Genomic DNA, 55,232 nt, shown 5'->3' on the forward strand with positions numbered 1-55,232 from the left:
GGGTGATGTAAATTGGACCTGATCCTCAAGCATCCCTGGCTGTTGATGGCAAAGAAGACATCAACTTAGGGTTGAGGACAGAGACCTCTGAGGCAGCCCAGTGAGCAGTTCAGGCAGCACATGGTAGACACCTGAGGGCTTTGTGGCCCAGGCCAGGAAGCCCTCCCGGGCAGAGGCACGCCCCAGTTTGAGCTGCGTGCCTTGTGCCTGGTTCCACTGAAGCCGCTCACACTCTGTAGCACTTAGCCTCCTGTGCCCTGTCTAAAATGTAAGCCCCCTGAGGGCCCGAACCCCTTTCTCCAGAGTTTAGTCCAAGAATAGGTACTCAGATGGTTTTTTAAAAATACAGTTTTCTTTTTTTTTTTTAATTTCAGCTTTATTGAGGTCAGTGAAATGAAAATTGTATGATATCTTAAGTATGCATTGTGGGGATTTGGTATACATACACGTATACATACACAAAGGATCCTCCCCATCTAGTATAACGAACACGTCTGCCATTTCACATCTTTCTTTTTGGTGAGAACATTTAAGTTCTACTCTCAGCAACTTTCAGTTACGCAGTACAGTGTTACCAGCTGTAGTCACCGTGTTATACATCAGATCCTCAGGCCTTATTGAGCTTATGGTTGAAAGACCTCCCCCTACTTCTCCCACCCTCAGCAGGTGTTTGTTAATGCACTGGTGTCAGGAAAGAAAGAGGTCCACCCTAAGCAGGAAAACGGTGTGAGTGAACTCGGGGTCCAGGGCCTGCTGAGGAGACCAAGGGGGCCGAAGGGAAGAGTGGGAATGAGTTTGGGGTCCGCTGTTCCTGATTTCCCTGATTTCCCCTCCTGTTTTTATTAAGAAATGAGGTCAGGACAGTGAAGGCTTAGAGACATACCCCAACCCCCCAAATCAGGGAGTTTGCACAGAGGTCTATATCTTGTACTTGTGCTTCAGTGTGTGCAGCACCTTTTGGCACTTGATGGTTGGGCCCAGGCTCCAGAGTCTAGTCCAGTGGGAATGACTAAGGTAATGAGGGGAGGGGCCATTTTCATCTCCACTCAGAAATGTATTGATATGGGAGAGCCACATTCCATCCAACGTAGATGCTCTTGTAACCACAACTATGTTGGATTGGGCAAAGCACCTGGGGTGCAGAGACATAACTCCACTGGCCGTGGTAACCAAGCCTTGCAGGTAAGTCCACCAGCGTGAAGAAGGACTCCTGTTCTTTATACCTCTGAGACTCAATATAGTGGAAGATTAGAATGGGCCCCCTGGAAGGAAATCCTGTTTTCTCTTTCCTCCCAGCCTCTCAGTTAAGGAGTCATTGGGATGAAGGTGATTGTTCTTTCCAAGGGCCCCAGGGGAGAAGCATCAGATGCTGAGGCATCACAGGTCATGTCAGGGCCCACAGGTCATGAGGAGCCTGATATAGTTGGAACCTTTTGCCTGGATCCCAGAGCTCTTGGAATCTGAGCCGGGAGAGGAGCGGCAGGAGACTCAGGCCCCTTCTGAATTGTCTCTCCCAAATGCTGGATGACCACAGGCGGGTCTTACAGACTTTCTGAGTTTCAGTCCATCACTTCTGATTTGGGGTCAGGAGCACAGGGAGGAGGTTATAACGTGTTGACCCTCAACAAGTTGAAAGATTTTGTGATAAAAGGAAATGAGTGGTAGATTTGTTTTTGACGAAAGAAGGGGCATCAGTGGGTTAATTGATACTATGTAAAGTAGGATAACATCTGTCTAAATTCCTGATATTGAGTCAGGAGAGTTGGGGCAGGTGCTAAGAAATAATCGTTTGCTCAGGTAGCTCAACAATCCAGTGGGGGAAACAGGTGAACACAGACCAGGCACTATCCTGTGTTGAGTTGCATCTTGGGGATTCTACCGGCCAGCAGGAGAAGGGTGGAGCTTAGTGATCACTGATGGCCATGGAACAGTCCAGAAGTGGTGGGCTTGGGAGCAGGAGATGGAAATCTTGAGGATGCAACTCTGGACCAGGCAGGGGACGGGACTAGAGGGGATGAGGTCTGGTTCTGCCACTTTCTCAGGGTAAGTCATTTGCCCTCCCTGAGCCTTGGTTTCTTCATTTCATAAGCTGAGGATCATGATTCCCTTCCTGTCCTGGAAGTGTTTTTGAGGAGTTTATTGTTCTCATTATTAAAAAAGATCTTAATAAATGCCTATAAGTTCTAATTCTCCTGAAAATTCCTGAGTAACTGGCATCTGTGGACACTAGGGTGGAGCTGAGTGTTGTTTGAGCCTGGAGTTTGCATTGGGTGGGCCATCTGGTGGGCTTTTGGGTGGGGCTGGGGGCAGAACCAGAGTCCTCCAAGCCAGGCCCTGGAAGCCAAGGCAAGGATTATTTTTATTCCTCTGTTCATGGCACATGGCCCAGGCATAACTATACCATCTGTCTTCCCCTCCCGCTCTCGTCCTGGCAGGCCCACGGGGGTCAGCGTGGAGGGTTTGGGGAAGTAGGAGGAGTGCGCATCTTTCTCTGGGCTGGTGTTGGCTTACCCTCCATTCTGCTAGCTGCGGGGCCTAGGCTGTGTGGGAGGTTTGCCTAGTGAGGGGAGGCAGCTGCCAGGCCTGGGGCCGTGGGTGGTGAGGATGGGAGAGGCCAGCCAGTGAAAGCTATGGCCTGGGGGCAGCAGGGCCACACAGGGCTGGGAGCAACTCTGCTTCAGTAGCAAATCCTGTGGCCTAGGGCCTTGGGTGATCCCCTGCCCTGCTTCTCCTGGGACGGACCCAATCTTGGGAACACGAAGTACAGGTCCTCAGAGACCTCACTCGTAGGCCAGTGTCTGACATGAATCTCTGGTTCTCCCCAGGTCTGGTGTTCTGCTGGGTTGCCCTGGGCCTGACTTCTACAGGGACCAAAGCGCTTACTTCAACCAGCTAATCTAGCTCAGCTCGGGTGAAGGAAGGGCCCAGAGACTCTAATCCTCAGAAGGGTTCATGTAGAATCAGGGACCTCCCTCCTTTCCTTCTCTCCTTTCTGGCCTCCATATCACCCTCTGCCTGGCTTGGAGTATTCATCTGTGTTTAGTGCCAGGTCTCAGAATCTAGGCTAAAGCCAGGACATACAAGACTTTAAGTATTAATATTACTAATTAGTTAACATTAATCAATATTAGGCATTAAGGCTTAAGATATATGTGCCTATTAGGTCCATTTAGCACTTTAGACCTTCCACGTGAGGCATTATTTATAGATAATGATGGTGACAATTAATATAGCTCTTACTGAGCACTGACTCTGTGTCAGGCCCTGTACTAGTTAACATCTGATCTTGTTGATCAGCATATGGGACATCTCTCCATGGCAGATCAGTTCTCCAGCCTTCTTTGAACAAAGCCCCAGGTGAAAGTCTGTGTGGTACGTCTAAAGGCTACTTAGGAGAGCTTCCAGAGGAAGTGGAGGGTCTGGGCAGGGAGTGTGAGCCACAGACACTGTAGGACAGAAAGGACCTTAGATCCCAATCTAAGAAATGGACGAATTTGACCATGGTCAGGATTGCGTGTAACACCGGAACCAGAACCAGTCTCTTGACTCCCAGACATCACACTTTGCATGTTACAAACCTCCAAAAACTCAAACTCTCTCTCTCGTGTGCCGAAGTCCAGACATTTACTGATATTTTCTTTGGTTTCCTGACACTAAACATGGAACAGTTCATTCTTCCCACAGAGAAATCATTATTTCACAAAGGACACTTAGCAAGTATCCACTCAGTTGTTCATTCTCTTGTTCCCCAGCATTGTGTAGGGTACTAAGGACTTAGTAGAGAAAGACAGCCATCCCCACCCTCATGGAATCTGAGGTACGGTGAAGGAGGCCAATCATTCCTGGGGGCTGGGGGGTCAGATATGGAAAGCATGGGGATCTGTAGGAGGACAGAGGAGGGTGCCTAATCCAGACTTGAGGTCTGGGTCATCCTCCCAGAGGAAGTGAATTTGGGCTGGACCTTAAAGATGAGTAGGAGTTAGGTGAAAGGTTGGGGAGGAAGGCTGCAGGCAGCACTTCCAGGTGTGGAGAATGAGCTTAGCATGTCTGAGGTGTCATTTGGATAATGGAGTTTGGGGGTTGGGAGTACAAAGAAGGGAGTATAGAGGATGGTGCAGATGCATGGAAGATATGGCAGGAGAGCAGGAATCAGCTGACGAAGGGCCTTATAAAATCCTGTTATGGGGCACGTCAGTTTATCTAAGGTCATGGGAAAGCCATTGAAAGATTTTAAGTAGAGGAATCACACGATCACATTTGTATTGCAGAAAACTCGCTGTGGCTACAGTGAAAGATCATGTAGTCTACATGGGGTTGGCACAGTCACCCGGGTGACCGCTAGCAGAAGCTTGGATTAGGGCTCTGAGATAGAAGGAGATGTGGTTTCAAGAAGACTTTCAGGAGATTGGATGTGGTTGTTAATTATTTATGGGAGATAAGAGGGAAAAGTCAGAATATCCTCTTAGGTTTCTGGCCTCTGGGCAGTTGGTGGTGTCATTTCAGGACTCAGTAGTGAGCTGAAAATTTGATTTTGGACCTGTTGAACTTGAGCTTTGGAGAAGTCTGATTGGAGCTGCTTGGTAAGCAGTTGCCATGTGTAGCTAAACTCAGGAAGGACATACAGATTTGGGAATCAAAAATATACAGTGGGAGTGTAAGCCATGGGTGGGGATCCCCCAGGAGTTATGTATGGGGGTTTAAAAGGAGAGGTCAGGACAGAGCCCTGAAGAAAACACTTAAGAGAAGGCCAGAGAAGAAAGGAAGAGTGAAGACAATGAATTGAGACAACTTGAGAATGGTCTTTGTTCTTCCTCATATTTTGAAAATCAGCTTGTTAAGTTCTGTGGAAGACCTTGTGGGATTTTTAATCATAATTTCGTTGAATTTATCATTTTTTGGTAGAGATTCAACATCTTTATGATATTTTCCCATCCATGAACACAATTTCCTCTCCCTTTATTTAGATATTTTATGTCTTTCAAAGCAGTTAACAGTTTTCTTTGTAAAAGCCTCATTTATTGTTAATCAACAGGTAAATTATGACTTTTGGTTTCTAAATGCAATATTTTAAAGAATTGTATTGTCTAATACCTTATTTCTGGTATACGAGAATGTAATTGTAATTTGTCAGATCCTTTCAGTCTTCTATCATAATTCCTTACCATGACAGTTTACTTCTTTTCTTCCATTCTTCAGATCTTTTTCTTATCCTACTGTGTTGGCTAGGACTGTGTTAGCTAAGTTCTTGGCAGAACCAGACTTTACAGTGTGAGTATAAATGTTGAAAGTAGGCATTCTTTATCTTATTTCTGACTTTAAAGGTAATGCTTCTAGTGTTTAATCAGTAAGAGTTGTGCAGGTGAAAGTTCTGGTCACCACTTCCAACGTGGGTGTGAGAGTGGGGTTGGGGTGTGGGGCAAAGGATGTTCTCACAGCAACCAGTGAGTCTCCAGGACCAGCCCGGTGTCCTACAATTCAGTTCCTTTCTGACACTGTCTACCTGGTAGTCATATCCCACAGGTTAAGGTCTTAGTCCCACAAGGCTGTCTGCAACCCCAGACCCTAGTGGCAAGATTGGAGGTTCCAATGACCCCTCCTTGGGTTCAATTGATTTGCTAGAGTGGCTCATAGAATTCAGAGAAACACTTTATTTACTAGATTACTGGTTGATTATGAAAAGATATAACTCAGAAATAGCCAGATGGAAGAGATGCATAGGGCAGAGTTGGGGGAAGGGCATGGAACTTCCGTGACCTCAGCAAGTATGTACCAGTCTCCCCAAATCTCCATGTGTTCACCGGCTCACCAGCTCTCTGAACCCTCTCCTTTTGGGTTTTTATGGAGGCTTCATTACATAGGCACAATTGATTAAATCGCTGGCTATTGGCAATTAAGTTAACCTCTAGTCCCTCTCCCTTCCCTAGACTTTTTGGGAGGGGAGCTAGTGGGGTAGGACTGAGGTTCCAACCCTCTAATTACATGGTTGGTTCTCCTGGCCACCGGCCCCCATCCTTAGCTGTGTTCCAAAATCACCACATTCACATAAGACACCTTATTGCTCTCATCACTTGGCAATTCCAAGGGTTTTAGGAGCTCTGTGCTAGAAACCAGGGCAAAGACCAAATACACATTTCTTGTAAATCATAACATCACAGTGGGTTTTGGGAAGATATCTTCTGTCATATTAAAGTTTTTTAGAGTTTGCTAAGCATTTTTATTGTGACTGGGTCATGAATTTTATCAAATGCATCTTTAGATGTTACGGTTCAGACAGTGGTTTTCCTTGCATGTGCATGCATGCATGAGTGGGTGTTGCATGACCAGACTTAGTCATGATCATTGTTGTTATTGTTTTTATAGAGTTAATATTGTTTAGATTCACTTTTATTTTTACCACCACTTTGTTCACCTCTCTTCACGTGTGTAATGCCTTCTATTCCTAGAAGTTCCTTTTAAAAAAGTCCCTCCTTTCCTGTTTTTTTTTTTTCTTTTTTAGTGAGGGTGTGTTAGTAGTAAATTCTCTCCATCTTCATCTGAAAATGCCTTTATTTAATGTTCACTCTTGAGTGATACTTTGGTTGGGCTTTTAATTTTAGGTTAACAGTTATTTTTCTCTCAACAGTTTGGAGACGTAACCTTGGGTCCTCTAGTGCTACTGTTAGAAGTCCACTATCCATATATACAGTTAATGTCATAGTCCTTCCTTTGTAGGTAATTTGTCTTTTTTTTACTCTTGATGCTTTTAAGATCTATTCTTTGTTTTTGGTATTCTGCAATGTCCTTACAATGTGTGTTGATTTTATTTGGATTTTTCCTCATTAGGATTCAGTATGGTTCCTTAATTGGGGTATTCATGTATTTCATTGTTTCTGGAAAATTTCCTTGCCATTATCTTTTCAAATGTTGTTCTACTTCATTTTCTGTATTCTCTCCTTCAGGAATGCTAATTGGAGGTATGTTGAACTGCCGTATTTTATTCTCCTTGCTCTTTATCATTAAAAAAAAATACATTTCTGAGTAATATCTTCAGATCTATCCTCCAGGTTGTTAATTCTTTCTCTAGCTGTGTCTAATATGGTATTAATCTCAGTGAAACCGTTGAGTTTTAACTCCAGTGACTAAAATGTTCATTTCTAAATGTCCTGTTTGGTTCTTTTTCCAGTCTGCTTTGTGTTTTTTGATAGTGTCTAATTCTTTCTCATGTTTCCAATTCTTTAAGTTAATAATTATTTTAAATACCATTCTGTAATAGTTTTTATCTGATAGTTCAGTTATCTCTAGTTCTTGGGGCTCTAATCCTATTGAATCTTGATCACGGTAGATTGTTTCCTCTTTCTTATATGTTGCAACTTTGGATTTTGAGATCTTTTTTAGCAAGGCTTTATCTTTCGGAATTCTCTGCAATATGGGTTAAGACTGTCTTTCAGAGATTTTTCAGCCATGGACCACTATTTATTTTTATGAATTGGCTGGGAATTCCTGAGTAATGTAAAAATCAAATCTCAAATCCACTTAAGGTCAAGGCAGGCCTTCGGTTACAAATATTTAGGAAAGACAGTTCTCTTCTCTTCTCCTTTTTTTTTTTCTTTTGTTTTGTTTTGTTTTGTTTTGTTTTCTTTTTCTTTTCTTTTTCTTTTTCTTTTTCTTTTTCTTTTTCTTTTTCTTTTTCTTTTTCTTTTTCTTTTTCTTTTCTTTTCTTTTCTTTTCTTTCTTTTTTACCTAGGACTTAGGCCAAGGCAGGTAATCTTCCTGGTCATATTTTGTCAGTATTCGTCCTTTTATCTGAGGATTGAGGTATGGTTCCAAGTTCCAACCTCCCTGTATCTGTCAGGTTTAAGCTCTCATCTGAGTGGCCATTAAAACTCATTGGCCTCATTACTAAGAACAACTTTCCCCCTTGCCTCCCAGGGCTATTGTAGTAATGGCTCATTTACTTACTCCTTTAACTTAGAGTTCTTTCATTTTGGGCCTCTAGGTGTTTACTTTCTTCTGAAGACAACTGTACATTTAAAAGTATTATATTTGTGGTGGTGCCTGGGTGGCTCAGTTGTTGAACGTCTGCCTTCGGCTCAGGTCATGATCCCAGGGTCCTGGGATCGAGCCCCGCATCGGGCTCCCTGCTTGGCGGGAAGCCTGCTTCTCCCTCTCCCACTCCCCCTGCTTGTGTTCCCTCTCTTGCTGTGTCTCTCTCTGTCAAATAAATAAACAAAATCTTAAATAAATAAAAGTATTATATTTGTTATATTTTATTTATCATTTCTAAATTTCTTTTAGAGAATGAGAATTTTCAAGTCATCTACTTTACTGCCATTAAAGTTAAAGGTTTTTTTTAAAAGATTTTGTTTATTTATTTATTTATTTATTTATTTATTGAAAAGATTTTATTTATTTATTTGACAGAGAGAGACACAGCGAGAGCAGGAATAGAAGCAGGGGAAGTGGGAAAGGGAGAAGCAGGCTTCCTACTGATCAGGGAGCCTGATGTGGGGCTCGATCCCAGGACCCTGGGATCATGACCTGAGCCAAAGGCAGATGCTTAACAACTGAGCCACCCAGGCACCCCAAAAGATTTTATTTATTTTAGAGTGAGAGAGAGATAGCAATAGTTCTCACTTCCAGGATGCCCTGAGATAAGACTTTCCCAGAGCATTCCTCGCTTTCTTTTCCTTCTCCATACATGAAGCCCCACATACCCCACAGTTCCTCACAAAGAGGTGGGTATGAGGATGAGTATGGTCAATGTCCACAGTGAAGGAAAAGGAGGAGCTGAGTGAGGGGGTGGGGGGTACAACCTAGGAGGGAGTAGAAGTTCCAAGGAACTTGGCCAAGCTGCAGGCGCTTAGACTCCCAGCCCTGTGTTTGGGCTACTGGCAAAGGGCAGGATTGTGTTGTCAGCTTCTGGGGACACCAGCAAATCAACCGTGCTATAGCCCCAATATGTGAGAATCTTCCAGGGCCAAAATCTTCCTTTGAAAGAGCCCAAGCTGAGGATGGAATAGGAGAATGGTGAACTGCATTTTATTTTGTATCCTTTTTCTTTTAATATAAAATTTTAATTGTAGTAAAAAATATAACATTTATCATCTTAACCATTTTTGAGTATATTAGCTTGGTAGTGTTAAAAGTTATATTCATGTTGCTGTGCAACAGATCTCCAGAACTTTTTCATCTTGCAAAATTGAAAGTGTATACTGATTAAACAACAACTCCCTACTTCCTCCTCCCCCCAGCCCCTGGGAACCAGCATTTTACTTTCTGTCTATGATTTTCACTACTTTAGATACCTCTTATAAGTGGGGTCATACAGCATTTGTCTTTCTTTGGTTGGCTCTTTTCACTCAGCATAATGTCCACAAGGTTCATCCACACTGTAAGGCTGTTCTTCCTTTTTAAGGCTGAATAATATGCCTTTTTGTGTATATACCACATTTGGTTTAACCATTCATCTGTCCATGGACACTTGGTCTGCTTCCACCTCCTGGTTATTGTTAATAAGGCTTCTATGAACATGGGCGTACAAATATCTCTTCAGGACCCTGCTTTCAACTTTTTTGGATATATACCCAGAAGTGGAATTGTTGGATCATGTGGAATTGTTGGATCATATGGTAGTTTTCTGTTTAATTCTTTGAGGAACCTCCATCCTGTTTTCTGTAGTGGTTACTATTCTACCAACAGTGAACAGTAATTTACATCCTTTTTGCCCCTTGTTGATTTGATGTCAGAACATCTGTTGGTCCTTGGTCCCTCCTACTTCTCAGCCCTGTCTTGGATTCTTAGAGCTGTGCTCAGAGAGTGCCTAGGCCATTGTGCTCATTTGACAGGGTGGGAAGCTGGGGGTCTCCAGAGGGGAAATGACCTGCCCTAGATTCCAGGCCTCCTGATCCTCCCAGACCTTTCACATCATTCTTTATCCTCCGGGTCCCTGGCCTTTTCCCTCCAAGCTCCTGTGCTGTGGATGGCCAAGCAAGGAAGAGCAACTGATTCTAGGGCTTGGCATTCCCCGGGACGCCCCGGCCCACGGCCACATAGTTCTTCCTCCAATGCTGTGGTTTCTGCCCATACAGGTCCAACGGGCGCTCCTCCAAGCGGAGCCTTGGAGGGCAAGGCCGGCACCATTACCTCCAACGAGTGGAGCCCTCCTAACTCCCCTGAGGGGAGCAACGTCTCTGGGGGCAGTCAGGCGTTGGACAAGCCCATTGACAATGACGCAGAGGGTGTGTGGAGTCCGGACATCGAGCAGAGCTTCCAGGAGGCCCTGGCCATCTACCCGCCTTGTGGCCGGCGCAAGATCATCCTGTCAGATGAGGGCAAGATGTACGGTAAGGAGCCTGTTGGGGTGGGGTGGCAGGCCCCTGCCCTCATGGTTCAGTTCTGGAAATAGGGCCCAGGCATGGGGGGTACACAGCACCCTTGGGGTTCTCCAAGTAATGGAAGGGGAATGACCACTGGGGCATTTATCGGGTGGATGCTGCTTCCTTCTGTCCTGGGTTCCCAAGGGATGGGAAGGCATGTGAGGAGAAGCCTTTGAGTGGGTGAGAAGCTGTGGTAGTAGAAGACTTGGGAAAGGGAAGAACACCTCTCACCCCCTGAGAGCATACTGGGAAAACCCCATAAGCTGCCCTCCAGGCAAATGCCTCATCAGTTCCCAGCTCCCCACCCTGGGCTGTGAAGGGAGGTTAGGGAGGTGGTTACTGGACTCATTCCCCTCATTTGTGCACACACTCAGTTGTGAGCCTTCTGTGTGCCAGGCCTAGGTGGGGAAGCTCTGGCCCCTGCTCACAATATGGTGGGGGTAGGGGAGGTGAACACACGTAGAACGTGCTACAAGGCAGGTGTGGAGTGTCCCAGGAGAGAGTCCAGCAGAGTTCTGTAGACCTTCACTCAGGAAAGGTCCCCTCCAGCTCAGAGCCATCTGGAAAGGCTTGATCTTTGGGAGTCCAGTAGCCATGTGGGAAGAACAAAGCAGTCTGGCCGGGGCTGTGCTGACCTTTGGATGGAAGAGAGGGTATGTGGGAAAAGTAGAACAAAACCAAAAACTGAATAGTTATTGGAAAGCCCCGGTCAGGCTTCTGTTCCCGGGACCCCCAGCTTGAAACACCAGGCTTGGGCAGGTACCGGGAGGGTTTCTGTAACTGGCGGGCGCTCCTGACAACAGAGGGCCCTGCCCTGGCTCCCAACAAGATGGCTGCAGGCCATGTGCCCACCCCCAGGGTTTTCCATTCAGGTTCTCTCTCCCCCATGTGGTGCTGGTTCCCGCTCAGCCCCCCAAGACAGAGACTTTGTCAGCTGTCTAAAGGGCGCTGTGTGAGGGGCTCGTGGGGGCTGGCCGTATTCGTCTCCGAGGGCTGCTGTAAGAAATGACCACCAGTGGTGGCTTCACACAGCAGCAACGTATTTTCTCACAGCTAAGGAGAAGTCTGAAGTCAAGGTGTCTTTAAGGTTGGTGTCTTTTGGGGGCTCTGAGGGAGGATCTGTTTCAGTCTCTCTTTTAGCTTCTGGTGGTCACTCGCAGACCGGGGTGTTCCTTGACTTGTAGCTGCATCACTCCAATCTGTGACTCTGCTGTCACTCTGTTGTCACATGGCCATCTTCTCTGTGTGTCCTCGCCTCTTCTTATAAGGATACTAGTCACACCTAATCCAGTGTGACCTCACCTTAGTACAACTGTAAAGATCCTATTTCCAAATAAGGACACATTCTGAGGTTCTGGGTGGACACTCTTCAACTTAGTTCAGCTAGACGGAGCACATGTCCAATTTGTTACCACCTTGGGGACCCACGGGGCTCTCATAGCCCCTGGCACTCCTCTTTTACCTGCAGCCTTCCCTACAAGGCCACAGTGATTCCTCTCATTCTTTTACTTGTTGGGGGAGCAAGGTCTGTGCTAGTTGGACCCTGGTTCTCATCCTCAGGCACCAGTTATAACTGTGCATCTCTCCTCACCAGCCCCACGGCTGTGGCTTTGCTGGGTCTGCACAGAGTCTCTCTGATTTCTGTGGGCCTCCGTGCCCTGGGTCGGCCCCCTGTACCGCCTTTCCTCTAACCATTTCTTGCTCTGGTGTTTGCTTCTTACTTCTGGCCCCTATGGAAGCTTCGTGGAAGAGACTGCTGACGTGTATGGAGCACCAGGTGTGGGATGAAGTGCTTTACATAGGTTATTCCCATGGAGCTGGAGAGGAATGGAGAACTGGTATCTTTGGTTCTTTCTGCTACTTTGGTGGAGAATGGGAGGGGTGTTGATGCAGAGCTGAGGTGTGAGGGTGAGAAGGGGTGGGGAGCACAGGACAAACCTTGAGAGCTATCTGGGTCTCTTGTTGGGAAGCCATGATGTGTCTTCAGGATACTGAAGGATACTTGGCATGATATATCTTTTGTGCTTGAAGGAACGAATTTTCTGGCAAACACAAGTGGCCAAGAGGCATTCAGCAGAAGGAGAGAGCTGAGGGTGCTGCAGGTATCTGGTGGGGGATGGGGCGTGGAGATGGTAGAACGTGGCAGAATCAGCAGACATTTATTGGAGTGCCACTGTGGACCGGACTTTGAATGCTGAGATGTCTCTTTTTGTGTGTGTGTGTGATAAAATACACAGTACATAAAGTTTACCCTTTTCACCATTTTTGAGCGTATAGTTTGGGGGCATAAAGGACTATTCAGGCTGTGGTGCAGCCACCAGCACCATCCTTCTTCAGAACTTCTTCATCTTCCTGAGGCTCCATACCTACTCGGCACTGACTCCTGTTGCCTCCTCCTCCCGGCCCCTGACCACCACCACTCTGCTTCCTGTCTCTGTGGACGTGACTACTCTAGGGACCTCATACAAGTGACATCAGACTGTCCGCCCTGTTGTGACGGCCTTAGTTCACTTAGCATCATGGCTTCAAGGGTCCTCCATGTTGTAGCCCAAGTCAGAACTTCCTTTTGCAGCCTGAATAATATTCCATGGTATGGCTAGACCACATTTTGTTTATCTGTTCACCTGGTGGTAGACATTTGGGGGTGGATGCGTAGTTTTATTTAGTTGTTATGGGTAGATATTTCTCTCCCCGCTTCACATGTAAAGGCATTAGGTGAAAAGACTTTGTTGTTGGTCAGTAGACGATTGTGACTGAGTCGGTTTGGGCAGTGCAAACCTGCGAACGTCTGGCAGGCCTTGGAGTGGACTTCTGTTTGGCCCGGGGGAGCTGTTGAGTGGTGGGGGAAGCAGGATGAAAACGGTGTTTGGCAAACTGTCCTGGCCATGCTGTTGTCCCGTTTGCGGCTCTCCTCCTGCGCAGAGAGACAGGGAGGGGTAAAGGGTGGGGGGGGTCACACAGGGGCGGACCTGGGAGGAAGAGAGGGGAGGGGGGCCGGGGCCAGGAGCCCCTTAATTATGCTGAGGAAGACAGGAGCGGTCAGTGGCCTCTGACATCCTTATCTCTTGGATCTTTTCAAGGGAGGAGGGAGGAATTGTAACCTCTGGTTGCAGATGCAGAGATAGAAGCTCAGAGAAGCCAAGAGTTTCTCCCAGGGTCTCTCAGGTAGTAAGTGGGAGAGCGAAGGCTAGAAGCAGTTCCCTGCCCCCAAGCACAGCACTACCCCCATCACCCGGAATGGCCTTTGTGAAGCCTGCTGCCCCGCCTGCGCCTCTGCTCCCTGTCCCTGCCTCCTGCTTGGCCCAGGCTCCAGGTGGGTCAGGCCCAGGGCAGGGGCACTGGAGGCTGCTCCTCAGTGTCTGATGACTCACCCGGCCCCCACAGCACCTGTCCTCCGTGAGTACAGATCCTGCTGGGGTCCAGACACTGGCTTATCCGCATCTCTTCTTACCAGGCGTGGGGGCTGAGCCAGGGCAGGACCGCTCACGGAGTTGGTGAAGGGGCCCTCGGCAGGGGCTGCCGTCCAGCTGGGAGGTATATATAGCTCTGAGCTCAGCCCCGTGTGTGGGATGGGACCCCGGGAGGTGGAGGAAGAGGGACAAGCTGCCAAGCTGACTCAGACCTCGTCTCGCTCTGGCTCCTCTCCATCTTCTCATCTTCCCTTGGGGGACCCACTCTTGCCTCCTCCAGTGCCCTGGCCCATCCTGGGCCCCTGAGAGCCCCGGTCTGTACACACCCCACTTCCCGTAGTCAGAGGCCATTGGTGGTTTTCCGGGTGGGCCGGCCCAGTGAGACACAGGGCAGGAGCTGAGAACAAGCAGGCAAGAGAGGCCTCAGACAGGGAGAAGAGCAGGCTGATCTAGGGTGCCCCGAGGAGGAGTCGTCTAGACCTGGAGACTCTGAGGACAGAGATTCGGCCTGCTCCCAGCTCTGGCCCCAGGACAGCCCGAGTGGGACACTCTGAGGAGGGCCAGGCCGACATGAAGATAACATGCCGAGCTACAGGACAGATTAGCACCTGTTATTTCTGAGCTGAGCCTCCCACACTTGTGGACGGGCTCCCGGGGCCGGGGCTGCTAGCCGGCTTCTCCTCATGGCTGCTTTCGTTTTTTTGCCCTGTCACTCTGTGACCCTCGCCCTGGCACTGCCACACTGGTCGCTCTGACCTCCTTTGGCCAGCCTGGCCTCTGGCCCTGTAGGCAGGTGGTGGGGAGGTGAGCATGGGGCAACTTCTCACCCCCATCTGCCCGCACACTCTGTCTTTCCCTCCCCTCACAGCTCCGGCTTGCCGTCTCTGTTCTGCCTGCAAGAGGGCTAGCTGGCTCTGTCTTCCTGTGCATGCATTCTTTCCTGCCTGCCATGCTCTTGAATCTCCCAGCTGTCCTGGTCTCTCTCCCCTCTCTTTGCTTCTCCTCTCCTTGCTTCCTCTGTTGTCTCCCTGGGTGCCTTGTGGCCCAGGCTTCTCGTTCCCACTAGCAATCCGGCAGCTCTTAAGCAAGCAAGGTCTCACTGTCCTGAGCCAGACTGGGGCTGAGGGCTGTGGCCTCCGTTCTCCACGACTTCACGGGGCAGCAGAGGGACAGGAGAAACAACTTTAGAAAGTAAACTCATGGCACTTATGTTATATAGTGTCACCCAGAGGGCTAGGTTATCTTGAAAGTTTTCTGGAAGGAAGTGGAGCATGAGCAGGGTAGAGGAGGGAGGTGTTCAGGGAAGGGGAAGAGAGTGAGCACTGGCCCAGAGGTGGGACTCTGTGTGGTGGTTTTGGTGGGCGATCTGGGCAGGTGCCGTGTTGACGACTGTCAGAGCTGAAGGGACCGTGTTTTGGATGAGTTACGCAGCTCAGGAGAGGCAGAGTGGGGACTGGGCCCAGGTCACTGAGATGATGGGACAGCAGTCAGCAGCCTCATCTAAGCTTCTTCCCCTGCCTCTGCCATGTTCCTTGGATCCTCTACTGCCCTTTGCTCTGTCACCCTGTGGTTTCTGGGTCCTGCCATGTCCCCCGTCTGGCTTACAACACTGATTTCATACTTCTGCAGGCCCGACGATGTGACCCTCAGTTCAGACTTGCTGTGTGCCAGGAGCTGGTGTGGCCTTGGGCTGGTGGTCTAACTTTTCTCAGCTTCAGTTCCTCATTTGAAAAACTGGGGAGCAATGATAATAAAGCCACCTTTGTTTGGTTTTGGTTACATTCATTTATTTATTTTATTGTGGGAAGGTAGACATCACATAAAGTTTACCATTGTAACCCTTTGAAGTTGCAGTTCAGTGGCATTAAATTCATTCGTCTTGTGGCACTGCCATCACTACCATCCATCTCCAGAACATTCTCATCCATCCCAAACTGGAACTCTGTAGCCATTAAACACTAACTCCCCATCCACTCCCCTGTCCCCCAGCCCCTGGGAGGCTCTCTTCTGTGTTCTGTCTGTACGAATTTGCCTATTCTTGGCACTCATGGAGGTAGAATCAGTCATACAGTGTTTGTCTGAGCACAAGGTCCTCAAGGTTCACTCATGTTGTGGCCTGTGTCAGGGCACTGTTACTTTTTACAGCTGAATACTATCCCTTTGCACAGATACACCACATTTTATGTATCCATTTAAGTCTTGGTGAACACTCTGTTGTTTCCCCCTCTCCCCTGCTGTGACTGGTGCTGCTGTGAACATGCGTGGATGCGTGGATAAGTATCTGAGTTCGTCCTTTCAATTCTTTTGGGTATATACCTAGAGATGGAATTACTGGATCATAGGGTAATTGTGCTTAACTTTTTGAGGAAGTGCCAAACCGTCTTCCAGGGGCTGTTCCATTTTACGTTCTACCAACAATGCACAGCGGTTCCAGTGTCTTCACATCTTTGCCAACACTTGTTATTTTTTGTGTTTTTTTTTTTTTTTTTGAATAGTTATCCTTGTGGGTGTGAAGTGGTATCTTGTGGTTTTGATTTGCATTTCCCTAATGATTAGTAACGCTGAACACCTCACCTTTCAGTGTTGCCACAGGGATGAGAACACATGGAGTTGCCCAGTGAGTAGCAGTGGGATGTGGAGCCGGATGGGACATGTCTTCTGTCCTCAAGAGCTCCAATTTTAGTGAGAGAGGAAGACAGGAGCTCCAGTGACTTTTAGCCAGAGACTTTGAAAAAGGCACAGATCCCTGTGCACCGGGATTTGGAGGTGGGAGTGGGCACACCCACTTGGGTGGGGATCTGGGACCGCTCCTCGCTCCTCAGGGTGGTGGCCTTGAAGGTGGGATCAGATTTCACCAGAAGCCTCAGAGCCCTGCAGGGACAGTGGTGTTACTAGCTCAGATGTCAGGCCTAATCACTGCCTTCTCAGGCTGCAGGCAGAAGTTTCTTGTCCACAAATGGCCTCTTCCTCTGGCTGCAGGTGTTTATAGCTTTAGCTGGTCCCTGGACAGAGAGGCCCCCAGGCCATCGGGATTAGGGCTGGTCGTGGAGGATGGCTGGCTTCCTCCCTGGGGTCTCAGCCTGCCAGGGTGAACTGGAGAGCTAGTCAGAAGGGCTCGCTCCTATGAGAGGCCTCTGGTGAGCCAAAACCCAGCACGTGCAGGTCCGTCTCCTCTTGGGGGGCGGGGGTGGGGCTCTGCCCTCAGGTTCTCAGCTTTTTCTACTTTTGAAAACTTAGAGCCTTCATTATAACAGGGCCTTATGAACATAGCAGTAGCAGCAGACTTTGCTGACCTTCTGCCAGGTGGTAGGTGCTTTACTTCCTTGATGCCATTTAGTATACTTATGGCCCTGGGGAGGGCTGGTACAGAGAAGGGAGGCAATACAGATGGAATGAGATGCAGAAATGGCCTGTCATAGACAGGCTTGTGCAGATGGGATAACGATGTCAGCGGTAGCGTGTGGCCAACAAGAAGCTGGGGGTGACTGGTAGGTATGTGTGACGCCGTGTGTGGGGTTAGGAGGAAGTGGTGGTGACCGTGTGGGCCCTGCATTGGGGCCTGTGGTTAGGCCAAGGCTCCCCTTTGTCCATCGGCTGCCCTTGCTTGCCCATGGTGGGGTGGGGCCATGGGCGGAAGCTGGGGCTGTTGGACACATGTCCTCTGACAGATGGGCCACAGTCTGGTGGGGGTGTCCTTTCCAGCCCCACCCAGGCCCTCTCTGGGGTTGGCCAAGGCCACCTGCCACACTGTAATGCCCAGCTGCCCAACTGGCCCCGCCGAGGTCCAGGCTGGCCTCCCACTAGCCCAGCATGTGGTCTCTGCACTGGAGGGGAAAAGACAGGCCTGGCTTTGGGCAGCACATGGCAGAGCTGGGACAAGGATGTGGGTCTCTTTCCCCCCACTAACTCATCTGGATTTTCTACTCGTTTTTTCCTGCCCTTGCTCTCTTGGCCTGCAGTATGGTTTCAGGGCTCAGCCTCTGAACACATGCTCCCTACTTCTCTCCGCGTCTCCCTTTGACTCTGTGGCCTCCTGATATCTACATCATGCACGACATGTTGGCTTCTATCAGCTGGGGGAGCCACAGTCCATGAGAGAGTGAAAAGAGTGGGCAGGCTCTTGGGTCCAAACAGTTGGCTTTTCCTCCAGGACCTGGGTCAGGGCAAGGGGCAGTCAGACATAGCCAAGGGCTTTGCATCATGCAGAGACCCGGAGAATCTGGGGATCAGTCCAGAGGGAGGAGCTCTGTGGTGTCTTGCAGAGGTAGTTCCCAGCCCAGCCGAGGGGGGGCAGCCATTGTATGATAGTCGTGAAGCCTTAGAAGAGTATGTTCTCATAGCACCTGGGACACTAACCGTGTGACTTTGAATAAATCATTTCCCCTCTCTGGGCCACACTTACTTCTTCCCTAGGCTACATAAGACCTCGGGGGCACCAGGTCCGGCCCTCGCTTCTGAGAGAGATGGCCCTCACTCCCACGTTAAATAGAAGTCATACTGTGTGATCCTGAAGAGACAGGCTCTGGAACCAGATCGGATGGGTTTCGGTCTCGACCACTTGTTGGTCTGTGACCCTGAACTGCTTTCCGAATCTGTGTGGGCCTCGATTTCCCTGTGTGTAGAATGTGATGAGAGTAGCAGCTGCATAGAGCGGCCGTGAGGATTGAAAAGGAGAGCACAGATCCGACTTCCCCAGCGCACAGTCTGTATTTGCACAGGTACTAGTGCACATCCGTGCTCAGTACATGTTCACGACTGTTGCTCTAGTTACGAGAGCGAGAGACGCTGTTGCAGCCCCCCTACGTAAGTGTGAAGCCTGGATTTGATGCCAGCTGGCTGGGGTGACCTCCGAAGCACCCCGGTGGCCGGAAGGAAGCTGGTCAGCCCCTCGTGGCTCTGCACACCCCCCGAGACCCAGCACTTCGCTCCTGCCCAGGGGGAGTTCTCAGCTCCTGGCATCACCTCTGATGAGCAGAACAAGGCTGGGTGGAATAATGGCCTGACATGAGCTGGTAAAGGACAGGGGAATGCTGTTCCAGAGAAAGGGAGGGCAAGATGCACAACTTGGAAAAATACAGCCTCGCCAGCCTAGACCCTTTGGATTTGGCTCCTGTGGCCCCCAGCATGGCCTGTGTGGTGGCAGAGCTCCCGAACCCTGTAGCAGAGGGCAGAGGTTGTTGTGGGACCAGGAGGGGGGGCTCTGTCTTCAAGACCCAGTGCTCCTGGCACAGGAGACCGTCCTCTCTGATGTCTGGAGTAAGGGTCTCAAGCCCCTGGCGGGCACAGGGCTCCCTAGCTGCTGCTCGTCCTGTGCTGCGGAGGAGGGGCCACTGTGCACGGGGCTGGGAGGCCTGCCCGGGGATAGAGAGCATCTTCGGGGTGCCGGACACTCCCTGTGCCGCCGGCGGTGGCTGAGCCAGTATTCAAGCCCAGGCAGTCAGTGTTAGATCTGTGGGTGGGTGATCCGGGTGAGGTTTTCTGCCTTCAGTGTCCCCATCTGGTACTAGGTGCGATTGCCCACCTTTCTGCAGGAGGGAGGGAGGTTTGCTGGGGAGTTAGTGAGGGTCACGCTTCAGGACCATCACTTGCATGTCCCCCTTCCAAGTCCCTAATCTTTTTATTTGTAATTTAAATTTGTAAAGTAATTTTATTCAAGTATAATAGCCATACAGTGAACTATACATATTTGAAGTAGACAATTTGGTTAAGTTTTGACGGATGTAACCACACCTGTGAAGCCAATTACTACCGCCAGGGGAGTGAACATGTCCATCTTAACCCAAAATGATTTTTACCTAATTTTGTATTTATATTTTAAATTCTTTTTCTCAAAGAGAGCTTCCCAAGTTTTAGATGCTTTAGGCTCCACAAAAATCTGAATTTTCTCCTGCATGTGGAGGCTCAAATGAGGCCAGGATAAGAAAGCACTTAAACAGCTGTGTTGGACTAATCAGAAGTAAAAGGTAATTTGCTTTTATTTAATGTGTACCTTACCTGTAGTAGGCTAAAACGCCTTGTGGGACATGTGGTCAGCATTTTCTCGCCATTGCTTTATCATTTAACAAGTATTTATTGGAAGCCTACTACAGAAAACAGCAAGCAGCGTTCTAGGTGTTGGGTGTGAACAAGTGAATAGACAGACATCCCTGTTCTCAGGAGCTTCCTTCTGCTGGGAGTGGGGGTGGGGGTAGGCAGGGCTCCGAGTGAGTAAGCAGATCACATGGTGTGTCCGAAGGTGCTGGGGAGAGCAGTAAGGATGGTAGGCTGTCCAAGGTGGGTGGGTGGGGGCGGGGAAACTGTCTCTAAGACAGTGGCACCTGAGCAAAGAAGGTGGGAAGGTGAGGGAGTGGGCCATGCGTGGCTGGGCTGAGAACACGGCACATAAAGGCCCTCAGGTGGGAGTGGGCCAGGCATGTCTCAGGAACAGCCAAGAGACCAGTGGGAGATGCTGTAAGGTCAGAGAGGGGCTGGGCTGGGGATGGAGTGAACAGGCCCTGTGGGGGCTTTCAGGCCATTGTAGGGGCTTGAACACTTGCAACCTGAGTGAGATGGGAAGCCATGGGAGGGTGTTTGAGCCATGGGATTGCTGTGGTTGCTGTGTTAAGAATAGGCTGAGAGCAGGGGATCCAGGTCGAAGGTTATTGTCATAGTTGAGGCCAGAGAGGATAGGAGCTTGGACCATGGAGGGTGAGGTGGTGCGAAGTGGCTAGATTCTGGATATACATTTTATCTTTGAACAGTGTGGGCGTTAGAGGTGCCAACCTCTACCTGCCCACACACACAGACACAGTGGACAATCCACATATAACTTGACTCCCCCAAAACTTAACTACTAATAGCCTACTACTGATCAGAACCTTGCCAGTAATATAAACAATCGATTCCCCTGCCTTTCCAGGAGCAGCCCCAGTACTCTCCTGCTCACCCTTCTCTGGAGCGTGCCCTCCAGCTCTGTGATCAGCCTCCTGGTCTCAGGAACCCTCTCTCCTCCCTTGCTTTTCTCCTCGCTCCCAGGCTGGGCCCTGACTAGACTACTCACACGGGCCTGTTCTTTTTACAGCAAAGGAAACTGAGCCACAGAGAGCTCTCATTGAGCCCAGGTTAAGGTCTGTTTCCTAAGTCTCTAAACATTTGATTGGAATAATCTGGAGGGAGAACCTTAAAAGGGCCTGGTTTAAGAAGAGCAGTGGACTTGCCAAGATCCCATATCTTGTTTGTGGAGGCACTGGGCTACACCTGGCTCCCCAACTCCCAGTTCTGGGACCCGCTTACGGTGATGACTTAGACTCCGGCCAGCGATCATAGCATTTCCTAGCTGCAGCGTGAGTGTCTCTGGTTAGACATGGCGCAGGACTGTTGAACCGTCTTTGGACATCCGTTTAGAGGAGGCTGTGAAATACTTCTCCGTGGAGAGTTTTGAGAAGAGACATGTCACTGGATCCCCGTTGTAGGTGCAGACCAGCCCACAGGTGATAGCCTCAGAGTCTGACCCTCCCGCCCTCCCTCCTTCCCCTGACACAGACCGTCCAGCGCTCCCAGGCCAGCTAGTCTTTCTGGCAGACGAGACCTCCCGAGGGTGGCCTCTTAATTCAGCTTTGGCAGTGGGGAAAGGTCATCTGGGGGGCCAGCTTGGCCTTGGCTGTGCTCTCTGGTTACAGTGGGGTGGCAGACAGCCCACTTGTCTCGGCCCCGCCCCCTGCACCAGCAGCCTCCTTACTCAGAGCCACAGCCCTCCAGGCTCAGCGAGGCTGGCAGGATGGGGCGGGGCTGGTGGCTGAGCCTCAGAGCTGGCCCAGGGGCGTGATAGCTCCCCCTGAAGCCCCCTTGCCCTCCCTCTCCCCAGCCCAGTGCCCTTCTTTATAGTCTAATCCTACCCAGTGGTCAAGGTCCAGTGGAAGGCTCACCTGACCACCCAGCCTGAGCTGACCCCTGTGCGCTGAGCACACTGTGTGCTCCCTGTCCATGGCCCGCACTGGGGTTATGGCGTGGACACACGTCTCTCCTCAGCTAGGTGGTGGTTTCTTTGAAAACAGAACCTCCTTTCATAATTGCATTTACAATGGTAGAGGTCGTGGGTGGCTCCTTACAGTTTTCCAGGACCCCTCAGACACAGCCTCAGCCTCTAGGGGACTGGGCCCATGGCGCACAGACGGTGTTACCTGTTGACTGGTCTGGTCAGAGCCATGCAGCTGCAGGTGTGGTCTGCCCAGGTTTTCTTTATGAGTTCAGGGCCTCGGGCCTCCTCCCTGGGGATGCTCAGTGTCTCAGCACTTTTGTCTCCCGTCAGGAGACAAGGCAAGACATCTCGTAAGGTCCTGCTCATTTATGGAGGTGGTGGAAGCTGTGGGCAGTGGCAGGGGGCAGTGTGCATGGGGGAGCATCAAGGCCCAGGCACTGCCCTGCAACCTCCCAAGTGTGCAGAAGGCCCCAGGAGGAGGCAGGACAGATTGGCAGCTGTCAGGCTGCTGTGGAGTTGGGGGAGGAGGTGGCCAGTGTGGGAGAAGGGAGCTCCCCGAGTTTGTATGGTACCTGCAGCCCTGTCACCTTGCTCTCAGGTTACCACTCCCCCAGCAAGGCCTCAGCTTCTGCTGGGAGATTCCTGGGATCCATGGAGGACACCTGCAGAATCCTCACCCCAAGTCCCCACTCAAGGTGGGCAGAGGATGAGGGAAGGGATCCCCAGATCCTCCTGTGTTTCTGCCTTTTGTCCTTCTCCTGCTGAGAGGCTGTTGGTGTCTCTGTAGGTCGGAATGAGCTGATTGCCCGCTACATCAAGCTCCGGACAGGGAAGACGCGCACCAGGAAGCAGGTGGGCCCTGGGAGATGAGTGTGGGTCCCAGGGGCAGGTACCCCAGTCCCAGTCTGCTCCCGTGGTGGGCCAGGCCCTCTGCAGGACGGAGGGTGGGTTCTCGGTGGGGCTGGTTCAGAGGGGTTATCTCTTTTTGGTGTGCCACAGACCATTCAGTTTCCCTGCAGTCCCTGCTGCCATCAGCTGGGAGGGAGTCCTTCCCCTCCCCTCTCCAGGACACCAGAAGAACAGAGAGTGAAGGACTGGCGTTGTACTTTGATTTATTGCCAGACTCTGGATTAGCTGGATGTGGCAGGACTGAAGGCCCATCATTGACTGCCCCTTTCATTCACTCATTCACTCAGATGTGGTTTGAGGATGGTGGAGGGCTGAGGGTTGAGGAGCCAGCAGGGGGAGCACAGGGCTCCTGGGAGGTAGGGACAGGAGCCTTCTCTTCCTGCTACAGGTCTCCAGCCACATCCAGGTGCTGGCTCGTCGCAAAGCCCGCGAGATCCAGGCCAAGCTAAAGGTAAGGCAAACCAGCAGCAGTGGGAGGGAGGACCTGGGGCAACAGGTGGGGCCAGCTTCCTAGAAGTTAGGGCTCTTTTTCCAGTAGGAAAAGTATTCCCTTTGGGTTCAGGGGCTGGCTGTTCATGTGCAGAGCTAGCATGCTTCCTGGGATTCAGCCTGTAACTACTCCTTGTCTGTACACGGAATGACAGTTGATGTCAGAGGTGTGTGTGTGTGTGTGTGTGTGTGTGTGTGTGTGTGTGTGTGTGTGTTTATGACCACCAGGTTCTACAGCATCACACGGAATGACAGTTGATGTCAGAGGTGTGTGTGTGTGTGTGTGTGTGTGTGTGTGTGTGTGTGTGTGTTTATGACCACCAGGTTCTACAGCATCCCGAGGTCACAGCAGGATTGCCCTCCACACCCTCCACACCCTATTCCTTGAGGACCTCCTGGAGGCCCAGGCCCCTCCTTGCCATCCACTGAGCCTGTGGGGTGGTCAGGCTTGGGAGGCACTGCTGTGGGGGTGGGGTGGATGGTACTGTAGGAGCTGGTGGAATTCCTTCCTACGCTCTGCTCTCTGAGATGGGCAGTTCTCTCCCCTTCCCAGATCAGTCCCACCTCACAGGGCCACCCCCCAATGGGGGGCAGTCTGTTTCCCACAGGACTCAGGCCTCCTGGACACTAGAGTCAGGGGACCCTTTTGGTGAATACCAGGTGGGAATGAGCTCCGCATCATAGAGGTGTTCATCGCAGAGCTTGCCCAGCTACTTGGCAGGAAGAGCTGACATTTGGGGTCTCAAACTGAGGCCAGCAGTTAACACACTTTGTTTAAGCAGTGGAGGCCCCTTTTGTTTTTTCCCCAAACAAAATACCACACCCATATGTTGTCAAAGGAGCTACCCTGGTCAAAGCTAGGTTGGTGCAGAATAGACCAGAGACTCCCTGCTCCTGTTTACCTCTCATGCTCCATGGCTCTTGAACCCCAGAGTAGCTTAGAACCCAGTTAAAAACCTCTGCACTAGATGAGCTTGAAGGTCCCATGTGGCTCTGGTTGTCCATGATCCTGACACTGGAGGCTCCGAATGAGTGGTGGGAACTCCCAGGAAGCCACGCCCCACTGCCCACTCAGCCCAGCTGTCCCCCGCCGTCACAGCTGCAGCCCAGCACCTCGATCCTTTGTCCCCTGGACAGGTGGCTGGGCCTCAGCTGTCACTCCCTCTCAGGCTGGGCACATGTACTCCTGGAGACCCCTGGGGCCTGGAGTCCAGCTTGCTCCCTACTTCCCTCTCTGGTCTGCCTCTGACTCACTGGGACCCTGGCAGGGAGCCAGAATGGAGAAGACACTTTCCAGTGTTCTATTTACAGCCATTGAGGGAAACTTTTAATTCCCTTGGGGACTGTATGGCCCACATTTACTTCAAGGAATTGCTACCTTTGTCCATAGGCTCTAACTTAGAGGCTGGGGAGAGCTCTCATAGACCACTAGATAGACATTGAGGGGAGCCATGAGCCCCTTAAATAATATGCAGATCTTTATGTGTGTGCATTTTCTCGGGGAGAGTGGTCTGAGGATTTTGTCGTATTCTCAGAGGGGTCTGGGACCCAACATAATTTGTCTCCCTGGTGGACAGACTTCTCCTAGGTAGAAATCCTCCAGGATTCGGGATTTGGTCTAGCTGGCTCTCCCCTTGGGCCATGTGAGTGTGAGGAGTCACTGGCTCTCCTTGAGCTCTATTCGGTTTAAAATGTGAAATGACAGGGTGAAGCAAGGTGGTATCTGAGGTCCTCTCCAGCCCCAAATTCAGTGACTCCCTGGCCTTGTAACCTGGTCATTTATGTCACTCCCCATTAGGTCCTTCCCACTTCCCCCTGATTCCTGTTCTACCCTGGGTGAGGACGTTTCTTGAGCCCCGGTCATTTGTTGAGATCAGCTCTCTGGGAAGGGCCGTAAGTTGCAGACATTGAGCGGATGGAGCTCTCTAGCCTCATGGTGCAGTTGTTAACCACAGAGGTCCGCAGGCTTTCTGAGGGTATGGCCTGCTGCATCACACATGTCCTCCTGGAGGGAGAGGCCGGGGCCGGCCGGCCTGGGCACATTTGGCTTTTCCCTCCTGAACTGTGCACGTGTCCTTGGCAAGAGGCCACCTTATGCTGAGAGCTCCCTCTTTCGTTATCAGAGAGCCTCTAAGAGCAAAGCCCAGGTTGGACCCAAAAGGACGGTGGTTTGAGGATGAGCCCTCCTCTCAGAATGGTCTGTGCCTTCTGTGCTGTGCGCATTCTTCCCTCCCCCTGCCTGCCCACCCCCCAGGCCTGCAGAGGACCAGAGGCCCAGTGCTGAGTTGACAGCCAACCTGGACCAAGCTCTCGGGCCAGCCATCACTACTGTCAGCGCCCTAAATTCTCTGAGCCTTTGTTTCTTCCTCTTAAAATGGGGATCCTACCAGTCTCGCCAGCCTCACGGGAGTGCTGTGATGTTCAGAATCAAAGTGAGGCTGTGTTCTTGACCTTCTGTGGGCCATCTTGTGCCACGTGAGTGCACATGGTCCTGGAGAGACCGAGTGGCAGGGCCTCTGGTTCTGGCTCCACAGTCGTGAGGTGCCAGGATGCTGGGGGACCACCTGGACCCCCAGAGCCTCATGCCCCCACGGTAGTGCTGCTTCACAGGGCTGTTGTGGGGGCTGGGAGAAACTGTCACGGGGAAGCGCCTGTGAGCTGCAAGGGCCTCCGTCAGTTCTTACACTTGTCTGGGGCTACCAACTTAATTACCAGATGATTAATTTATTTTTTCCATTTAAAAATACTCATCATAAAGACAGAATTCCTAATCTGAGCTCCTGAGCTGAAATAATCCAATCTTTTGGCCTCAATTAAGTTACACATAACTGAATAAAGCTTGCCATTCCAGTCTATAAATGTGGTCTTACTTTGTACAAAAACACAGTTCCCATTAGGCTTTTTGAAATACAGAAGTACTGAAATATGTGTCATCATTTTGAAGACCTGTGGGAGTGGGGCACTCAGGTTGGGGACCGCTGGCTTACACACATATACAGATTATTATTACTGTTCTCGCCAGTGTTGTAAGTGCTTACAGGTGCTTTCCTGAGTACTTGTTAGTTCAGAGCCTGTGCAGGGCGAACCCATTCTTTGGTGTCTTTGGGCCCATAGAGGGCAAGTAGCGGGTGTTGATACCTACCATGTAAAAGGCAGGGGTGCCTTGGGCGTCCGCACTGCAAGGGGAGACCCATGAGGCAGGACTGAGACAGGCGGGGCCGCGGGAGACCATCCCAGGCCTCTAGACAGTCCATGTGAGCACGGAGGGCCCCTCCTGGCCATTCGAGGAGGGCTCTGACATGTTTATGTACCATCTACCTTGAGCCAGGTGCCGGGCCAGCCGCCAGTGGTGTGGAGGCGAGCAAGGACTAAAAGGCCTTCATTGAGACACAGTCTGGCAGATGGTTTCCCAGGACCCTTTATGGTCTAATAAAATAGCCTGGACAAGTATTTTACCCCTTCGACAGAGGAGGAAACTGATCAGAGGAACCAGTTGAACCGAGTGACCTGTGCTCAGTCACAAGCCAAGTTCTTAGCACTGCATGGGCATCAGCCTGGTTCCCCAGGGCCTTGTCCAGGCCTCTGGCCACTGGCGGTGGGACAGCTTCCCTGAGCACAAGCCCGGACCCCGCCTCGCCCGCACCTGCTATGGTGACCACTGCTGAGGCCCTCCCTTCCAATGTCTTCCCAGGACCAGGCAGCTAAGGACAAGGCCCTGCAGAGCATGGCTCCCATGTCGCCCGCCCAGGCCATCTCCGCCACAGCCTTCCACAGTAAAATGGCCCTCGTCCGGGGCCCAGGCCACTCAGCAGTCTCAGGGGTAAGTGGAGCTGCTTAGAGTCAGAGGCCACGCCAGCTCCTCCTCCTCTCTCCTCCCCCTCCTGAGGAGCCGGGGGCACTGGCCGGGCCCCATTTCTCTCTCAAGTCCTCCCAGGCCTGGAGAGCCGGGGGAAGGAGGGACCAAGGGCCGAGGGGCCATGCTGAGGCACAGCTCTGCCGGCACTGGCCCTGCCTCCGCGGGGGCCTTGCTAGTGACACAGCAGACCTTCCACAGGGGGCAGAGCCGCCCCCACTAGCTGACTGACTGAGTAGCTCTGCACTTGGCCCAGTTGAGAGACGAGGGGGCTGACATCCCGGGATGCGGGCTGAAGTCTGAGGCTTTGGGGCAGCGCCAGCGCACCCCTGAGCAGCCCTCCACCACTCGGCCCTCCCCCAGGCACCCAGCCCTGCTCGCCTTCCAGTCAGAGAGCTGGTGTTCAGGAACAGGCTCTTGTTCGGATTTTAAGTTTCTTGACCGTGGCCAGCTTAGTGACACTTTCACAACGGTCTAGAAAGGCTGTGTCCTCACAGGGTTGTCTTGGCTGTAGGGACTAAATGGGTCTTCATGATGCACCCACAGCACTGCCTTAGGCGCATGGGGAAGGGACAGTGACTGGCCCCATGTTCAGTGAGCCTCTCCAGCAGTTTTCAGAGTGTGTTCCAGAGACCACTAGTCCGTCAGGGTATTACCTAGATAATGACACAAAGTGATTCTGTGTAAGGAAGTTTGGGACACTTAGAACTAAATAGGTTTCTTAAATCTGGGACTGTCAGGCCTTCTGTGCTGCTACGCACTGTGGGCTTCTGAGGGAGGACTATCGCTGCCGTGATTCCAAACCCTGGAGAACCTTCTCAGCAGAGCAGGTCCAGAGACTAGAGCTCCTCGAAACACATTTAGTACTGGATAGTAGCGCTAACTCTCTCTCCTTACCACCCACGGGGTCCAGGCCCCCAGCCCTGCCTTCCAGCTGAGGCCCCTGCCTGGCCCCCCCACATCACGGCCCCCGTGCATGGGGCTGGGCTGACTCTGCGCTTTTTGCCTCCTCAGTTTTGGCAAGGAGCCTTGCCGGGCCAAGCCGGAACATCCCATGAGTGAGTATGGCCTGCTACCAAACTGAACTTGAGCCCATAAACTTGTGCTGTGGAGCCTGGCTCCCAGTCTGGGACAGGGCTGCAGCCTGGGGTCAGCCTTTCAGGAGGGGCTGGGGCTTTGGGGTTGAGCTCTCCTGCTCGCAGGCAACAGCTCAGTCTGCAGTGTGGACCCCCTGGGGTGGCATTTGCTGAAACGCCAGTCTGTCCATGGTGAAGCAGGGCCAGAGCTTGGGACCCCAAGAGAAGGGAGGCTAGGAAGCTGACCTCTGGCTGGCCAGGGCAGGAGGGAGGAGGGGAGGGAAGGAAGAGAGGGAGGAGTGGGTTTTCCCAATAGACAACGCTGCTTCTCTGGGTCATCCATGAAACCTTACGGACTTGGCAAGGGAGGGAGCAGATGGCCAGAGCCCCCCAAGGCCACTGATGGCCAGACCACCAGGACCAGCCACACACACAGCATTGGACAGTGCTGGAGGCTCTTGGGCTGCCCCCTGCCCTAAGGCTTACACCTCCTTTCTCCTGTCTCCCACAGTGTGAAACCGTTCTCTCAGCAAACCTACGCTGTCCAGCCTTCGCTGCCTCTGCCAGGTGTGTTGGCAGTGCGCGGCTCCCTTGTGCCTCGCACGCCTGCAGCCCCTTCCCCCCCACCCCCCAGGGTCCCAGGCCCCCCGACAACTGGACATCTCATGGCTCTCTTAGTTGCGGCCCTGGCACGTGCTCAGACCAGACATCCCAGTCTCCTGGCTCTACCCCATTCCTTGCCCCTACCACGCACACCTCTGCGCTACACCAGGCCCCTCGTGCCGCTTGGGCTGCCTGACCTGCTTCCAGCTTGGGCTCAGGGCCTTCCTGGGTGCACGCAGTTCAAAGGGGAGTGCCTGTTCCAGCTGGCCACCCCCGTATGCTGCACGGGTGTTCGCAACAGCTTGGCTCTTGGAATGGCCCCCCTCTTGGGGACACTGTAATCCCCTCCTTCAAAATGGGAGGTCCAAGGAGAGCACAGCTTTCTGACCTAGAGCTGCTGGTTAGCAGAGGGAGCACTCCTGGGTGGAGGCGTGGAGCGTGGGTGTCCCTCCTCACTGCTCAGGGCACACTTGCTTCTTTCCCATAAGGCCCGTTACCGCCTTCCTCTCTGCAGGGCAGGGAGGATTCTCACCCGTAACCACCTTTTCTGGCCTGGGGAATGACTCTGCTGACCTTCTGCCTGGCTTGTCCTGCTCCGAGAGCAGCGCGCTCCCCACCTGGGGTCCTGATTGCTGCTCTCTCCCAGCCCCGAGCAGTCTGTCCTGCTGTCTATCCCCTCCTCTCACTGGCCCCTGTCTTGGTTCAGGCCCTCCTACTCTGGCCTGCATGACTGCAGTAGCCTCCTGACCTGTCCCCCGTTTTACCTTGCCTCCCCTCTTCACCCTGCGATTCACCCCAGTGACCTTCATAAAGCATCCATCCCAACCTGTGGTTCCTAGGCTTAACATCTTTTCCTGGCCCCCTGGTGCCTTCTGGATACAATCTGAAGTCTGTAGTAGGACTTGCATGGCTCTCCTCGGTGACTCAGCCTCTCCCCTCTCCCTCCTTCCCTCCGTGCCCCCACTCACCCTGCCTCTGGGCTTCAGCTCAGGCTTCCCGTCCACCTGCAAGCTTCTCTTCCCTGCCCCTGCCCAGTTGAGGCGCCCTTAGCGCTCTGCGCCCCCATCTAGCACTTGACACTTTATTGCCAGTATCTGGGGTTGAGGGGGGCAGTGTCTATGAATGACTGGTCTGCGTCTTCCGTGTATCCAGTTGTGGCTGCACACCCTAACCCTTCCTCGGTGAGCAGTGCTTGAACAGATGAAGTGATTCAGCTGGGGCATTAAGCACGGCTCACGTGTCCAGCATGGCCCTCCGCCCACCCCTCTGTTTCTTCTCCGTCTCCTTCCTCGAGTGCTCCTGAGTTACCTGCCTTAGCACGCGGGCCTCCAGTCTCCTCCTGGCCTGGAAGGAAGGCCTCTGGAATTCTACCGCTCTGCTCTCTCACATCCCGTCAGGCACCAGGGCCCGGGATTTTGCTCCCTTCTTGTGCCTCCTCTGTCCCTTACTCTTCCCTCTGCTACACTGCTTTCAATCAATCCTTCTTCATTTTTTCCCTGGGAAAACATCCCCAGGACCATGCTTCTGACGGCCTCCTTCCCTGCCTAGTCCTTCCTTCATATTGGGTAGGACCTTCCAGAAACGCAGGTCTGATCATTCCACTGCCCTGCTTAAAATCCTCTGTCACTTCCAAACGCTCAGGCTCAAATTCATGCTGCTTACTTAGCCTAGCCCCACCCTGGACCCCTCTCTTTACCTTTGTTTCCTGCCATGGCACAAACTCACCTGCTCGCCAGCTCCGCCGAAGACCTAGCTTCCAAACCCCCTGAGCTTCTCACAGCCCCTTCCCTTTGCCTCTGCCCTGTGCTCTGCTTTGAGTGTCCTTTCCCTGTCTTCATCTCCTGCCTCCTGCTTGTGCTTGCTGCTTCCTTCAAGCATTGCCTTCTTTGGAGAAACCTTCCCTGTCCACCCCCAAGTGCATACCTTGTCAATTCTTAACACGTTCCTTACTTCCTTTATTAGCAAACTTGTAGGGAAGGCCTGTTCTGAGCCAGGCACTGTTGTAGGGGCTGAAGAGACCGCAGTGAACAGATCAGGAACCTTCCTGTTCTCACGGGGCTTATGTCACTGTAGCAGTCGCTGTGCCTGGTTATCTGACTGGACCAGAAGCTCCTCGACAAGAACCTAGTGGTGCTGTTCAGGAAGCTCTCAGTCCCATTGGCATCCTGGCCCCCCATCCAGCTTCCACTTTCCCCTGACTACAGTTCTTTCCAGGGGCCCAAGGGGACTGGCTGGTACCAGGCCAAGTGCTCCTCTCCACCACCCCTGCTGGGAGGTCTACTTTGGGGAGGCAGGAGATCTAGCCAGCTCGGGGTCTCACTGCTGGGCCTGGGATCCTCGCAGAGACTGTCTGCAGGGAGGCCGTGTGTGGACCGCTCCCCATGTGCCTCTCCCGCTGTGTGCAGGGTTTGAGTCTCCTGCAGGACCCACCCCGTCGCCCTCAGCGCCCCCGGCACCCCCGTGGCAGGGCCGCAGTGTGGCCAGCTCCAAGCTCTGGATGTTGGAGTTCTCTGCCTTCCTGGAACAGCAGCAGGACCCTGATACGGTAGGTCCTGGCCTGGGCCTGGCCAGCTCGCTTACCCGCCCCCATTCCTGGAGGCTCCCGCTCCGGTGTGTTCAGCTCTTTCCCCACCTGCTTCTGGCTTCCCGCCCTGGCCTTCCGTCCCACTCCACTTTGGGTTTCATTTAGATCTCTCTTCCTTCCCAGGCTTCCCGTCCACTGGCCCTCCCTCCCCCTTTCCTTTCCTTTGTCCACCCCTCCCTCTTCTTTCCTCACTCTGCCTCCTCGCCTCCCCTCTTCCCCTGGCTCCCTCTCCTGGTTTCTTTGTCCATCCCAGTACTCTTGGCCTCTCCCTCTGCTGCTCCCTCCCTGACCTGGACTCTTCCCTCCCTGTGCTTTGCCCTATCCCCCAGCGCTCCCCCCTGCTCCATCCTTTCCCCCGTGGCTCTGAGGAGACTTCTGTGTCTGACCCACATCCTGGGGATGCCAGCAGAGAGCAGAGCCCCACCCCCACCCGGTCCCCTTCCTTGTCTGTGTCCTGGGGGACCAGCGTCACCTGGAAAGGTCAGAGGAGATGGAGCTGGAGGAGGCAGGGCGCATACGGCACTAGAACCCGGGGGACTTGACAGACCATTTCACTCTGATGTTTTCAAATTTGTTTTTTCAGCTGAGGAGCCATTAATCCAACTCTTACTCAGAAGCCCAGTGTGTACAACAAAGTAGACATTCTTTGGGTGTAGCCAGGTGCCTGTGAGGGGCACAGGCAGCCCAGCCCCCATCTGCGGGGTGGAGCACATCTGAAAACACCTTATGTAGGTCAGTGGTCTGACATCACAGATGAGATAAGAGAGGCCCGAAGGTAGAAAATGACTTGCATAATGATATTCAGTGACACAGCCAGGACTGAGAATGATCCCAATAACTGCAGTGATCCCAATAACCTGCTAGGTGCAGGCACAGCCCGAGAGGCTTTATGCGTGTTGACTTTGCTTTACATTGGATCCTTTTCCTGTCTCCATTTTACCAGTTGGGAAACTGAGGCCCAGAGCGGTGAAGTTACTTGCTCCAGGTCACACGGCTGTGCTCTGAGCTCTGGTCTGCTCTGTCTGCCCTGCTACCTTGCACCTGACTCTCAATCCAGCTGTTCTCTTCTCTCCACAGTACAACAAGCACCTGTTTGTGCACATCGGCCAGTCCAGCCCAAGCTACAGTGACCCCTACCTCGAAGCCGTGGACATCCGCCAGATCTATGACAAATTCCCAGAGAAAAAGGGGGGACTCAAGGAGCTCTTTGAACGGGGACCTTCCAATGCCTTTTTTCTTGTGAAATTCTGGGTAAGCCCTTTGATAAACTCTTCCTTCCAATCCCTGGTATACGCTGATGATAATGAGAAAAGAAGAGTGGGCATCAGGTGCCCTTTCCACGAGTAGAAACCCCGGGGAGGGCAGGGCTAGTGCAGAGGGCGGTGCAAGCACAAAACGGCCCCACACAGGCGGGAGGCTGAGATGAGGAGCCGGCCCGTGCTGCCTGAAAGCCGAGCTGGTGAGGAAGGCCCTTTTCTGAGAGGTGGTGATGGCAGCCGTGTCCGGGCAGGAAGTGCAGCCTCAAGGGGCCTGTAGTACTGGAAAAAGACCTCAGGGGACACTGAAGGAGGGGTAGGCAAAGAGCCCACGTGGACTCTGAATGCCAAGTCCAGAATTCGCTTCAGGGCTTGAGTAGGGCAGCTGTTGGGTTGGGCAGGGCTTGTAGAAGTGGGCTCTAGGATTAAGATAGCTCACCCCAAGAGAAACACGCACCCAGCTTCCCAGACAGCTCAGCCCATAGGCTTAGCCTCTGCTGCCTTCCCTGCCTCACCCCTGGGTGGGTGCTATGTGAGGAGAGCTCCCTGCTTTTGAAACATCTTCTCTAAGACCAGTAGATGTAGGACCTGCTCTGGGGGCTTGCCTTCCAGGGGCCCAGTACACACAGAAAAGGGGTGCAGGGAAGAGAGTAGGACAAGTGCACCCTTAGCCAGCAGCGGGGAAGTGCAGCAAGGCCTTCTTGCGTGTTGGTTGGAGCCTCTGAACAATTTCAGAAGCATTTTATTTATAATTCCCGGTGGCTTCCGGGCCCCTAGCTAGGACCCTCCAGCCTGGCTGTCCGTCCTTATCATCAAACCTCCCATGAGCCTGGTGATCTCCAGAAGAGACAGTGCTGGAACTGAGACTTGGGGCTCCTGAGCTTTAAGGTGCTTGGTTTTTGCACTCTGTAGTCTTGCTGTGCGAGCAGAAGGGAGTCGGACTGGGCCTTTACGGATGGGCAGGATCTATCAGGCACAGTCCGGGAGGGGCTGCTACAGCCTGGGGGAAGAAGCATAAGGAAGTGGGCTCCAGAGGGGAAAGCCATAGGTACGGGTATGTGACAGGGAATAACGGAAAATAAACTTGGAACGGGGAGTCAGATCCTGAAGGTCCTCCTCATACAAAATCTTTGTTTTATCCTGGGATGAAAAATAGGTAATTTATTTTTAAATCAATGGATATTAAGTTATATTATTAATTAATACCAAGAGGCTTATAATGAGAAGCATCAGATTTTTGTCTCACTCCACCCCAGCCCCAATCCCAATCCCCAGAAGCAATCAATGTAAATTTCTGCTGTTTGTTCTGGGTCTTATCTCCTTAGTTCAAAGTCATACCCTTGTCTCGCTATACCTTGATATCACCACAGAGACATTATGTACTTGTTCTGGTACTATAGAAAAACCTCAGTGGTGTTATATCACTTTTCCCCTTGTCATCTCAATCCTATCATATCTAGTAACTTGTATAATTTAATAAAAGCAATAAAATGTTTTTTTGGCCATGCAGATTGACCGCCAGAGAGCCAAGAATTATGCTTAGTATGTAATTATGTATTATAATTACATTTTATTTCTTGTACAACTTTTTTGTTTTTTCCTACAAGTAAATGGCTTTCTTACTAGCGTGTTTCTAAATAATCCTATTAAAATTTTATGTATTGTTCCATCATAACCATCATATAAATTTTTTTTAAGAAGTTTTTCCCCATGGGGCGCCTGGGTGGCTCAGTCGTTAAGCGTCTGCCTTCGGCTCAGGTCATGATCCCGGGGTCCTGGGATTGAGCCCCAAGTCAGGCTCCCTGCTCGGCAGGAAGCCTGCTTCTCCCTCTCCCACTCCCCCTGCTTGTGTTCCCTCTGTCTCTGTCTCTCTCCCTGTCAAATAAATAAAATCTTAAAAAAAAAAAAAAAGTTTTTCCCCAAATGCTCACACCCATCAAATCATTCATCAGTTCCCCCTTTCTCCTGGAGATTCTCCTCCCGCATGCCTCTGTTCTGCTGCAGTCTGAGGTTATTCTCGACCTGCTCTGTGGTTGTCATCTGGAGCCTGCTTTTACTTTTCTCCTGTATGGAAACTATGGTTTTCTAGATCTCATATTTCTCTTTCTCTGGTGTCCCTGCTTATTTTGCTGGAAAGCATTCTCTAGTACCTCCCAAAGGAAAAATGTGTGCTTCAAGTCTTTGCCTGTTGTTTTGTACTTGGTGATAGTTTGGGTATAGAATCTAAGTCACGAATCATTTTCCCAGCAATGATTTTCAAGAATCATTTTTCAGCACATTGCTCCATTGTCTTCAAACACGAGTAGTATGATTACATTCTAATTCTCTGTCCTTTGTTATGTCACTTGGGTTTTTGTTTTTTGTTTTGTTTTTGTTTATTTTCTCTGAAAATTTTGCATTTCCTTTCTATCCCTTAGGTTCTTAAGTTTCACACAGATGAGCTTTAGGATATGTGTGTTTTTACTTTCTGATTTTTTCATCCAGGCACTTTGAATTGTGAGATTAATATTTCTCAATTTGGGGAAATTTACTTATATTATTTCTTTCCCTCTGTTGGCTCTGTGTTCTTATCCAAGAACCCCTATTAGTCTTATGTTGTATATCCTAGGCTTACTCTCTGTGATTTTTACAATTTCGTTGTTGATTTTCCAACTCATTTTCTTGGAGATTTCCTTAACTTTATCTTCTAATTCTTCTGAATTGGTTGAGTGTATCTGAGTACATATTACATAAAACCCAGTGTAGCAGTGGCATAAATAAGTAGTTTATTTTTCTTTCATGTAAAGTAAGTCTGGAGGTAGACTGTCCAAGGCTGGTCCAGCAGCTCCTTGAAATCACCAGAAATCTGTCTCCTCCTCAGTTATCTACCATACATAGTGCATGGCTTCTGCCCGCAAGGTCATGGCTTCTGGAGTTCCAGCCATCATATTTATACTCCAGGCATCAGGAAGGAGGAAGCCAACTTCATTCCCTCTATGGAGCTTTCTTGGAAGTCACACACAACAATTATGTTGTATGGTTGCACCTAGCTGCAAAAGAGCCAGGGAAATGTACTCTTTTAGTTGAGTAAACTGCCATTCTGAATAAAATTAGGGTTCTATGACTATAGAAGAAGATGGATGAGTCTTTCAGTTGCTAGTGTATTCGTAGTTAAGTTGATGGCATTTTTCTTTTTTAGTGGTTCAGAAGATCATGGTACAGTTAGTGGTGGATTAGATTAGTGGAATATGGTGGCATTCTCTGCCCCACCTTCTACTGAATATTGAACTTTGACCATGATGTCTTTAATTTTTAAGAGTTCCTTCTTGTTCTTTGATTACATCCTGATTTTGTTTCATGACTACAATTTTTTTCTTATCTTTCTGGGGATATGAAGTAAGAATCATTTTTTAAAGTTTCTTCTGTTCCCTTCTTTGTCTTTGTTTCCTTTTCATCCTTTTTTTTTCTGTTTTGATGTCTGACAGTATCTATAATCTTTGGCCATATTTTTTTGGTCCATATTTTTTTTAACAGCTTTATTGTTCTATAATTCACCTACCATATAATTCATTGACTTAAAGTGTACAGTTCAGTGTTTCAGTATATTCACAGAGTTGTGCAACCAATCGATTTTAGAACATTTTCATCACCTCCAGAATAAGCCTCACACCCTTTAGCTACCACCTCCTATGCCCACTTCCTCAGCCTTAGGCCATCACCAATGGTGTCACTGTAGCTTTGTCTTTCTGCACATTTCATATAAATGAAGCCGTACAATATGTGGTCTCTTGTGATTGGCTTCTTTCGCTTAATGCAATGTGTTCAAGGTTCAGCTGTATTATAGCATGAATCAGAACTTTATTCCATTTTATGGCCCAGTAATACTCCATTGCATGGATATACCAAATTTTGTTTATCCATTCATCAGCTGGTGGACTTTTGGGTTTCCACCTTGTATGAAAAATGCTGCTGTGGACTTCATATACAAGTTTTTGTGTGGCCATAGGTTTTCATGTTTCTTGGTGAGACACTTAGGTATGGAATTACTGAGTCATACGGCAGCTCTTTGCCTTTTTGAGGAACTACCAGACCGTTCTCCAAAGTGGCTGCACCCTATTACATTTTCACTAGAAGTTATACGAGGGTCCCTGATTCTCCATATCCCTGCTTACAATTGATATTTTCTGATTATACCCATCCTAATGGGTATGAAGTGGAATTCTTTGTGGTTTTGATTTGCATTTCCCTGTGCTTATTGGTCACTTGTATATCTTCTTTGGATGAAGGTCTGTTGAGCTCCTTTGCTGATTTTTAAATTGGGTTGTCTTTTATTCCATAATAAAAGCTTATGAGCTTTTATATTATATGAGCTTATATATTATAGATAGAAGTCCCTTATTAGATGTGTGGTTTGGAGATACCATCTCCCAGTCTGTCAGCTCTTCTCACATTCTTGATAGTATCCTTTGAAGCATAGAAGGTTTTCATTTTGATGACGTCTGATGGATTCTTTCCTTTGTTGTTTGTGCCATGTCCATATTTAATAGTGATTGAAAGCTCTGTGTACAAGGTAGGACTTGTCACCTGGAGGGCTTCACTTTAAGGTGCTTGGGGTTGAGGAGCCATCTGGTTTTTTTGAGGGAACCAATGAATGTCAGTGTGTTTATTAGAGTTTTTTTTTTTTCCCCCTTGAGGTGGTTTAGTTTCTCCAGAGAAGATTCCTTGAATTGCGCCCCCAGAAGGGATATACTTGGTCATTGCATCCAAGGCATGGGGCAGTGAGGAGGGCTGGGGATCCAAGCATTTCTTATGGCAGCTTTCACTCAATTCTCTCTCCCCCTCTTTGACCTGCCCAGGCTCCCTGAAACCTGAAGCCCTCCTGTTTAATTTCTGGTGATTATTTCTGGGTCTTCTGCTGAAGGGTGGAAGAGGTAGGCCTGGAGGCCTGACCACTCTTGGTAGGGCCTTTCAGTTATTTTCTTGTGTGAAGCCTGTGCCTTTCCTGCCCGCACTGTCCTGGCCCCTCCAGGCCTGAGCCCCTCAGGGCTTCTCTCAAGCATGCCGGCTCACTTATCTCTAAGCCCTCTGCAGGCACTTTGAGGCTGTGATTCCATTTGCTTCCTTTGCCCGACTGAGTTCCTTCTAGCTCTGGTCAGACTTTAGTCTTCTTGAATTTGTGGAACTCTCTTGCCAGTTTGGTTTTGCTTCCATTTGCTTCGTCTTTATGATGTAGCACATTAAAAAAAAGTTCTTTGCTATCATTTCTAGTTGGTTCCCTGGAAGGGGAAAAAATGAACTTGTATGGTCAGTCTCCCATTTTAACCAGATGTCCTGGAAAGCAGTTTTAACTGGAGTGTCACCTCTTGCAGATTGGTAGTCCTTGTTTGGCATGCTGGGTTGAGAAGATCTAGAGGGAGAAGGTTCTGGATTGACTCGTGATGACTGCCATGGGTGTAGCAGTGGGGGCAGCTAGTGGCACATTTGCGACATATTTGCCATCCCTTCTCTTTAGGTAATGAGGAATCACTGAAGGTTTTTGAACAGGCAGGATACGGCCAGAGTTGTCCTGAGCTGGATCAATCAACCGTCCAGACTGGAAGTGAGGAGGAGGCTGTTCTAGTTTAGGTCAGGCAGGTGCGTCAGCCTCCTCAGGACCTCAGCCAGAGAGGTTGGCCTTAGAGTGTGATGTATGGGGTAGGATGTCTTTCTCCCTTTTTTCAGGAGGGGCTGAACCCACTTCACTCGCCCGTTTCCTCTTCCTACTCTCCCTTTCAGCCCTGGACATGGAAGTTGGAACTCAGAGGCGCTACTGTGGGTAGCTGTTAGCCCCGGTGCGGTGGCCGGCAGCCATAGCTCCCGTTTCCTGCTGCGCGTCTAAGGAGGCTCCTGGCCTTTTCTTTGGGGAAGCCCGCACCCTCTCTTGAGTGCTCCTTCCCCCAGGCCTCCAAGCCAGTCCAGGCTTAGCCTTGATGTGGAAGAAGGAGCTTGGGGGAGGTGATTTGTGACTCTTTCTCAGCACTGGGTTGCAATTTCGGATCAGAAGGAAGGCCTGGTTGGCAAGAGGCGTTTGTGGGAACAGTACTTGGGCGGGGGGGATGGTGAATTTGGGGCCTTTTTCACTGCTTCCTTCTTTTCTTTTCTTTTTAAGATTTTATTTATTTATTTGAGAGAGAGAATGAGAGATAGCACGAGAGGGAAGAGGGTCAGAGGGAGAAACAGACTCCCTGCTGAGCAGGGAGCCTGATGTGGGACTCGATCCCGGGACTCCAGGATCATGACCTGAGCCGAAGGCAGTTGCTTAACCAACTGAGCCACCTAGACGCCTGCTGCTGCCTTCTTTTAGTCAGTAGTACTATTCTGTATTCTTCTAGCCACCATCCAGATGAGGACCATCCTAGGCTTCCCATTTCACAAAGCGGGGGGACACTGAAGCATGGAGTAAGCAAGGGCCTGGCTTTGAGACACCCAGCCAGGGTAAGCCTCTTTCCTTTGGTCGTTCTTGTGATATACATGTTAGTGAAATAGGTCAGGGCATTCTGTGGAAGGCTATATCAGGCCCTGTTAGTCACTTGACACGTATCAGCATGTCTCATGCTTGCTGCAACACCAAAGGCAGGTTCAGTTGACAGCCTCATTCTTTAGAGGGGAAACTGAGGCACAGAGTGGTGAAATGACTTGCCAGGGTCACCCAGTTCATAGCAGCAGAATGGGGATTCACACTCAGTGTGTCTCTAGGGTGCGTGCTTGGAACCAGAACATGGAACTGTCCGACCTTACAGAGTGCCTAGGGTGCCCTTCAAGCAGGGTCCTGAGCTCCCCCTGCTCCTGTTGGAGAAGGCTCCGGATTGCCTAAGAAAGGATCCACAAGGCCCCGAGGAATAGTGATAGTGTGGTGATGGCAGACCGAACGGTGCATCTAGCGTAGAGTCGGCTGGTTGGGCTTCTTGGGTTTTCTAGAGCCCAGACTTGCCTTCCAGAAAATGAGGAGGATTGTCCTGCCTGGAGGTGACAGTGGGCAGGTAGGGAAAAGGAATCACAATGTTCCTCTCCAACCTTACTTATAGCCCACATCCCCTCCTTCCTTCTGATGTTTTCAGGGAGGTTGGAGGTACTGATGGATGGGAGAAGGGAAGGGAGGGGACAGTTGGTGCTGAGAAAATTGGTCAGGCTGGTTCCCCGTGTGGCCTCTGCGCTTTGCCCGTGTGCACAGCCCACGGGCCCCTGCTGTGTGGACGCAACATGGCCCTTGTCTTCCAGGAGCTCACATTCCAAGTGGGAGGATCTGGAGCAGATCTCAGGGTCCTGGGGCAATAACAGGTATACAGATATAGGAGAGCATGGTGGGCTACAGGTGGGGCCCTCCTGGTGTGTCCTGGGAGAGCAGGGGGGCAGCAGTGGGCTCCAGCTGGGACGTAGAGGCTCTCTCGTCTCTGCTCTACCGCTCGAGAGCTGTGGCCTGAGCGCATCTCCGCTTCTCTGGGCCCGTTTCTCTGTCTGAACCATCAGCAGTTTTGTTCTTGAGGACCTGCAGGAGGCTGTGTCTCTGAGGACTCTGAGGTGCCCCTGCCCCTTGCTTGAGCCCCTAGAGCCAAGCCCTCTCTGAAGACCAGACACTTGGTCAGGGAGAGGACACATGAAATCAGAAATGGGGGCATGTCGGCGCCCAGGGCTCCTTGGCAGTCATCTGGTCCCTCCTGTGTGGGGAGGGCAGAGGCTCTAGGGAAGTACAAATCTGTGATGGGGGAGAAAAGAAATGCTCCTGTTTGCTAAGCATGAGCCTTTTGGTCAGCCATGGGGTCCTCACAGCCAGCTCTGGTGTTCCCAGCCATCTGGAACCCTCTTCTCCGCCCTGGCCTGGCCACTCCTTCCCCTGCCATCAGCTGTTGTGAGGCTCGCCGCACACCGTTAGAAAGGAAAGCTGCTCAGACATGGAAACAAAGCCGCCTCCCCCGAAGCCTTCCCTTCTTTCCTAGCCCAGGCCTTGAGCGTGCGCGCTGGGGCATTGACCAGGACCCTCATGGAGTGGGAGGAGAGATTTGATGTCCCCAACCCAGCCTACTAGCCCATCCCCAGTGAAAGTTGCTGTTCTTTGATGGGATTGTGGTTGTAGTTCTTAGGCTTCTGGCTGCCTGGACAAATCATTTCCCCTGGGGCTGGCTTCGGGGTGCCCGAAGGGTTGAGTTGTGAGGCTGTGCTCTGTTGGATGCGACATGCGGGGTCTGGAGGGGGGACTGAGAAGCTGAAGTCTCTCCCTCCTTCTCCACAACATGTGGGACCAGCTGGGGCCACCTCTGTCCTCGGGGAAGGGGAGAGGGGGCTCTTGGACACAGGATTGTTAACACCAGTCTGCAAATTGAAAATGCTGGGCAGAGGTGAGCTGAGGCTTTGGAGGGAGGAGGGTACCTCAGACGAGCCCCCATCCCAGCTGCTCCCTTTGGGCCCTGACATTTCTCCCAGGCACATACCAGCACCTGACAATGAATCTGAGCCCCTCCGGCCCCCACTCCAGGGCTGCGGCTGTCTCGGCTCATCTGTCAGTCACCCGATCCCCCACACCTGTTCCAGGCCCTGCCTGGGCTGCCCACCCGCACCACCGCTATGAATAGGGTGGAGGGAGGAGAGCGTGGGGGCATTCGGAGGGCAGGAGGGCGGGGGGCGGGCAGCCTTCCTCTTCGGCTGAGAAAGAGAAGCCAAGCGCGTTAGAATGAGAGGTGCCGGGGTGGACGGGAAGTGTGTGAAGTGTGGCTGCGGGTGAGGGGTGGGGTAGTAGGAGGATGGGGCACCGAGGACGAGATGAGGTGCTGGGCGGGGCTGTGTGTGTCGCCAGCTGCATCTCCTGGCTTGGTGCCGTGCAGCCACTGGGCCGGCCCTGGGGCCAACTTTGGATGGTCATTTGCGGGAGGTTTATCTTTCTCCCACTGCCTCCTTATCTCTGTGCTCCTCTCTCTCCACCACTCAAACACCATCGCGTTTATGCTACTTGCTGTCCCACCAGTTAGGAATTCCTTGACGGCAGAGACAATGTCTCAGCCTCTTTGGGCCCCACTCCCCTTGACCGTGCTGGGCTGGGGCAGGATAAGTGGGTGACTGAGGGATGGAAGGGCCAGGTGAGTGGGAGGCTAGGACCAAGACCTGTTTGTGTGGTGATGCGGGGCTCACCTCTCTTCTCACCCAGCGCCACCCAAAGCTGAGAGGTTGAACAGCAGGCAGCCTTCGAGACCGGCCCACCTCACCCTAGGCATGGCCCGAGCCCTGGGAGAGCTTAGTCCTTTCTGGCAGGGTGCTTGCCATCTGGAAGGGGCCAAGGCCATCTGAACGGATTCTGGCAGCACAAGGTGATGAAGGGCATGGCATGTCCAGGGCGCTGTGGGGTGCTAGGCAGCTGTGACCTTTGTGCGCCGGGAAGAACCCGGGAGGGATTGGGCCAGTCCTGCCTCACCCTGGTGCACAGCGTTCTTTTAGGTGGCATACGAACAAATATCTTCTTTAATAGTTTTGCAGTTATTATCACAGAAAAAATAGAATCCCTGACTGATTTCATGGATAACCTTGCTTAGCATGGGCTTAAGGAAAGAGTGGATTTAAGAGAAAGCAGTAGGCGCATAGTGGGGCCTGTGGTAGGGGCTATGCAAGTGCGCCCTTACTCAACAGGACCCCGGCAGCGGCTGTCATTTGAGAGCCATCATTTTATGCCCGGGCCTTGCTGCTCGGCCAGCACCCCCCCACCCCCACCCTGTGTTCAGGTGCCTGCCCTTCCCAGGCAGCCGGCTTCCTGCCAGCTTATTTTCACGCTTCTGCCCCGTGCTTCTAGCTGCAGCATACTTTGAGCAAACTGTTCCTTTTTAAAGCAGTCTGGCAAACTTGGTCTCCTAGGAGGAGCATGTGACTTAGCAGGGGAAAAGGACGGAGAGCTGGATTTTGGTCCCTTATACTTGACTGTAAGGCCTTGTGCCACTCCCACCTGCCCTTCATTCCCAGCCCAGCGAGGCCTGGTACACCCCGGCCGGGACTCAGGGGCACCCACTGCTTGCCCAGCTCCGTCCCCGCCCCAGGGTGGGGGCGGAGGCCAGCCGGGGCTGGGATGCGGTGTGTTTACAACACTGCTGCTTGTTTTCGGAGGCTGAGCCCCGACTTGAATGTAGCTGTAATTCCTTGGTTTCCTGTCTTCCGGGTGGCCTCGTTAAAACCATCGCAGAGTGCACGAAACCTGTGCCATTCTAGTCAACATGAAAACAGCCTCTTTTCTTTTCTTCATCATGAAAGTAACATCCTCATTGTGTTCCCTAACCTGCTCCCCCCCGCCACCCGCCACATAACAGTTGTGGTAGTCAATTCACAATAGTAAACACAGGTCCTTCTCAACATTTTTTGTGGCTCCATAATATTTCTGTTGTGCTGTAAGACATTTAACAGCCCCCACCAGTCCAGAGAATGTTCTTGCTCTTGGAAAACTTCTTTCCGCAAAGGAGAGAAACATAATGACTGAGCATCCCCTAATGGCCAGTAATAGAACTGCCTGGTGCCCGGCTCTGAATGGTGCCGGAACCTTCCAGGGTTCTGAGGAGCCCCTTATTTTTGTGCAGAGGAGTCCTTGGTGTCAGATTCTTTAGCTGCATCTAGAGCTTCTGCTGCCTTGTAGGGCTGCTGCACTGCGGGTCCAGCCTGGCAGGGATTCCAGGCTAGTTGTGTAGGTGGGAGGAGAGGCCGCACCCTCAGACTAGGCCTTTTTAAATTTGTGCATTTGTTCTGAGTGCTAAGTTGCTCTGTTAGCACCCCTGGCTCAGATGGGGTGATTCAATGTGGGGCCTAAGTTCTGGGGATGGGGACACCTAAATGGCAGCCTCAGAGCTGCCAAGGCACTGAATTGTCTTGTCCAGTGTCTCCCTCTCTCTCCCGTAACTCTGCTGGATTCAGTTAAGTGCTGGAGTGGGAGTCTGAACACCTAGGGCCCATCACTTGTCCGCTGTGTGGGGTTGGGCTGGACCTGTGGTCAGGGAGCCTCACTGATCAAACTGAAGCCGAGATCCTGCTCTTTCCCTCTTGTGGGGGATGTGTGTGAAATTGGGAGTCTTTTTTTTTTTTTTTTTAAAGATTTTATCTATTTGTTTATTTGACAGAGAAACAGCGAGAGAGGGAACACAAGCAAGGGGAGTGTGAGGGGGAGAAGCAGGCTTCCCGCTGAGCAGGGAGCCTGATGTGGGGCTCGATCCCAGGACCCTGGGATCATGACCTGAGCCGAAGGCAGATGCTTAACGACTGAGCCACCCAGGCGCCCCTGAAATCGGGAGTCTTACCCCACCTTTTCTGAGAGGAAAATTTCAAATCAATGCAACATCCAGTGGGAGGTACTTTAGGCTCTGCTGTCAGCAGAGGAAGAAAAGATGTGTGTTGGGGAACAGCAAGAAGCTGATCTAGAGGACCAGGGGCTCCCAAGCCAGGCTGGGGAGTGAGCATCATGTTCTTTTACGGCAGGGGGCTCAGTGAGAGCGTTTTAACCATGGAGGGATGCAGTCAGACTTGTTTTTGGAAGAGAACTCTCAGAGAAGTTAGAGAATGAACCAAAGGGAAGGAGACTGGCATTGGGGGGGATTCGTCTGGAAGCTGAAACAGAGATGTCAAAAGGTCAAGGGTGGCTGGACTCAGTAATGCCGTAGAGATGGGTGAGAGGCCAGCCCCCAGAGCCATTTCCAAAAGAGCCCTGGCAGGGTCCAGTGACCAGCTGGACTGGAGGATGAGACACACAGGAGTCTCAGCACCCCCTCCTACTCTCCCCTGCGCCCGTCTCCCATTCTGGCTTTCTGTTCCCACGCTTACTGCACCATCAAAATTGACTCTGGAAAGGATCTGACAAATTCATACTAAAATAGAAATGACTGATATAGATTCAGATGTTTGCAGTTTAATAAGAGCAAAGCCTTAGACTATAAAACTTGAATCCTAAAGACAAAGTTGGGGGTCGCACCTGCTGGGCGTGTTGGTGCCTAAATGGGTAGCAGAGGCCTGCAACTAATGCAGGTGACAACGTTCTCTTTTTTGATTGTTGAGACACCACACCCTGACATTATGCCCGGCCTGGGTGTGGAGAAGCATGGAAGCTTTCCAAGATCCTTCTCTCCCAGTTCTTTTTAGGCCCTCCTGATGTCTTCCTGGCCCTGGAACCTAGAGTGGCCCCAGGGTTCTCCTCCACTCCACCCCCAGCAAGCCCCCTGTTGACTCACTTGTCCACTGCTTGTCTTCCCTGTGTCTTTCTCCAGGCAGACCTCAACACCAACATCGAGGATGAAGGCAGCTCCTTCTACGGGGTCTCCAGTCAGTACGAGAGTCCGGAGAACATGATAATCACTTGTTCCACCAAGGTCTGCTCTTTCGGCAAGCAGGTGGTAGAGAAAGTGGAGGTAGGAGCCCCCCCCGCCCCCTGCGTGTTTGTTAGGCCAGGCCCTTCTGTGCCTCAGTGTGCCCTTCATCCTTGTCGCCACCTCTTTCCCTGGATTTGTCTGAGCCAGCTCTTCCCCTCATACATCTGGCAGTTCTTGGTAACCACCTCCTGTCCAACACAACCAGATGCCAGGCTGGTACCAGGGAAGAGACTGTGCCCATCCCCGGGCTTCTCAGCCCCCGTGACCCCTGTGGTCATCTGGGGACTGTGGAAACCCACCAGTGCCTGAAACCCGCTCTGCAGCAATAGTAGTTTATAAAATGCTTTTTGAATTATTTTTAATTAAATGTTTATTTTGAGATAATTACGGCTTCACATGCAGTGCAGTTGTCACCCTGTGTACCCTGCACCCAACCACATCGTGCATAGCTAAAGTTTCATACTGGCACCCGGGAGATGGACATCGATGCAGCCCAGCGGTGTGGTTCAGATGCACTCACTGTGCCTGTTAGCGTGTGTCTGCGTGCAGCCAGGACTGCGGCACCGCTCTGTCCTATCTTGCCTTGTGCCAGTGCGCTTATGTTCTTGAGCTCCCCCTTCCTTGACCTGGTCTGCCCGTCACTGACGGAGGAGGTGGACAGTGAGTGGGTCATGGAGCTTCCCCAGAGAGTTGGGCCAGGGCTGGAAGTGGTCAAGAGAAATTCTAAGCCCCCGCTGCCCCCTGGGTCCTGCAGACAGAGTATGCCCGCTATGAGAACGGCCACTACTCATACCGCATTCATCGATCGCCGCTCTGCGAGTACATGATCAATTTCATCCACAAGCTGAAGCACCTGCCCGAGAAGTACATGATGAACAGCGTGCTGGAGAACTTCACCATCCTGCAGGTGTGTGTGTGTGTGCTAGGGACAGGTGCGCTGCAGATGTGCGGCGGGATGGGATCGGTGGGTCGAGCAAATGGCGTGCCCTTGTTTGGGGCTTTAACTCCCATCTTTTTCGTCCCCTGCAGGTGGTCACCAACAGAGACACGCAGGAGACGCTGCTGTGCATTGCATATGTTTTTGAGGTGTCAGCCAGCGAGCACGGGGCTCAGCACCATATCTACCGGCTGGTGAAAGAATAAGAGACTCAGGGAGCAGGGAGGGGGGAAGAGACTTTGTGTGTGCAGGGACACGGGGAGGGGATCTGCAGGGGCCTGAATTGCCAGGAGAGCCGAGAGGTCCTAACTTCCTAGCCAGGAACAAACTGAACCTGCAATGCCCAACCCCAAATAAACCCAAGATGGTGTGTATTTTCGGAGGACCTGATCTGGCTGTCTGAGCCTTGGGAGGGACTGCGGGAGAAGGGGGGCAGACTGGGGAGCAGGCCAGAAGCAACCCCAGAGATCCCCCATGGACTCACCCAGGAATGTCGCCAGATGCAAAGCTCCCGATGGGATGACTTCTCGGCTGCCCCTCAAGCTGCTGGCCACTCCGGGAGGCCGGGGGCTGGGCTCGGGGGCTAGGCTCTCGGGCCCTGTTCTGTGCATCCCCACGTAGGCCCCTGCAGGGACTTGTGCACAGTGTCCTGTCCACCTCTGGTGCCCTGGCCCCAGGACAGTGAACAGGGAGGCTCGGTCCAGGCCAGGGCTTGGGTTTGAGGTGTGGAGGTGATAGTTATTAGGAAGGCTGGAAGGGCACACAGCCAGAACTCTCTAGATAGTTTTCATCCCTCCACTGTGGGAGTGGATTGCATAGCCTGGAGCTTGAGGCAGGGAGGCCAGGAGTGGCGGTGCAGAGTCCAGCCTGTGGAGTTTAGGTGGTAAGGCTGGTGTCACGCAGCATCCTTTGTGGGGGTGAAGGCCCAGAAAGTGGGTCAGAGGCCTGTAGTGGACCAGTGGTCTCTGAGACCACCCAGTTCTGATGTTCTGTGAGTCCTCCCTCGGGCTCCCTCCCAGCCAGGGTGCCTGCTAGGTGGTGACTGCCTTGGAGCCAGCCCAGGCTGTCCACTCCCCCCACCCCCCCCAGAGTAGTAGTGTCTGTGTGCCCTGTGCATGGAGGAGGGGTGTGGAACCCACCCTGAACCTCGAGGGAAGCAGTGAAGGGTTCCTTGGTTTATCTCTTGGGAGAACTGTATGGGCTTAGGGTTTTGGTGGTCCTGGCTTCAGTCCTGGTATTCCTGGCTGTCTGACCTTGGGCAAATTTCTCCACCAGTCTGAGCCTTGGTGTCCTTTGCTCTGCGTAAAGGGGAGAGCAATAGCACCTACCTTAGAAGGACGTAGTGAGAAAGAGAGCTAATGTCTTTAAGTGCCTGGTGCAAGATGCACTAAATAAATGTTATAATTAGTTTATCCTCCCCTCCCTCAGGGAGGCCTGGGTCTGGCTCTTTGCTGCCATCTAGTGGCCCTCATATCACCCTTAATGGGAACCACAATTCCAGAAGCCTGGAGCAGAAGGGAACGAAGATTCAACCTACAGGTGTTTACTTTGTGCCCAGCACTCAGGGAGATATATGGGAATAGAAAAGTAAGACAGCATCTAGGAGGTGTTTATGGAATGGTGGTTAGGATCAAGGGCTTGAGGCAGACAGCTAGGATTGAAATCCTGGCACTTGGCCACTGACTAGCTTTGTGGCCTTGGGGCAAGTTACTTAATTTCACTGTGCCTCAGTTTCCCCATCTGTAAAATGGGTATAATAAGAGTACCTACCTCGTATATGTAGAGTGCCTAGAATAGTGCTGAGCACATAAATGTGTTCGATAAATATACATTATTATTAATAGCAGGAGCTTGCAGTCTAAAAAGTCAGATCAGAGAACTCCTAAGTGGGGTTGGCTGATCCTCACAGAAACTGGAGTTCAGAGATGGGAGAGAGCAAGGTGTGGAAGATCCAGGGAGGAGGTTGCAATGGAGAGGGGCTGCCCCTTAGAGGATGGGCAGTGTTTAGATAAGCAGATGGGACAAAGGCTGGCCAGCATTCCAGATGGGAAAAAGAAGCCAGCTATCCGGTATCCTGCCCTCACGGGCCAAGACTGCCTCTTCTCATCAAAAAGCAACTTTAACCAAATGCCTCTGGACTGCTGCTAGACCTCGTGCCAAGTTGCCTAACTCCACTGTATGTGGGGGCTGGCTCTCATCAAAAGACGTGCTGTGGAGGTGGGCGTGGGGTCTGGGAGGCCCTGAGCAGACGGCATGTGCTCACATGTCCATGGGCGGGTTTGTGTAAGGCTCCCCCGCCCCTCTCCGGTCACTGTCACAACCCTCGCCCTCGCTCCTCGCCTCTCCCCTTGGGCTGTTTGGATAAGGGGAATGATGCCTACCCTTCTGGCTTGACAGTGAGCCTTCAGGCAGGTACTCATGAAGGATGTGTGAACAGCCTCTTGGCCATGGCACACATGCACAAGTTAAGGAGATGATCTTTTGCGTTACGGGTGGGAATGAGTCGGAGCAGATGTCGGGGCCAGATGTGAGCTGTGCATTTTCCCTTCTCGTCAGGAGCTGACCTCAGTAGCCTCGTGGAAAGTCATGTACTTAGAGCTGTAAGTTCTAGACCAGTCAGCCATGGGGAATGCAGGTGTAGATGCCTTCCCCCATGGCCACCTGGCCCACCGCTCTCGAGGGCTTGTCTGGCACTGCCCTGCACCCTCTGAACTGGGTGCCCTTCCCTGCCTTTAGGCCTTGGCCCCACATGTTCTCTTGGCCATTCGTGCCCTGCCTTTTTCTCCTGCTGGAGAACTGTTACTCATGCTTCGAGGGCCAGTGTGCGGTCACCCCTTCTCATGCGGAGGGGTTAGTCACGCCTGCCCTTGGGTGGCAGAAGCCTTCCATTCGTAACCCAGGACATAGGGACCTCTGTCACCTCTTCCAATCCTCAGCCAGTGGGTGCTGTGCTGTCCCCATTGGAAAGATGCAGAAAATGGGGCACAGAGAAGGGAATTAACGTGCTTAGAGTATTAATGTGTTTATTCATTCAGTTAGCAACTATTTACTTAACTTCTGCTCTGTGCCAGGCGCTGGGAAGATATCACTGACCCAGACAGATGAGGTCCTCGGGGAGCTTATGTTTCATTGAGGAAGAAAACTAAGTGAGCAAGTAACAGGACGTGTAGACTGTAACAAGTGCTTTCAAGGCAGAGAGAGGGCTGCTGATGTGAGAGTCACTGGGGGAAACTCACAGGCCCGGGGAAGGTGGGGGAAGGCATTCTGAGGAGAGGCAGGGAGGTATGGGTGTGGGGCAGGCACAGAGAGTGAGAGCTGTATGGCCTAAGGTACGGGGGCGACGGAGCAGGTCCTGCCTCGGGCCAGCTGTCCAGACCCGGGGGCGAGTGGGGAGGGCAAGGAACTCAGCTCCCTCCCCAGCCCAGCACCCCCTTGCTTGGCAAGGACTTTGGGTTTTACTCCATGTGAAGGGAGGTCCTGGAAGCGTTTGAAGCAAGGGAGTAAGTCTTTTTGATCTTTAATCTTTGATTTTTTTTAGAAATGGACGCTGGGGCTGCTGGGGCCCACAGAGAAGCATGTGTAATTGTCTGCACCTGAGTCTGTCTTTCCTCCTAGACTCAGCGTCTGTGGGTGCAGACTGTAGCTTCCTTGGTCTGTTACTTTCTGTAAACTAAACACCACGTCTGGAACGTGGCAGGTGCTCAGTAAACATGCGCTGAAGGAGCGCATGTGGATGAAGGAGCGCATGTGGATGAAGGAGTGCATGTGGACGAGGCAGTGTGATCCGTGCGGTTTGGGCCCGGGAGGTGAGTAAGGGCCCTGAGCCCGTGAGGGTGGAGCCGTTTGCCCTGCTGACACGTCTAGAGTTAGCAGGGGGGCGTGGTTGAGATGGGGATGTGGAAACAGACCGCTTGTCTGACAGTGAGTGAGCAGACTGCCTCAGTGGCCACCAGTGAACGTCCATGGAGTGGGGTGAGCACCCCACACAGAAGGACTTTAGGGTGCATGTGCGTGCACCTGTGCATGTGTGTGTAGATACCATCTCTGCCCTTTCAGGACTAAAGCCAGTGGAGTGAGGATCGAGGGGCGGCCATGGCTCGGGCCCCTCAGACTGTGTGTGCTTAGTCCATCACCTACTTCCTCTCCCCCGCCACAGGTTTCGGAGGACAGTGGGCAGGTGCTGACCGGGCTGGAGGGAGGAGGCAGGCAGCTCAGAGAAGCAGGGCTGGGGCAGCAGGGGGCTCCTGACGGCCCGCGGCGCTCGGCCTGGTGCAGGGCTCTGTGGGGTCAGCAGTGCTCACCTGGGCCCAACCGCACAGAGGGGGGTGTGAGATAGAGCAGCAGTGTGTTTTACCTCGGGGTCGGGTGTAGCCAGTGGTTGCTGTGTCCGACCCCTGCTTACTTTATCTGGTATGTCAGCTCCAGAAATGAAAGCAAGAAGCTTTCCCCCAAAGACTTCAAGCGGTATAGGAGTCGTTCTTAAGAAGCCGAATTGGCTGCTGCTAAGTTATGCGATCTTGTGCAAATAGCTCACCCCCTCAGACCTTCAGAACCCCGCTTGGGAAATGGGAATAAAGTGGCTTTGACTTTTGGGAGAAAGGTGACAGCCTGAGCTCACGGTGAGCACTCAGTGAATGGTGGTAACTTAGGGCTATTAAAACCTGCCCTGACTCTGCTCTTTCTATGCCTCACACTCTCACACACACACACACTCAGACACTTATGCACACGCATGCTCACACTCAGACACTCACGCACACACATACACGCACACACACACACACACACCCCCCAAGCTCTGCTGTCTCCCAGAGCCCATGAGGAGGCCCCAGGCTCTTACTCTTGTGGGAACTGTCCAGCAGAGACAGCACTTAGACTTTCATCCTCAGGTCTCAGAAACGGGGGTGGGGTGGGGGGGAAGGAAGTGTTCTTAACTGAGAAAATAACTTTGTGGCCCATGAGGGGAAAGAGGCCCCAGGGAAGGGTCTCAAAAGGGAGAATGGAACAAATGGTGGGCTACGGCAGTGTGAGTAAGAGACTGTCTGGAATTGGGATTGGTTTACTTCCTGAGGGAGGACGGGAGAGGTGGCCCAGCACCTTTGTGGAAGTCTGGAGCCCAGTTGGTGGGAATGGCTAAAGGTCTTTTTATTTTTAAGCTCATGGATGTCTGATATTCAACTTCAAGTTTTTGTATTTTTGCTATGTAACCCCCCTTTGTCTCCCCAAATCTTCAGTAAAGTCTGCTACCTACACAAAGGCCTTCGTGTGAGTGGTTTCTTTTTCTGGAATTGAAAGTCTCGTGTGAAGAGAGCCAGACAGGGAGCATCCACTGCAGCGTGTCCGTGGGAGCAGGAACTCGGAGTCCCCGAGAGCCGCCGCCCGGCCAGCGCTGTCCCTCCCAAGACAGTAGCGAGCGCTCGGGGGTGCCTGCAAACACGGGGTAAGGTTCAAGCCCATGCCATCGGGCTGGCAGCGTGCGGGGTCTTGGCGGCCGTTCCGGCCCCATAAATCCCTTGCCAGCGCCCGAGTAGGGGGACTTCCAGCACAAGCTTCTGTGTGCACTGCAGTTGTCGACGCAGAGCATTAGGTGCTTCATCAACCACAGAAGGACACAAAACCCACTGGATTTGAAGAGTGGTCAAAACAAGAGGTTCAGGCAGGGGCTGGTGGGGATGTGGTTCCTAGCGTGGCACGTGAAGAACGTCAGCTCAACCCTTGACCCACAGGCGGGATGGATAAGCCCAAGGGCTGCTTGATTAATTCACGGGGAGCAGCGCCACGCCCCGGTCACGATGGTGCTTGTCCGCCTACTGGCACATTCTTTCCTTGTCAGGAAACCGAGTCACTTGAGTATGGTAGCTTGCGCCTATGTTCGAGCAGGGAGGGGAGTTGGGCTTGAACGTTAAAGGAATGTGGGCACCAATGTTCAGAGTCTGGTGGCCCTGCCTCACACTGGGGACCGGTCTTCTCCCAGGGAGTCCTTTTCTCCGGAAGAGACGGCTCCTGCTTTGTCTCCACAAGCCCCATTACATCGTGCTGAGAAGTTAGAGCATTTGTGCCGGCCTTCCTTGGAGGGGGTTATCCTGAGGCTCCATTTCCCCCGCCTTTTGTCCCTTCCTTGGCGTTCAGCAGGAGGCCTGGCCTTGCTGGTCAGCCTCTGGGTCTGGGGGCTGGCTCAGCGGCGCACCACTGCTCCCTCATCCTTAGCTCTGGGAGCTGAGAGGACAGGCGGCCTTAGGGGAAGTGTTTCTTGGCTCTCAGGCTTGTGGGTAGCCCCGGGCCTCACAGAGGGGCCTACAGCTCAGGACTGAGGAAAGGAAGGAAGGGGAGCAGGAACCAAGAGAGAGGGGGAGAGGGCGGGGCAGGGCTGGGAGGGGCGTCGCTGCTAGGGCCGTAGGGCCCGCCCCCCAATGCGGCACAGCAGGCATTCCGGCTCCCAGCAGTCATGGTTGAACACATGGCGTGTGCCAAGCACTATTCTAGGTGCTGAGGGAACCAGGGAGATGGCCAGGGGCTTTGCTCTCAGAGAGCCTCCGTTCTAGCAGGGAAGACGGATAAGAAGCAACGAGAAAAGGCAAAGAAACAAAATAGCAGGAAGTGGTCAGTGCTTTGACAAAAATTAAACAGGATGATGTATCAGAACACAGTTTGGCCGTATCCGGCCTGCTGCCTGTTTTTGGATAGCTTGGAAGCTAAGAATGGTTTTTATGTTTTTAAATGGTTGGAAAAAAAATCTGCAAGTCAAGTTTCAGGGTCTAAATAGAATGTGACCGGAAGGCAGCCCCAGTCCCCGCTTCCTACCGTGCACAGCGGCGTTTGTGTGATGACGCGGCTGACCATCGGTGGCCGGCCATGCCTGAACACTCCCTCTCTGGTGCTCTCCAGGAGTTGGCCACTCCTGTTAGGCTGTGGCTGGGCGGCCTTCTTCGGAGCGGGTGGGCATCGAAGGCCTCTCTGAAGTGACAGCCACGTGAAGACCTACGGAAGGGAACCCCTATTTCAAGGGTGCTGGGGTGGGAAAGGCCTGGGTGTGCTGAAGCAGCGGGAAGGACCGCAGCGCACTGGGGCACCTGCTGTCTGTGTTTCCGGGGGGCCGTGTCTGCACTCATTGTCCTGAGGCTAGCGGGGGTCTCAGAGTTGTGGTACCTCTCCCAGCCTGATGCATCTCCTCCCGGCTGCATTTCTCCTGGTGCGCTTGGTCTTTGATGCCTGTGGCCGAGCCTCTCCTCCCAAGCCAGTCCCCCTCAGTTGTCCGTACTTCAGAGGGGGACCCACAGCCCCTGGGTGGCTCTGACCCCCTGGGCTGCACTTGGCCCTCTGGCAGCTCTGATGTCAGCAAGTGGATTTCTGTAGGGGAGCTCTTCCTCATCTGGTCAGGTTCCGTGGGAAGGGTTCCTCCAGTTTCTCACTGGGGAGAACTGTCCGGCCCCCAGCATTCCGGGAACCAAGTTGGGAGAAGAGTGCTGAGGACGTCTCAACGTTCACTATGTATGCTTCCATCACTCCCTGTTTTCTGCTCCTGGACCTGGCGCCCCAGCCCAGAGCCACTCCTTGTCACCCTCTGCTGGCTCCTGCCTGAGTGCCGGGGGGCCGTCCCGTGGCTGCATGGAGTCAAGGAGAGGACCTGGGGGGTCTGTCTCTTCTTATTACCTCTACTTCCAGAGATACCTGGTGCTATCAAGTCTGAACTTTGGGGGACTCGGTGGTATAGGTCATGTTGCTTTCTGGCTTTGTCTGGGCAAGGATTCAGCTTTCTTAGGTTTGCTAAATCAGTTGGCACTCACCCTTCTGTTTTCCAGCTTCTGAATTTTTGTTACTATTATTCCCTCCCCTGCACTCTTTGTCCTTTAGGATATATACCTTATAAAATATGTTATGGTCATCTTAGAATGAGTTTCCAGGGGCAACAAAGTAGATGCCTGTGTTGAATCACCCCCTTTGTCCCAATTTGCTTATTTAAAATCTCACTCTGGGCGCCTGGGTGGCTCAGTTGGTTAAGTGACTGCCTTCGGCTCAGGTCATGATCCCGGGATCTTGGGATGGAGTCCCACATTGGGCTCCCTGCTCAGCGGGGAGCCTGCTTCTCCCTCTGCCTGCCACTCCCCCTGCTTGTGCTCTTTCTCTCTGTCAAATAAATAAATAAAATCTTTAAAAAAAAAAAAATCTCACTCTGTTGTGTGAGGATAGGTAATAGGAGGCAGGAGGGGAAGCAGGGAGGCCCAGTCAGGAGGTTACTGTGGAGATCTAGGGGAGACAGGGTGCTTTGGACTAGAGCACAGTGGTGTATGTGAAAGCAAGTGGACCTTGAGATATATTTTGAAGATAGTCATTATGACTTCCTGATGGCATGGGTGTGGGGAGTATAGGAAAAGTGAGGAATTAAGATCAACTCCAATTTCCCTGGCTGAAGTCACTGGTGCCACTTACTGTGATGGGAGAAACTTGGGGAGTGCAAGTCTATGCATGGAGAGGAGTGGAGGTTGAGACACCCATTAGACATCCAAGAGCGGATGGCAAGTAGCAGCTGTATATATGATTCTGGAATTAGAGGGAGAGGCCAGCGCTGGATTTAGGATTTCTTGGCACCTGGATTGGCATTTAGGTTCTTGAGACTAGGTGAGATCACCTGGGAGGAGAGTATGCACAGAGAAGGAAGGGGCGTCCCCAGGACTGCCCTGAGTCATTCCAACACTTAAGGGTAGCAGAGAGGAGGAGGAAAACCGGGAAGGTGTGGTTTCCTTCTCAGTAGTGAAGGAAAGAAAGTCTTTTCAGAGGGAGTGCCGAACTGCTGCCGACAGGTAGATTAAGATGAAGATGGAGAAATGACCGTTTGTGGTAGAGACTCCCTAGCTTCCCCTTCTTCTTGAGTCCTAGCTAGGCACATGGTCACTCAGAATACATACCCTATCTCCTAGTCTCCCTTGCAGCTAGATGTGGCCCTGTGTCTGGGACGGCCAATGAGGGAAGGAGAGCTACACCTTCCAGAAGTGTCCTAAAACGGAGGAGGCATGTTCTTCTTAGCAATTCTTTTCTGTTGACTGGATTGTCATGTAATGGCTGGATCTCCTACAGCCATTTTGGGCCATGAGGTGACCTTAGGAATGGAAGCTGCTACCCATGGTAAAGCAACAAGATAAAAGGATCTTGGATCTTTGATATCATGGAGCACCATAAAACCGGGGACAGATTTCAGATGAGAGAGAAACTATGTTCTTTAAGTCGCTTTTACTTTGTGTTTGTTTTTGTAATTAGCAGCCAAACTTAATTCTAACTGATATATAGTTGGATTTGGCAACAAACATAGAGGCATAGTGGTTGAAGTGTGAACAGCTAGAGCAACAACCACCACCACAATAACACCACCCCGACTATAGTAGCACTTTCAGGCACACTGTCTTGCTTGATGTTTGCAGCTCCATTGTGATTCTGTAGACTTCTTTTTATACATGAAGAAACTGAGTTGCAGCT

At 51.8% G+C, this 55,232-nt stretch overlaps 1 protein-coding gene across 1 annotated transcript; it reads left to right on the top strand.

Moving 5' to 3' along the window:
- Window positions 1-10,300: 10,300 nt before the first annotated feature.
- Window positions 10,301-46,138, top strand: TEAD4 (TEA domain transcription factor 4). The gene is made up of 11 exons (XM_088025869.1): window positions 10,301-10,322; window positions 22,510-22,574; window positions 23,020-23,082; window positions 26,812-26,940; window positions 27,988-28,031; window positions 28,561-28,616; window positions 31,058-31,197; window positions 32,314-32,487; window positions 44,726-44,866; window positions 45,582-45,734; window positions 45,857-46,138. The coding sequence occupies exons 1-11, from the start codon at window positions 10,316-10,318 to the stop codon at window positions 45,968-45,970; spliced, it is 1,086 nt and encodes a 361-aa protein (XP_087881995.1). The 5' UTR covers window positions 10,301-10,315; the 3' UTR covers window positions 45,971-46,138.
- The last annotated feature ends 9,094 nt before the right edge of the window (window positions 46,139-55,232 follow it).

This window comes from Eumetopias jubatus, unplaced genomic scaffold (assembly GCF_037043125.1).
Source record: "Eumetopias jubatus isolate StellerSeaLion01/CBP00866 unplaced genomic scaffold, mEumJub1_p1.0 scaffold_8, whole genome shotgun sequence".
Taxonomy (NCBI): domain Eukaryota; kingdom Metazoa; phylum Chordata; class Mammalia; order Carnivora; family Otariidae; genus Eumetopias; species Eumetopias jubatus.

Excerpts from the sequence above, each read along its gene's own strand:
- TEAD4 (XM_088025869.1), top strand. Across the intron at positions 23,083-26,811 it reads AGATCCAGGCCAAGCTAAAG|GACCAGGCAGCTAAGGACAA; the intron begins GTAAGGCAAACC and ends ATGTCTTCCCAG. Across the intron at positions 44,867-45,581 it reads AGGTGGTAGAGAAAGTGGAG|ACAGAGTATGCCCGCTATGA; the intron begins GTAGGAGCCCCC and ends TGGGTCCTGCAG.